A 60,948-nucleotide genomic window follows, 5' to 3' on the forward strand; every position below is an offset into this window, starting at 1 on the left:
CCTCTGGCTTTTTTTTTTTTTTTCAAACACGCCGACACCCACCCACGGCGCGCATATGTCTGACATACGTCCACCACCCGCCCAATCGGTAATTAACTTGACACTTAATGTCGAGCACCCACCCTTGTGTGGCGAGCCGAAAACACTTGATGAAATCAGATCCACACCTGTTAGATCCAAGTTTTATTCTTACGCTGTGAGCTCGTGCGAACCCGTTATCATATTTATCACGTGGGAATGACAACAAATCAGCAGTCCTGCCAGCTCCCTTTTAGCAAAAATAACATAAAAGGCAGGAATCCAAAATGTATGCGATTCACCTCCAACACAAATGGCAAAAAAGAAAATCATAGAGGAAAGCAAAGTCCTCGTTCTAATCTGCAATTAATCTTATTTGTCCTTTTTTCCAACTTAAAAAAACAAAACAAAACAAGTGATATTAGTTACAGCTTCACTTTTCCAACAGAAATGACATCATAAGGATTTCGATAATCAACAGAAACAGAGGGCTGTACCGGGGCAACTAGATACGTGCCGTCTTCAAGCGGCGCAGAAAATGAAATTCTTGCATTTCTGCCATGTGTCTTCTTTCTTGTTGAGGAGGTGTTGCTCTCCATGGTGCTGAAAACAAGCGCGCCCCAGTTGGTAAATCTATGCGCGCGCTCTTTATCAGCACTCAGCTGAGTTTATTACGTGCTCAATTTGTGTGTATTCGTTTATAGATGCTCTCCTGGATATTGCCAACATAGCACATAAGCTCCGGGATCAGTCACCTCATTTCCACTCGAAATGAGTGTATGTGCGCCCTCACACTCACACACACACACACACACACACACACACACACACACACACACACACACACACACACAGAGAGAGAGAGAGAGAGAGAGAGACTTTGCCATGTGTTGATAGAATCGCCTCAAAGAAGAGTCTGAGTGTCAGTCCTTGTTACAGCTGCGATTAATGACGAAAATGCAAAATCAGTGTTGTTTCTAATTCATCCTGACAGGCTTCATCAAAGGAGTCTGTCACCGTCTGTGGTTTAGGATGACAAGCAGGGTTAATGAGTTCAAATGGGATTCAAGGCTAATGCACAATGCGCCCTTTTGTTGTTTATATTGTGCCATTCTAGGTTTTCATTTCAACATGTGAACACCAAAGGAAAAGCTGAGCCTTTCTTCTCCCCAAATACGGCAACATCTAGTACTCTACTATGAACATACTTTAGAAAATCCTCTTAAAGCGGATGACACTGATCCAAAAAACCTACTGACCACCACTGCTTGGGAGGTGGGGGAGTGGGGGGACATCATAATATAAAAAAGACAAGCAGTATAGTTCTGTAGTAGTGAATTTATCAAGTTTTAGAAAAAAAATCAGCTTATTTATCTTCTTAAGTAGATGCCTAAGAACCATGGCACCATTAAGTCTCTTTTGTGAGGACGTGGAAATAACACGTTTTCCAAAGAAGGGCCTTTTCTTTTCTCCAAAGAAAATCTTGACTTACCATGATAAAACTAAAAGTATTTATGTAACTGTTTAAATATCCATTCTACGTAATAGATCTAACAGTGTCTGTTTTTTTCAAAGACCTACCTACCCCATAGAACAAGGTTTAATAAGAATTTTTTAAGAACCCAGATGGCACAACAGTCATGATATTTGTCTGTTTCCCATGTTTCTGTGTATTAAATTGTAGTATGTATAAGCTAAGAAATAAATTACACCAAGGTGCAAAAATATTAATATCACAAAGGTATAACATTTTTGCCCCCAAACAAACAGCATTAATGATGGTGCACATTCACATTTTGTTCATTCTTAAAACACACACTGTCATGCCCAAATTGATCAATAAAAAAGCAGAGTTACTTAACTTATTGACGCTTGGCTGGTGTGTTTGTGACCATGTGATCATGCAGGTCACAAACAGCACCACCATTTCTCCAAGTCAGTATCTCAGTTCTGGACACCCTCCTTTGTCCTTATGACTTTATATCATTCTCAGTCCAATATCAATCTTATCTCCTTTTCTTTGCAGGCCAGAATAAAATGACCCCCCTTTGACCTTTGTTGATCAAATATCTTGATCCAGTTTTGTACTACTTCCCACACAGACAGAAACCCTACTTCTTACTAATCTATCATATTCTACAGCAACACACTGCAACATCTGAAGAGCATTTTGCTTTAAAAATCATATAGTTCAATACAACAATTCCGCTGTAGAACACACAGTTATACACAGTTATGTCATTTAAATAGCTTTAACGTTACTAACATTTATTGTGAAAATGAAATAATACAGTGACTCACTTTACCATTTCATGCTGCTAGTGCTGATTGTAGACATTTAATAAATGTCAATAAAAGTCAGCAAACACAGAGTCCTGATGTAGAATTTTGAGAGTCAAAGATAACAACAAACAAACAAACAAATAAAAAACAATAAAGCTTATAGCTGATTTTCCTTGGTCACTTTACATGGAGCCCAATATTGAACCACTGATTTAATTTAGAGTGAAAACAATGTGTGTATGTGGTTCCCATTACCTAGAAGAATTATCTGACAGGGCCTCAAATAAAAAATGTTTGATAGCATATCAAACATTTTGATATGTGAAAAAACAATGCACAACAGAGAAGATATCAGTCCAACCTGATGTCAATTTAATGACAGGACCCCTAACCTGATCCAGATTTCACATTAGCGCTGATTCCAGCTTCCCAAATCTGAGGAGTTATAGCTTTTCATATCTATTTTAATGCAATGTCTTTGACTTTTAGACAGGTAGTTGGAGAAAGTTGGAAATCTGAAAACACATACTTGGAGTGTGGGAAAAATTAACAGCCTAAAGAAAATGAAAGAAAAATAATTAATAAATGTATCAAGAAAATGTTTAGTGAGTTGATAGGCAGTGGCTATAATCATCTACTTACAACAAAAATTATACTATGCTAATAAGAGGGAACATACTAAGAAGACTTTCCACCACCTGCTATACCACCACTATATATATACAATGATAAGGATGATTATTGTGGGAATGCTCATCTAGGGCTTAAAGATAGACTCATCAATAGACGTTGATTTGCTTCTCCATTTAATTTTAAAAGAACGAAAGTGGAGTGCTGTGGGGCGGAACTTCACGTGGCTTTATTTTATATAACTGAATTTCTCGAAGTCTGGTCATGTTTAAGTAATTTTAGTGTAATCTCTAGTTACACCATTTCACTCCCACTCCACTGTTAATAACATGCACATAAATTTGATTAAAAAAATTATCCTTTCCAGCAAGAATATCATGCTGCTATTAAAAGTCTCCCAGTGGTTGCAAATCAGTACGCATGGGAAGTTTTGTCTGGGTCTTTGTCTCCATGGCAACAAAACATCAAGTGTTTTGTAAAGAGACAAGGAGTTAAGTTGAAGAAGTTACATAATTTGTGCAGGAGCGGGTGGCCCAAGAGTTTTGGTTTTTTTTTCACATTCCCACTGAGGGATGAACACATTACATATCAGAACAGAAAAGAGCCGGTCTGTTTGCATGTAATGCAAGTGCATTTTTTAACCACAAGGCCACTTATTAAATGCAAATGAACCAGTTTAACATGAAAACAAAGACATAAAGTTTCAACCCTGGACAGGAGAAACACTTTAACTTTAAAAAAATGCACATTTAAACCAGCTTTTGGCTATTGACGCTGTGAGAAAAAAACAAAACATGTTATGGCGGGAGTAGCAAAGTTGGTTGTTTATATACAGGGAAAGTAATTTCCTGATTGCACTGTTTACGAAAGACAAAGAAAAATTCATAAAATAAACTTTTATAAAATAAAAAATAAAAATTCCCCTTCAGATACCATCACTAAAAGCTGTCAGACAATTTTTAAAACTGTCAACACTGCAGGAGGTTTGTTGTCTTTAACTTAAGCCAAGAATTCTCGGTAGATTTTAGATATGTTCTACACATGCTTATTTCCAATATCACATGCATTTATAAATGCTTAATAGCACTTCTATTCCACAAGGTCACTCAGTTAATTTTCAAAGCCCAATCTATTGGCTGCCAGCTGAGAATAAAACAGACCTATTATGTATCTAAACCTCTGGAGCTGAAATCCGTTAAAGATAGCCTTCTATCAGTCTGGGAAGTTAGAAAATGACTTATTAACTCTGGTGGAAGCTGGAATTTTAAGTGACAATGCAAATGATATTTTGTGTCTGGTCTGAAGGAGGATTTAATATAATAATCCCTTCCCAAAGATCATAACTGCATTTTTCATTCTTCAACATTGTCGACGGTGTCAGAGGAAAAGGAGGATGGTTTTCATCAGAAGTGACAGTGCTTGGACTGCTCTTTGAGTAATGAGGACCGAGGCGTTTTTCTGACTGTTCAGTCTGGTTCACAGGCACACACTGGTAGATCAATAGAGGCAGGGAGAGAGAGAGACCAGCATCTATCGATCAGTGGTGCATTGGCTGTGATCCCGCACAGAATCATCGAGCATTCACACTGTCCATTGCCACAGCTATCATAAGTCACAGTGAAGGTCGCGGTCATAAATAATGCAACGATGCTTTTCTTACCACAATTGTGAGCAGTCACACAAGGGGTTAAATGCGGACTGGAACTGCCTGTTCCCTATCAGTCCATATCAAAAAAGCACTGCAACTTGAAAAATTCAATCTAATCAACTTGAGGCAGTTAATATGTCATAATCATAAGCTACCAAATACTAAAATGGCAAATCTGTTTACTGATAAGCAAAAATATTGTGTCCACCGTGTCTACGTTTCTGCTTATGCTGCCTTCATAGCTACCAACATCTTTATCTAAACCACTCCTTTGACCTTGCATAGTATGAAATGGACAAAGTCCATACAACAGTACATGAATGCTGGTGAAAAGTTAACATTGTTGCTAGAAATATCTACCATCTGTTGTTCCTGAGGTGGCCCATTAGCTCTCCTACAGGGGACTCTTTGCCTTATGTGCTGGACTACTGAAGGAAAAAATACAAAACAAAAAAACCCTCACTGGCTCTCTGTCATTCAGTGTTTGTCCTCTGCCTCCGTGTGTTTTAAAGTGATTGTAAACAAGGATGAAGTATGTGACGACATCTCTTGGACAGAGCATGTCGGGTGTCTGAGATTAAGAGGTGGTGATGCTTTCCTCAGTCGTCCTCCCACTCTCTTTATATCATCTTTGAAGATTAGGTCAAGCTGGTACATTTGGTGGCTACGAGGCAGCTTACCAGATTTCTGGCTGAGTTTGTGCAACTTTTCTTTAAAGGCATCTTGCTGTGAAAGCTTGATGAGAATAAGTGTGCTCCTCTTTTCCTGCTTATTTAAAGGTTCTGTCATCCTATTACACTTCACGAGTTGTTGAATCTGATCAATGACGTTCACAGTTCGTATCGAGAACCATTCACCATCCATTCTGAAAACCTTGGGTGTGAAAAACCATTTACTTTGGAGGCTCAATTCAGTACTTGGATTGCCATATTTACAACTGTTCCTACCAACAGCTCTTTAGCTGTTTTGCTTTTTAACTGTTTCTCTCTTGCATAGGATCTCAAGTTGATTGAGCCAGTTTTAGTTAATCAGCTCTGCTGCCTTGAGGCCAATTATGACTTGATTAGCTTTGACCACGATCTGGTGCCAAGCTCAGGGGTCAAAGGTTTCTCTAATTCTATACAGTTTGGGATGAAGAGATGAAACCTTTTAGCTAAGTTAATGATGTAGCCTGGTACTATTTGTGAATCTTTCCAAAAATGCTTTCTGTGAGCTCTGAGGCTTACAGTTTCTTTAGTTTATTGCTCACAATAACAGAGCTTGGTGCAGGCACAGTGAACTCACTTACCTATGAATACACAATAAGGTTTTCTAAGTCATTCACATAACTCTCTTGCACTGGGTCCAGAGTGATGGACAATGGTTCATCCCAAACAACACCTTCTGACATATTGTTTGTAGTACTGTCTCTTCATGTCTGAGGCATCCATCTAGAAAAAAAGACTAGACTCTAATTAAGTTGGATAATAAAACACATTTTTTTAAATTAAAGCAATATTAATCATGTCAGCCTGTAGATGATTATGCCTCACATCGGTGAACATTTTTAATGATACTCTTTGTTTTTTTGCTCCATTTTGTTCTCTGTATTTTACCACCTTGTCACTGCATTTTTATCTTTACTAGCATGGAAGTTATCACAAATCCAATCTTATCTGTTTGTCAAAAGTTAGAAACCCATTGTGGACTGTTGTGTGCTGATCTCAATTCTGTGAGTGTTACTGAGAAAGCTGCAAATACAAAAATTTTGGAATCTGAAATTCAAGTGACCATCATCAATTCCTATATTTATATTAAACATGCTTTTCCTTCCTGAAACTTCGCATAAAGTGAACTAGGATCCTTTATTGTACACAGAACTGCATTTCTCACTTTCCTTTTAACTCATCTGTATTATAGAGTCCACGCTTTGCTTCGATGACCTTGAGGTTTCTTTGGTTTTCAAGCTTTTTCAGTTGCTGATGTGCGTCAGTGGCTGCCTTTCAATTTCAACTCTGTCTGGAGGTAACTGTGCAGCTGTCTGAGGACTTGAGGACACTGAGGGATGGTCTGAGCCATGGCTGAGTGCGGTGGCTCTGGGACTGTGGGTCTTTATATAGATCTAGCATATTCAGTGAAACGCCATGTGTCATTCGCTTTAGCATCAAATTCCTTTGAGTTCATAGTCAGGATTCTCACAGTCACTTTAGTAAAGCCATGTTTTTATGTCCCGGTAGTCATTACCATTAACATGTTATGGCTTTGTCCACCGATTTATTGTGATATTTTTTGTCTTTTCCAAACTTTGATCAAAATTCCGTGTCCTATGATTTGCAGTAATACTTGCTAATTTCCTGTGAAGATAACAAAGACACTTAAAGAAATATTAATCTCACAAATCACACCAAAAATTATAGAAAATAAGCATCTTAAAAAAACAAAATCAATTTTTAAAAAAGGTCAGACATGGAAAATTGATGTACACTTCTTGTATTGTCATGGCAACACATATAAGTAAGTCTTGTGAGGTTCAGCTACATCCATCCAGTTTCTGGCTGTCTAGCTTAGGTTTGAAAGGGGGTGGAGCCTATCTCAAAAACTCTGGCCTAAAGATGCCATGACATGGCAGACAGATGGATAATCAGACTTTTACAGCCCACCCACAGCTTATTTAGTATCCCCAGTTAACCTAGCGTATGTTGCAGGTTTGAACCTAGAACCTTCTTTCTGTGATGTGATAGTGCTAGCCATGGCACTACATCCTGCCATCTGCAGTATTTGTAGAATATGGTAATGCAGAATAAGAGCTTAATAATTCTTAATATTTGCAACACTGGAACACATGCTAATAGCCAACTAATCCATGTTGAACATACTGTAGTTTCAAGTAGATAAGATTGTAATAGTGGAAACAATAGTGGCAATACATGTCATCTGTACTTTGAGAACCTTGATGCTAAGAATTTTGCATTATACATGCTGTATGCTTCTGTAAGTCTGCCTCACTGGCAAGGAATTGTGAGCAGCTACCATTTCAGCAATGCATAAAACAAGTGTGACACATACGGAGGACAACAAGTGAACTCGGCTTCACATTAATTCATGTGCCTTAATGTCATGGTGTTGCACTTTGAAAACAAACACTCAACACATAAACATTACCAGTGCATACATATATAGGACTTAATTTTGCTTTGATGTGGATTACACACACGCATGCAAACAAACACAGGCAGAGACCAGCAGCCTTTCCCAAATAAAATTAAATGTTTGCATAGAAACGCAAATCCCATAACTGAACTGATGAATGACAAATACTGGTGATTAGCATCATCTGACCTTTAACACAGACAGCACCAAATATGAATTTCTATCAGGCTCCAAACGACTACTGAAGATCTCACAGTTGCAAGCAGCAGCCATGCTGTCCACAGGGATATGACTTAATGTCATCTAAATATAAAAGATTACAGCGGCAGTCATGGATGTGAAACAATACATGTGCTGTTGCTATTCCAAACTTCATCCCTGCAGTGACGTGTAAACGTCTTGGGTAAGAAAGAAGTCACATTCTGGGGAAAAATATCCAGCCCGCTTGATTAGAGGTCCCTGCTGAGAAACTCTGCCCGTGTATGACGCCCTCCACAGTAATGGATTGATAGGGCTACATAGAATGACCCCCCTGAGCACTGGCCTATTGCTTTATGCCTACCTCACACAAGTTAGTTCTCAATAACAAAGAGACCACAGGCATGGCTTGGATGCTAATAAAGTCACTTTGATTGATTGTTGACTGAGTTTGGTCAAATATTTTGCTAACAGGTTTATTAAGGTGGAGCTATGACTAACAGGATTAACAGTGGTGGGTCTGGGATTGACTGCCATACACATGTGTTGTGTTTAATAGCTGTTTTATACATGAAATATTAAACACACGCTGTGTTATGCTTTCTATGTATGCTTTGTTTGGGTTAAGACTATGATTATGTCTGACTTTAAAGATTCAATCCACTATAATGCAAAGCAGGCAATTCTAATATTTGAGAAGATGAAATTACTGATTATTGCAGCATTAAATGGAGCAATACAGGAGCACAAAAACTCTGTACCTACAATTCCAACAGGTAGGATTCAGGATTTGATCAACAAGTCATCACTATCACGGTGGCATAAATTGAAACTTTTAATTCTTTTTTATTTGTATTTGTTGCTTTCTTAATATCAGGCTGTATTATATCTGCACATTATCAAGCTTGCATCTCCCTGAAAGAAGCCGGCGTGAGAGACATCTTTGAAGTGAGAACCACAGTTTGTATGGAGCAGATGGGCTGACTAATGTAACTCCTGACTGGTGCTGTGTGTGTCTCACTGCCAAATCACACTGAGAGATGGCAGAACGGCTCATTTGGGAATGTAGCAGGCTGCAGCAGGAATCACCAGGAAAGAGAGGAGCAAGAGCTCAATTAAAATGGTTATCACAATAAACAACACCCAGCATATGCTTATTTAATCGCTGTCTTTTTGGCTGCAGACTCACTTCTCTTGTTTATGTGACAATTTGATGTTGTTTCTGAATGCCAGAAGATGTGGAAATCTCCATGTACCTCTGCACAAGAACACTGATGCAAAACATCCTTAAGAGGAAGCAATTCATTGAAAGTGTGGGTGGCTTTACACATGAACTGAAATGTAGATAGTCTAACCAGTATATTAGCTTCAGGCTTGAAGTAACCCAGGGACACTCTGACATTTCCAGGAAAGGTCAAGTAAGAAGAATTCACACTAGGTTTCTACTATCCAGACTTTCAATATAATGAAATCTGCCTTCATAATTAAATTTCAGCTTTTTAAACGTTTTCATTTTCACACTAGAGATGTATACACAGATTTAAGTACTACTAAAATAATTACTGCTGCTGCTACTGTTGCGACATAGTTAAATTCATCCACTATTCACTCTGTGATGTAGAGAGTAATTAAACAGTCAACACTGGCTTACAAAATGTTTCCCCTAGTTTTACAAGTAAAAAGATAAAAAGGTAATCACCAATGTCACTGCTTAAGGACAATTTAGAAAATACACATAAAATTATATATTCTAAAATTAATGTGCTGTAAAACAATGTTATTTGTGAGTAGGATAAATAGTTATATGAAGAGATAAAGATATGCACTGATGTCTACAGTCTATAGTCATGTTTCAGGCCACTTTTTTTTGCCAGACTAGTTGCCAGAGTTAACATTAGCATGCTTAAACTCAACAAACCACCACTGTGATAGGCTACATTGGGTGACCATAAATTGTCTGCATACAAATTTGAGCAAATTTCAGTATACATCATTAAATATCAAACAATACCATTACCAATTTACAAAATGCCCATAATAGCATAATACTACTGGCAATATCACAGGGAAAACAAAGCACTCACGGGTTTTTAATTAGTCCTGTAAAAATCTAAGCACAAATTTATTGCTTTGAGGTGATCATGTAGTGCCAGTCAAATACACTTGATTAACTGATCATTACCAAGCATAAACAGCTCTGTAAAACAACAACAAAAACAAACAAACAAACAAACAAAAAAATGAAATAAAATTTTTAAAAAATCCTAAAGGCTATATGTCAGACTCAAATCACCTCTGTTAGCATGTTAATGTTAAAGTTCATGACATCCAATTAATCTTTTCCCTGAAAGAAACAAAATAGCATGGATTGGAAAGTTGCATTTGAACCAACCACTGCTTCCTACGGAGCCCCGCAAGGGTCATTGGAGAAAAAAAAAGGTAAAATTTTGCGAGATCTCCCGCTACTTTTTGATAGTTCTGTTTCTGTCCGTACAGAAGGGTCCACGGAGTAGACATGGAGGAGGATTTAGAATGTTTCCTGTGGTCAAGAGAGGTCCCACAAGAGGACATCATGCACATGCAACAAGACAAAGCTACGTAGGCCCGCAAGGGACACTGTAGAAAAAAAAATGAAGATGAACTTTTGCGAGATCTTGCAAAAGTTCATCTTTATTTTTTTTTCTCCAACTGTCAAGCACGGTCTTGGAGGGATGATGATTTGGGCTTGTTTGGTAGTCTTTTGAGTCAAATGTGCCGACAAACCTAAATGAAAGATTAGCTGAAATTCCTACACAATGATGTGAGAGGCTGACAAAGTCTCACTTCATAGTGAGAGACAAGTAAAAAGATTACTTTAAGTAATCGCTGCCATAGGTGGTTTTGCAAGCTACTCAATTATGGGGGTTTACTTAATTTCTCTGCATAGAGTCATGTGAAAACTTTCTGTGTCGCAGGAATGTATATCAGCGACAACTTTATATTCTGATAGTATTTTTGTGGCCAGTTTTAACACAGATTACACACTTTTCTGGGTAGTTTTTGTAAAAATGTAAGACAATTAGATTGGTGCTACATCTAGGGCTGTCATCAGGAGAATTAGACTCCAGCCTCAATATGTTAGACATTTTGGACCAAACTGTTGTTTTTTCTTGTCATTTGTGATTTTTCTATTTATTTACAGGAGAAGGAAATAGGAAATGGGCCAAAAATAGAAAATACATGTGCTGAATCTGGCCAAGTCAAGCTAATATCATTGTGCAGACAGGTGGTGGCATAGCTTTGATGGTATTTAGGTTTTCCTTGTAGTAACCATGGTAACCACTGTAAAAAAAAAAGGGGGGGGGGGTGGGGGGGGATCCCAGTGCTTCGATGATGCAATGGGATTTTGCCTGCCCAGTATTCCAGGCTGTGAAATTAACACACTGAGATTAAATTTCACAGCCTGCTGCCCACTACACACTGTTCTCCAAGCAGCTGAATCCCCACATGTACACGCACACACACGCACACACACACACATGCACACACACATACACACACAGTGCTTTTGTTTACACATAGGTAGGAAGATATGTAAAGCAGGATTAGTGATATCCTACATATTTGACTGTGTGATTTACAATCCATATATATATACTGCATGAGATGCTTCCATAAATGCAAACAAAGATCACCCACATAGTGTCATGTATGAAAACAGAAACACACATACTTACTGTCACCATGCTGAAGTATCACCAAAATAACAACCCACGACTGCAGTTAATGATGTGGCTGTCTGCTATAGATGTTTTCCAATCAAATTCTCCTCTGGAGCCCTAGGTGGAGAAGATTCTTATTATGTACCTGCCACTTGTGATTCACTGTCTCAGCATTGGTACATTGACAGGAACATCATTTATACTCCAATTATTCCACGCTGACACGTGCCGCCGATTGAGAAAGGGCTGTATAGATTAGAGTTGTCTGAAGAAAAAAAAATTCATCACTTAGTGTAATTCTGTTTTACTAGATACTGGCTTCAGTAAAAAGAAGTCAAAGAACACATGTAGGCAAATAATGACAGGTTTTAAAAACAACATCAGATTAGCCGAACTAATTTAGAAGAGAAAACCAAACCAACTGTAAAATTATTACCCCAAGCTTTTAAGTGTCATCTTTCACAGTTTTATACTTCTGTACTGGTTTTGCAGTGGCATTCAAAGTGCTCTAAAAGCAGACAGAAGTCCCTAGAATGGGATTTTAAAAAAATGGGGAACAAACAAAAGATAAAACAAAAGGAAAACACAAATGAAAAGCAGAAACACTGACACAGAAGCACACCTGTAGTGCTGTTATAATGTAGTAATAAACTGGAAGTGGTCCCAAAAGTAAAAATATGCAATACAGACACCAACACATTACAAAGTTTTTCATTTAGCGAGTACAGTTTGGCTGTCATTGTAACTAATTGGGCCCAAAGGCTTAATAAAAATGAGGGAAGAGGGAAAATGCTTTCAGGCATGTGGGGTATGATGATATGCACAAGTCAGGCTAGGGACAAGCATTGCAATTTAGTTTAGGCTTTAATGCTGTGACACCGAGACTAGCTTCATTTTTGTTCACCTCCAAAGGCTTAGAAGAGTTCTTGCAGTGCACTACTGAATAGTAATCCTCATGCTCCTAAACCTCATCTTTGTGTTTTGAATCCTTGGAATAGCCCCTTAATATATCTGGTCCTATTGTGCCATTGTACACAATATGAGTAAAGATTACTGGCAATTTATGAGATTGTTGCACTTACAGGATTACAGGATTTTTGCATTATTGTGGTGAACTACTACACTGTCCTTAATCTGTACATCCCATCAATACATATTTCCAATAGTATTTCCAGAAAATCCATTATGTTATGACCTAGATTTACCTGCAGCACAATATCAGATATTACCATAAAGAATTAATAATATAAATACTGTACATCAGATTGTATACCCTATAGATTAATACTGGATATACAGTAATGTGGGCAAAGATTTACAAAAAGATCAGAGATAATGATCCAAGTTGCAAAAGTTGCACATCTACATTTGTTTTCACCTCGAAATTAGGTGACAAAAGGAAATTAATATTTAAGAATGTGAAATGAAATATATGCTGAAATACATTCCCTGGAGAACTGTCCAAAACATCTGAATGTACTTAAATAATAATTCAAATTACATTTAAGTCCAATAATCTTTATCTAGACTGACTGCTTCCCTATGTCAGTAACCACTGACTACTTCAACAGCTTCACATAGGTCCAAGGATGTGAGACTGAAGCCACACATCGGTGATGATAGCGACAGCATCCCCGCATGACTCTGGGTTGGAGGACCATTTACCCTCAGTTTGCATTGAAATATTTGCTGATAGTGCTGTAAGAGGATGGCTGAGCCAATGATCCAGGTCAGTGGAGATGATGACTCTGCCTGGGCACAGCTGTGGGAAAAGACCCAGTGAACGACCCATCCAGTGTTATTTAAAAAGAAATACACAATATATTATTGAAAAAACAGAGTGTAATGAAGTACAAATTCAATTAGCATATTTATAAGTATGTATTTCTACCAGTGATGTAAAGGTGCAAAATGTAAAAAGTTTACAACACAGTTCAGAGGACAGATCAGTGTTTGATCTTATTTTGCACACTGAGCAGAAAGGTGTGAACCATCCCTCTGAACCACACTGTAATCTTCAGGGGTTATTACTGTTAACAAACCATAACAATCAAATCCAATCATCCCACATTCAGAGTAGGCTCCCCTTCATTTCTTTTTAATGGTAATGGATGAGCAATTCATCCTTTCTAAAAATCCAAACAAAAGCAAACAAAGCAGAAAGCTTTATGAGGACAGACTTCAAAGCGTGAGTTCTCATTAGACATGTTATGCCTTTGAAGAGCCAGCAATCCTCAGTGCAAAATCACAGATGGATATCTCTAAAAGCTCTGTTTTTGCCTCCCACTGGGGTTCCTGTAATTATAAACACATGAGCTGAAAGTGTTGTTTTTGCCTTTAAAAATGTAGCATATTTAGAACAAAGTGTTGTTCTGTGTGTCGGTATACTGTCACTGACCTGTAGAATCATTTCCTGCACTGACACTTTGCTACTGAAAACCAGTGTAGTGCCAAAGTGTAGCTGTAAATCATGTTGAACTCTATTTATTTGCTCTATTAAGGGGTTCTGTACTTGTACTAAATCATGTTGCAATGATTTAATGTGAGAAAAATAGGAAAATAGGGCAGTTTGGTGAAACTACTTATAAGAATGGTTTCCAGTTGCCATCAGCATCATAATTCATGAAAAATATTACACTGTGACTCAATATCAAATTTAACCCTGTAATATCCAGTTTTTAGTTTTATTGTCACTTAGACGCCTTTCTTGGATTCTCTCTAAGTTCTGTTTTTGTCTCCACCAACTCCTGATGTATTTGAAGCATGAGTGCATTCTGTGATCTCTAGTTTGGTGTCTTACTGCCTGTATGTGTATAGTTATCAACATTAACTGAAATCAGATTAAAACACACAGAGTTTTATATTTTAATATCTTTATTTTAGATTCTATAGTATACTTTAGTTATTATTCTGTGTTCCATTTAATGTCTTATGTCCTATGTTTCAACATAGTGTCTCAATTCCATTGTATTTAAGGTGACAATAAATTCAGTTCAATTCAACTGAATTCAGTTCAATTCAGTGTATTTATTGTAGTTACTTCGTGGCTCTTCCACAGCTATATACTCCATATGTTCACTATGTAGATACTGACTTTTACTGGCTGCTGTGATCATGGCTGAACATAGATGTGGAATTCAAAAAAGCTCAGTTAAGCTGAGTGAAGCTCCAGATTTGGAGTTATTGTCCATATCTGTAGGTCCATCATTGCAAGCGATCCCTTTCACGTTATTGTTACAATATTTTTTCACTATGAAATTTTGACTTCAGCTAAATTAAGGTTGGACAAACTATCCATCACCCTCCCAGTTGTACTGCATCAACTGATTAATTGTTCATTATATACTAGTGCCCAGGCACACCAAAATACAGCATTGAAAGGAAAAAAAACATCTGAGAATAAAGAATTGTTTCACATTTCAGAGAAAATATTTTCCACACTTCCTCTTTTCTTAACTTATATGGAGACTTATTACACTTTTAAAAACACACATTTCTTAGAGAAACAGGTTGCATTTAATCTGAACTGGTCATCTAACTCAGTATCAACACTGATCACATTCTATAAGGTCTCAAATTATTACAGAATTAGCTATTCCAGATTAGAGAGACATTCCTAAGTCAATGTGTGCTGTTTTGGTACAGACTAGCCAATCTAATTCTTTACATAATGTTGTCTGTATAATTCTGTGAGTTTAATCAGGACCTCCATTAAAGCATATTGCTTATACTTAATTTGTGCAATGCCCCAGGCAGCATGAAATCAAATTAAAATATTATAGATGCTTTTTGAATTATTTTGTACACATCTGCACAAAGTTAAGCCTGTAGTGTTTTTTACTTTTAGAAATGGAATCTTTATTACAATTTTAAATATTGGATTTAACAATCAATTTAAAAAAAATACAGTACTTATTTTCTAAATTCATCATAAAAACTGATTTTTTGAATGAAAATCTTTATGGGACTCTTTACAGGACTCCCATGATTCATGATTCCATAGCTTGTAGAACCACCTTTAGCAGCAATAACTGAGATTAACTAAGGTGAACTCTCAACACTGTTTTGTGTAACTGAGTTTTGCTAGCATTTTGTTAGCATCCTACCGCAGTATTTCCATGGGTTGCAATCTGGATGTGCAACTCCAACACCTCGACTCTTCTTTTTCAGCCATTCTGTTGCAGATTTATTGGTGTGCTTGGGATATTTTTCCTGTTGCATGGCCCAGTTTGGGCTAAACTTATGTCTTCAGTCTTTTTTCTAACTGTAACTTCATGAGCTTTAACATGCTAATTAGGATCTTTAGAGTCTGATATGCATCTCTGGGTTTGGGGTTTTTTGGGGGGGGGGTTTGCAAGTTCTTGGGATAAATTTACTGGAATGTCAATTCCTGGGAAGGTAGTGTTGTGTTAGCACACACACATGCTACAGAACCTCTGCTTGTGTAGAGGTGGTCACACTTGCTGATGCCCAATTACTTGTAAATGCCTCTGAGTGCTACTTGTCCTAATTCCTATGGAAGCAGTAAGGGTGTACTTGATTTTTCGCAGTACTTCACAAAATCATGTGAAAATTTTCTATTTTACACTGTTTTAAGTATTTTCAGGATAATTCCAAGTTGCTGTGGTGTTAAAGATGAGGCGTAGTTTAGTTTTTGGTAAACAAACAGCTAAGATGTAATATTATGATTCCCATAGCCTCCACTTTGTTACAATGAAACATACAGTATTTGTCCAGATATGATCAAACATGAGAAGTGTCAGGCTCATTTACTGGAGCGAGCAGAGCTTGCAGAGTCTTCACACAGATACAGTAATTCATGCACACAATGAAGACAGCAAAAAGTGACATATTTATTCAAAAACATCCGCTCCGACTTTATATGTGTCACATTTGATACCGCTCACATTTGTTCTCTCAGCACATCTCACTAAACAAACAAGTAAGAGATATTGGACACAGTGGCTGCTCATGCCACACCAAAGGGAGGTCTCACTCCTTCCTGCCTGTGCAATTGCCTTAGCTCAATGATTTATGAAAAGGAGAACAATCTGCACACAGATGGGACGTAGATATAAATATTCTGACCAGTCAGAAGAAGGCCAGAGTACACTTGTATTAGCTCAGGTGATCTATAACTCAAAGGGAATTTGAACTATGCTCGATTCAAGTACAAAGAAGTCCACCAGTAAACGGTGCAAAACAAAACAGGTAAAATGCAAAAAACAAAAAAAGTTCTGAACCTTCAAGTTAATCAGTCGTACTTGAGATGTAATTTTTAATATATCCTCAAACAAAACTGAGAAATAATTATTAAGATTTTATTAAGATTTTTCTTATATTTTCTTCAGGCTATTTGATTGTATGTGGTGGAAGTTGGGACAGTTTGTTTGTTGTGGCAGTTGTTTACTACCAACACCTGATCCAGCCCAGATTGCTGGGCCAAAACGGCAGCAGATTATTTTCCCCCTGATGTTTCCCGGGCGAATTAGAGCCAACTTTATGTGATGAAAAACCCTCCGAAAGCAAGATGCTCATTACACTGTTTTATTGATTTTAACAGTAAAGTCAAGTCAGCTAAAACTGTAAATCAGCTAGCAAGACTTTACTGGACAATGCTTTCAGAAATCGATGGATCTATTGAATGGCTGATACAATCAGCTGAATCTGTTTGCATTTAGCATCAGTGAACTCAATCTGACACTAAGCTGTGACAGTGGTCAAAAGTATGCCTGATACAGTCTCAAGGGAGGCAAAAGGAAATGCATTGGATTCTCATTAGAACAACAACATATTTTATATATATATATATATATATATATATATATATATATATATATATATATATATATATATATATATATATATATATATATATATATATATATATATATATATATATATATACATATATATGCATTTGCCTTTGGATTCAGACTGAATTTTAATTGTGCATCACTGTCCTTTGATTAGTGGAGCGAGACTGACAGTGCACTATGCCATCCATTGATTTTTACTTCCACCACACTGTGTCCTACATACTACATCCCACATTACATTGCACTCCTCTGAGACTGGGTGCAGCACGAAAAGCATGCAGCTGTCTATATATAGTCATCATTATTATGCAGCAATACCTAAATATGAATAAAGCCTTTGTTCAAAGGTAAGTAACCTATAAAGCTGTCAATTTCTGAACACTCAACGGCATTATCTGACGCGCTCCTCTGCATGTCTAGATCTGGTCAGATCATAATAAATTCTAGCCTAGGACTGCCACAAAGATGAAGTCACTCATGTCTTCAGGGCTTCATTCTGCATGCCATACTGCTGCTGCTGATTCTGCTGTTGCTGCTGCTGACATTTTCTTTTCTACCAAAATTCCTTGTAATATGATCTTGGCAACTCCTTTACAAACAAAACTTAATTAACAAATTTTGAGTTCTCCAGTAGCGATCTGTGGATCTGCTGTTGTTGTTGTTATTGTTCTCACAATGAAGAAGAAAAAATCCCTGGGAGAATTTATTTGCTCTTTCTTCTAATGAGCAGCTGGACAGACGTACCTGCCTTGTCACTGCTCCTCTGAGGATATAGGTATCAAAACAGGAAGTGTTACGCTATATATTTACTCTCATGTATATTAACAGGCTTAGAAACAGATGACATAATCAAAAGGAATGTTATTGGTATGAACATCTAAGTGTCAAAAAGTTTTATTGGCATCTTATATAAATTACTAAAAACTATTTCAAAAAGCACTTAAAGAAATCCCTGTGATGCAGTAGAGTGTGACATACTCCACTCCAATAAAAGAAAACCTGTAACATCATAATTCAAATTAAAGTCTAAATAAAATTAGAATAACTGCAGAAAACCATATTTAATTTATACCTATACATACTAAACAATGACACCACGAATCCACAGGAGGGCAGCAGATAGGTTTTGCTAATTCAACAGTCCCTCACACTCCTGGAAGACTGGTGATGTATTCTAGCCATCTTGTTTCAATCCTGTGGCCACTCAGAAGCAGCGCTGCTGGACTGAAACAGACATGAGAAAGATTATGTGAAAATGACAACAAAAGCTTGGAAATGCTTTTAATCATAACCCTTTCCCATGTGGAAAAGTGACCCACCGACCTCAATGTGTATTAGGAATATTTCAACTGAAAGTCTGCTCACCGCAGCCTTAGAGCTCAGGATCTTTAAAAGCATGGACACAAATGTAACGTTGAGCATGGTACACAAAGGTTTGTGCTTTTGAGATTAAATCCCTGAAGGTAACAAATTAAAACCTAAACTTGGTGCAGTGAAATGTATGCAATGTGAACTGACTGAGTGATAACACCTGTTTGGATATCCTTTATGTTCCAGAGGGTTACAGTGTACATTCAGGACCACTGAGACACCAACAACTGACCAGAGATAATGAGAACTCATAAATCATCTACATTACATTTAGTTTTTAAGAACATACATTTCTCCAACTGGGTCTGCAGCCATGTTGACTATCATGTAATACAGAATGGACACATCTGGTGTCCAGATTGCCAAATATTTGGGAGCTATCTTGTGTATTTATTTTTCATGGTACACGTGAGCCTAATTAAGTTTAGTTGCATGACATCAAGTACAAAAAATAAAAATGGATTCTGTGCCATATGTTTAGGAAAGAACCCCCAATAATAAAGTTAAATAACATGCTTAACAGATTTAAGGGTTTTTTTAGCTACTTTTGAGTTTCACAGTTTGTGTCATGAGACATAAATACGAATAAATGTATGTATTTTCATAGGGAATCTTATTTGTGTGCATATAGTGATTTTCCTGTTTCTAATACAACAGTTTTCACATATACTGACAACTAATAATGTTATTTTCTTTTTACTATGAACTGAAATTGATTTAGCTTGACTAAAGCTTTACCCTTGGGTATTAAGTAAGACATTTGTTAGAAGGAGCTGTCCTACACTGAAAAAGAAGGATTGGCCAACTCTTGGATTTACGTAAGCATCTTGCGTGTATTTAACATAAGTGCCTCATGCTTTAAAGTTAAGTGTAACTGTAGAAACTACATGATATGCAGAGAGGCTAGATTAAATTGTTCATATCATGTTCGAGTGAAGTAAGTCAATAACTTTCAGTCTGGTACGCTTTGGATCGTGGTTTCAGGAAGGCATCCATCTCAGTCAAATCGAGTAGTCGCCACTACTTTTTTTGGTATACCAAAAAAAGTAAATTGGGTGGTTGTTACATTAAAAAAGTCTAACTTGTAATTTAAACACAATAATTTCATGTTTCTATGAACGTAATTAAATCATGAAGGATCTGTGCAAAATTCAACAACTTAATTTGTCCTTGTTGAGATGACATGATACAATCTAGTAAGAGTGGTTAGTTGCTGAACTCATGAAATTCACAAGATCGCACGAGATGTCAAACTGCAGGAAAATCACTGGGGTTATAAGAGGCAGACAACTACACACACACCACGTGTATGCTATTGCTATTTATTGTGGTTTAACCTGTCAAGGACAAAAACGTACAAAAAAATTCTACATCAAGCCTTGAAATCATAGCTTTCCTACCTTTGTTAAGTCTGGATTGGTGGCATGGTGGTTAGTGCTGTTGCTTCACAGTAAGAAGATCCTGGGTTCAAATCCACAATCTGGCTAGTTTGCACTGGTTTCTCTCTGGGTATTCTGGTTTCTTCCCACAGTTAAAAGTCATGCAGTTGTTAGAGTTAGGTTAATTGGTGATTCTAAATTACCTGTCAATGTAAGTGCAAATGGTTGTTTGTGATAGATTTGTGAGTTGTCCAGGGTGTACCCTGCCTTGTAACCTATCACTTCAGGGTTATTTCCCTGCAACCGGAGGATGGTAGTTGTTGTAGATCCATTCAATTTTTATGTTAACCAGACTCTAGACTTTGTTGAACATTATGTAATATGAAGACAACATATAGTATTCAAGTGACCAAGTAGTATTGGGGTAAAAGTTATTGAATAGTGTTGAAATAAAATGACAAAATTGTGAAGGATTAAAATATTCCAAGAGCTCAACTTACTTCATCTTAACATGTTTCAATCGCGTTTTATGAACACAAAATGCACATGTTTATTGAATATGAAAAAGTTGTGTTGATTGAACTCAATTGTTTAAGTTTCTGCCAAAGCAAAACATTTGTGTGCAACCAATGTCCACTATTGAATCAAGTAAATCCAATATGGCCTTTTTTTCAGTGTAGCTGAAAGTTTTCTGGTGATCAACACACATTTCAGTACTCCCTCAGGTATTTTATTGAAGTATATATTTTTATTTAGAATTATGGACCTGGCAGTGTTCAGAAGTACAACCCAGATTTCCCAAAACTTTGGATGATTTCAGAAATCTGAATAAAAACAGAATGCAAACATTTGAAAACCATTTAAGCATCTTAACTAATTAAAGATGGCAAAAACACTGCATCTAAGTTATATTTAATGGCAGCAAGTTGTTTCATATTTACAACTGAGTTGCATCACTCTTCTAAGAACACCCCAGAGACTGAGGAGAACAATTGTTGTCGTGCTAAAAGTAAAATGTTTTGCTATTGTTGCTTGATATAGGGTTTCCGCAGCTAAACAGTCCAGGGCCTTTTTCTGTTGTGTTTTATAATGCGCCAAATGCTTTCGATGAGTAAAAGATTGCAGGCAGGTCATTTTAACTTCAAGGCTCTTTAACTACGAGCCAATTGTGTTGTAATACGTGCAGCATGTGTTTTGGCTTTGAGTTAAATGAGCAGCATCTTCCTTTGCCTGAATGAGCTTGCAGTAGTGGTACCAGTTCACAGATTGCTGCAGGCTGGAGTGGCACTTCGGCTCATAGTCGATATTTCAAGGAGCAGAGGAAGGACTGCTATCACCTGCTACAACAGTTCACTGGACAGGAAACTGAACAGGACTATGAAACACCACCTCAGTGAAACTGGCCAGCCTAGTGGTACGGCAGTGACAGAAGCTGCTGCTCAAGCTATCTTTCAAAACAGCAGCAAGGGGACTGTCCATTACTAACTCCAAGCATTGTTCTCTTACAGGGATAAAAAAAAATTAAATTAAAAAATGCTTAAATGATTGTGTAAATATACTTTGGCAGCTGTTACTGGGATTGCCTGCCTAAGTAAAGTCTTTGTGTGGGAAACACTGTAAAATGAGCTTGGGCCTCAGTAAGGAAGATCTGCTGGGAAACTGCGTTCAGAAACAAAGGTTTTACTAAACCAGCGTCGTCATTTCTACCACACAAATGTATTTTTTTTAATGAGGGAATGTCTGAGATCCCAAAAGTTGAAAGTCTTCTTCAACACGGGCTTTCAGCATTTTGCCTTGGTTAAGATGTTTTTCTGGCCATCCTTTTAAAAAAACACAAAAAAACCCCAAACATATTGTTGGCATGAAACTGAAATAGGCATATATATTAACAGTTTTCTACCATTCTAGAAATCTAGAAGCCCCATTGGAAATTAAACTGCATACCCATACTGTTCATGTCCTTTGGTTCCTTTTGGATTTAGTACAAACCATGACATGACACTCAGGGAAATTGAGTGATTGCTTTAAAAAATAACCACATTTGCTCTACTGTATGGGTAGTCATTTCATGCCAAAAGCAATCCCTATTCTGAAATCACCCTTTGTAAAAATAATCCCCATTGATTTCCATCTAATGTGTTATAGACTTAGGTTACTTTGAATTACACTGGAAGGCTCTGACAGATCATGAATATATTTAATGCCTTTCCCCTGCCTCCATTACAACTGATTCTCATGTCTTCACTATCCATACCATCAGGATATGGATATGTATGTGTAAGTTTAGGGACAAAAAGTGTTATATCAAATAAACTACAGTTAACATGTGTTAGGGAATGAAAACTAACACTAGAAAAAAGTGTTATAGTGCCAATATGACAATAAATTCCTTGGATACTGAGCAGGCATGAAAAGCAGACCAAGACCAACTTCTGAAACACAATATCCACAACTGTCACTTGAGAATTGTTCACCAACATGGAACATGAAGCTTTTCCAAGTAGTCCAAAACATACTACAACATGATTATAGCTAACAGATTGAAAGATAATTACAGAGAGAATGTCCAAATAACCACAAAGGCACAGAGCTGCTATGAGGGAAAGTCTAGTTTTACATTTTAAGAAATAATTTCCAAGTTGGCCTCATACATTGTTGCTGCTGACAAAATGTTATCTTCTTTCTTTCTTTGTTTCTTTCTTTCTGTGAGGGGCTCTTTGATGGGGAAAGAGAAAAAAAGGACATTTTGTTGGCCATAAGTGTACAGCATTTAGTGTGTCTACCCCGTTCGTGTTTCTGCAACTGCAATATGATAGTAGAGAGAAATTTCCTATAAAAAGACACAGGCCTGCATTTTACTCACTTGGCAAAGGCGAAAGGCTTGATCGCATACAACATTTCAAAGGCTAGAGTGTCACCTGATCCTCTGTGTGCGATTGTGTGTGCATGTGTGTGTGTGTATGTCATGCATGCATGTTCACATGGTAGTGGGAGGTCCTTAATGCCTTGGGGCAATAGTATAATAGGCACTAACCCACCCCAGGGGCTAAAACCTTGCCAGCCCTTGCACAAGCTGACCTGCATCAGCCATATTTGATTTCAAGGCCAATCTTTGAATTGATTAGCTGAGGACAGATATGAAAATAGGCCTGGTGAGAGGGCTGGGCTCTTCTGATATGCTTTAAACTACTTGTCAGGCTTTATGATGGCTGTAAAGGTTTTCATTGATCAATATTAAAGTAATGCAGTAGGCAAACCCAAGGACTTGTTGGATCAAATATAGAGAGCTAAAATAGAGGAAAGAAAAACAGAGTTTGTGACATATTTTTTGTGATTTTTTTCCTGATTAATTTAGCCAACCAATAAAAGCAATTACATATGCTAATATATTTTTGTAAAGTTTATTAATGCAATGAAAATGCAATTCCAATATGATTAAGTGAGCAGAGCTTACGAGTCTTTGCAGAGCAGATTGAAGAAGTGCAAAAATTGGAAAAAATGGAAATTGCATCTATTGTTGTTTGTTAAGATTTAAAAATATGTTAGGTTTATAAGAAAAAAAAACATAAAAATGTTATAAAATATGAGATTGAGACTTTACAAAGAAGTCTGTATCTATGACTGAGGAAATTGTGCTGAATTAAACAGTCAATTTACAACAAGTACATTTAATGTTGGGAAACATTCCAAGTGCATGACAGCAAATATTCGCAGAAAAATCTTGGTATATGTCACAGCAGACTCCTCTGTCAAACTGTGACTGATTCAGTGTACCACCCTTCAGCACTAAACTGTTGGGCAGCGGCCACTGAATCAGTGCCGCAGGGCATCAGTGGTGGGAGTTGAGCCAGCTCAGAGATATAGCGCCTTGTAGAGAGTAGCAGACAATATCACAAACCCCTATTGTAGCTGAGTATTACTTTGACTGACGTATATCCTCTGACACTGAGATCTTTTAGAAATCAATGACTATCTTGACTAAACTCCACTGTGACAGACAATCTATATACTGTGTGCTTATACTTCATTGCATCATTTAGTTCATTTGTCTTTCTGCAGTAATTTCTTTGCTAAACAGACTCATAACTGTGAAGATTTTTTAAAAAACATTTGAGTCATGGTCGCAAATTATTAATGCATAGTAATATGTCTAAGATTGTAGGTCAAGAGATTAAAAAAGAGGATAATGAAATGATTAATGAAAGTTTGCTGACAAATATGCCATCTGAAATTGTCCAGATTTTCTTGGTTGTATTTTAAATCAGTCTCATATTTGTACCTTGATGGTGGCAAAAAAGTAAAAAATCATATATCATGTTAGTTCCATCCATCCATGTTTACTCAATTCAAGGTTGTGATATGGCTGGAGGAGCTGAAGTAGAAAAAAGCAGTTGAAACCAGTGGGAAATGAGAAGGATATCAATTTAAAAATGTATTTGTAAGAAAAATATGCAGAAGTAATATTCCCATTATTTGATGCCATTTGTAATCGCAAATAATGGGTCACATTAATGAAAAAACAGAAGTAAATGTAGTTGAAGCAAAATAAATAAAGAAACAAAACTGTATATTGTTCTAAAGAGATCACACAATAAGAGACAGGTTTTAAGCATATCTACAGTGTGACATTACATATTCATCCCACCTTAAGGGAAGCAACCAGCGAGAAAAATAATGAAACACCATCAGCACATCCGCATGACATCTGTGGCAAATGAGAACTCATCTGTCAGCAGTCAGCTCTCTCTGAGCGACACAACCTCCCACCAACAACACACACCAAACTCTTTCTAAACAAACACAAACAAGAGAGAATAGATCCCTCGATCATCATCACACAGCTGTAAACACAGATGTGCTCAGAGTCATGTCATTTAACAGAAACAGACATGGCTGAACAGGAAGTACAGTACGGCCCGAACACAACACATGCACACATGCGAGGACCTGGTGTAGCCTATAAAAAGATATAAAATCATTACATTTTAAATGAAGGGAAATTGTGGAGAGACTTTAAATTCCAGATGTTTCGCCAGCTGCAAACATGGATTTGAGAACTATCGAGTAGCCAAGACAGCAAAGGCTCCAAAAGCTTGATGTGATATTACGTAGAACAGAAGACACATTTTTTGAATTCTTCTACTCTCAGAGAAATTTAATCCAATGCAGGAATGGTTCTTTCTGTCATAGACAACACAGCCATTGTCCTCTGAGGTTAAAGAGCCTTTCCTGAAAGGCTGTCTGCCTGGTGGCCCCAGGCTAATCTGAGCTGGGCTGAGTGGAGGTCACAGGGCACATGCTTAGCCTGGTTTTGGCTGGTGGTCTGAGCGCAGAGCCTTCAGATCACTACTTAGGTCAGGTGGCTCAATTTGCTTGAGATAATCTGTGAAAAGCACTTATGTACATTTTAAAAGATTCTCATTTTTGGCACTTGTGTTTCAGATTAAGTAGGCTACTGTGGGCTGTGATGTAGCCTATCCTTAAATTAACTGTGGCTACATTAACAATATATTTTAAGTCCTGGAACAGAGTGTATGAGCTGCCAATTGTAAACTGACTGGCACTCATTTTCTTCACACACCCAGATGAAGATTGAACATGATGCTGCTGCTGGGCTGAAACGAGTGCAAGTACACCGTTGACGGAGAAGGCTAATTCTGGCTGAGAAAGATGACCTGCTCCTCATCTGACTCTGCTTTGTCTTTGTGGTAATCAAATCTGAATGTTTCATAGAATGAAGATTAAGCCCTCACTTCCTGCTCAGCTCAACAAAGTCAGCTGTCTGTTGAAATGCTGGGCCTGAGCTGATGTCGCTGATGAAGGCCAGATGTGGATTGCCTAAGTGCGCACACTTTCTTTCTTTGAAGAAATTGGGAGTTACTGTGATTCTTAACAAACCAACAGACTGACGGACTGTGGTCCACCATCAAATACCACTGTAGTCACTGGTAGTTCACACAGTGTTAGCCAAAACTAATTTAGGTTTGGAAGCGATCCACTAATTTATTGCCGCATGTGTATCAATACTTTTTTTCATTCCTGGGTGTAATTTCTTTACCAAGAACCACTCTATCCTGGAGGATTATTGTAAGTCCACAAGGATACATTCAAGTTTTTACCAGAAAAGGGGATAAAGTGGGGCCCAAGTTATTATTCTTTGTTGTTTTGTACTGTTCATGTATTTTATAATTGATTGATTTTTCATGTTAACAAACTGCATGTTGAAATAACTGTTGTTTTTTTTAAACCACACAACCCCTTCACATTCCCACTGGAGCTACTGAAACATGAGATACTAATACTCTGACTTTCATGTCCCATGCACACCATGAATAGCTTATCTCTAATAACACAGCAAATCATTCCATGACTAGCCTGCATCCACTTATATAAGAACAGATCTGTATTCTCAAATTACGTTGATCAAAGGTAACACAATAAATGTACAGTATATGTACAGTATATCCCATCCTGACCTTCAGAAAAGACCACAGTTACTGGAAGAAAGACTCTTTAACCTTAATACAATGCAAACCGATTCCACATCTGGATATCAAGGACTGGCCATGCGTTACTGCCAATTTAAAATACTAACACAATGAGATGTTACAATATGTAACAATAAATGTCATTTAAAATGCTTTTTTCTTTCACTCCCACAACCTGTCTGGTAAGTACAGCACACAAAAATGTGTCCAAACTGCAAGGTCATGTCTAAACACTGGAAAAATTGAGCTGCCTAGTAAAACAGCCATGTTTCCTCTTCGGTTACGTTTATTCCAGTCTTTTACACAAATTCCCGGCCATGTCTGAAGATGTCCAAAAACTATGATGAACAGCAGAAGAGCCTGGTTTGGGTTTGGCGACTAAATAGGTTTATGTAAATGAGTTTCACAGGATGTCAGTGGCAGGCCAGGTCCCAAATCCCCAAGGCCCAATAGCTCCAAAGCAGGAAGAAGCCACTCATCTAATGGGTCTCTTGGGGTGTCTGGTCATGCATATACCCTAAAGTGAAGACGAATTGTATCGTCAATGGATGGCAAATTGGGTCCAAGTCATTATGTAGGACAGAAAAGCTGCAGGAACTCTCTCTGCAGGAGGGGGAGATACAGGAGAGGTGGAGGAAGATCTCAGCCTGGGCGTCTATTGTCTTGTGTAGTCTGGAAGATGAGTGGATGATGGGGTGGGTGCAGTTTTCTCTGTGGTGGGGTCAGGTGGACTGTCCCGGGCTCTGTGGGGCCGGGCGGCGTTGCTGCACTGGGCCCCGGTCCGGATGGGCCTGGGCCCCCCTTTCCCTGGCGGGTTGCAGAGTATGGGGGTGCCTACTGGGGTCAGCGGGGAGCTGGCCCCAGGAGGGGTCACTGCCCTCCTTCCTTCCCCTCCCCATCTCCAGCTGCCTCCCTCTTCCCGCTCCACCACAATCACCCACACATGCAGGGCCTTGGGGTGGGGTGTGTCACCAGGGTGCAGAGGAGACATCCCCCCCTCTGTCCCCTTCTGGCTGCCTCTGCCTCAATTTTATCCCACAACTTAGACATTCACATTACTCACACTCTCATTACACATACATATAGGATCTTGGGGGTGGGCACGCTACACTGATTCCAAATTACCATCAGGGTGTACACTTCACCCCTGGCGTCGTTGCCCACCTCTCAATTTTAAATACACGTAGACATTGAGGGCTAGCAGGAGGGGCTATACGCTTACCTGCTGCTCTGGCAGGTAGCTCCATGCCCTCCTGGGTTTTAAATGCACCTTAGAACACACATACATCAACACACACATATGAGCGGGTGGAGGGAGGTTTGAGTCTTCCTACACCCCGTTCTCTGCGGCCTGCTGGAGCGGGGGCTAGGAGGAGGAGTTGGCCGTCAGACTGGGGTCTGGAATGTGGGGCCTCCTGCTGCTGCGGAGTCGGGGCAGTCTGCTTCTCCCCACCGCAGGGAAAAGGGTAACACCACCTGGGTCTGGGCGCAGTTTCCCCTCCAGGGGCAAGGGTACCTAGACCCGGGGCTTAGAGTACGCTTGGGGAGTGTGATTGTGTGTACAGTGTCTCTCTATGTCTGTCTCCACGTTGGGTGAGTGTTGAGTAATTGTATATGAGAGCATGAGGGTGGGAATAGATGTTTGTATCTGTGTGTGCCTGTTTGTCTGTGTCTATATGTCAGGTTGGGTATCAGACGCCACCTCTCTGGGGACATCTCAGGCCCTCCAAGGTTTGAGGCCCATCTCCCCACCACTTCCCCTGCCGGTGGCAGGCGCCCTCAGACATCGGTGCATTGGTGGTTCTTTGTGTCCGGGGTGGGCGCCCAGGTACCCACCGGCTCACTCCTTGGCGGCTGCTTATCGGGGCCTGGAGCCTGGGGCTCGCTCGGGCCACTTCGGGAATGGGGTGCCCTTGGCCTCCCGGCCCGGGGCTCGGTCACTCAGGCACAGCTGGCTGCCGGCGGAGCTCACGGGCACGTCACTGCAACCCCCCCCGGCTTCTGCTCGCGGCTGCTGAGTGACCCCTCATCTGGGACTCTCCTCAGCTCTTTCTGGGATAGTGGGTGGCTGCTGCCCTCTGTTGGTCTTCCTTGGTCTCTTGTGTTCTGGGGGCCTCTGGATGTCTGGAGTTTTGATCTCCTCCATACCTGCTTCATGCCCTGGAGGACGGGACAGTGGCCCCCACACCCTCTAGCAGATCATTACATGAAGGAACCTTTTTAAAAACAAGCGTTCATGCTCACAGGTGTACACACGGGTGATCACACACACAAACTACACCCTTTTTGGCTCCTACCTCAAAGCACACTGTGCGCTGTCGATCTCACGTGCTGCACAATAATGTTTAATATTTAGTATTTACTGTCATATTCCCATATATCATTGTGATGTTGTTTATTACTCTCGTTTTCTTCTGCTTGCTTTCTTTTTTCTTTCTCAACAGGTGATCCAGGTGATCGATATATGTATTTTTGTCTGCTTATTCGGTTGGTTTTTGGTTTTTGCCCTTTTTCCCCGTCCCTCTTCTCAGCTGTTTTTCTTTCCCTCTTTCTTTCTCCCCTTTCTTTCCACCAGTCAAGTCTGTCCCGTATTCAGCAAGTGAAAATAAAATAAACAATAAAAGGTGAATCAAATGGACCATTACGGCAAGGCTGGGATGGTCCATTTGGTAAAAGTAAACCGTTGGGCATCTTTCTTCGCCTTTAGACAATAATTCTGATGGCAAAAGAACCAAACGGGACAGGTTAAAAAAAAAAAAAAAAAAAAAAAAAAAAAAAAAAAAAGGACAGAAAAGCTACAAGGAGGCTCCTGTGAAAGATCACTTTTCAGATCACTGCCATGGCCACTCTTAAAAATACCAGCGATGCCATGAAAAGTTTAGAGCAATAATCAAAGCCAGAGTGTAATCCTAATGTAATATGGTAAGCAGATTTTGCTTCCATATGTTCTTATTGGATCCAGATGTGAAAGACTGGTAGTAACATAAATAGGTACACGGTAAAGTGCTTATTTAAATGAAAGAAAGGATAATTATCTAACTTAAAAGAAAAAAAATTAAGCGTAGACTATCCAGTGACTTTTTGTTGAATTTGTTGGGGTCAGATGGGAAAGAAAGGTCACACAGATCCAAACACTCACTGCCACATCTGTACTTTTTCCACACCTGGATTAGTTTACACTATCTCACCTTTAAGCACAAATTTCTTCTTGAAACATTAGCACTATTTGCTCACACTCTCTCGGTGTTTGAAACATTCTGTAACTTTATATCATTTCAATCTAAGGGCTGCTGTTAACCATTACATCAGCTTAAAGAAGAAAACATGAGCAAATTTAGCATCTGGGTCAAAATAAGCACTGGCAGTGACTTGATGAAGAAATGTAATAGACTAAATTAATACACTAAATAAAATCAAGGTGTTTTGCATCTATTTTTTAAGACAAAAAAAATATCTATTTCAGCATTAGAGTTCAAAAGTTCAACAAAACAGACAGCAATCTTAGCCAAATTAGCACATCTGCAATGGAAAACTATTAATTGCAAAGAAAATGATAACATCTGTCTCTAAGTAACATCTGCTATCTCACTTTAAAAGAAGAAGAACATCACAAAACTAAACTGGCTGAGACGATACTTGTGGGAAATTTTGAGAAGACAGATTTTTTTTTTTAATACTAGATCATAATCAGAGAATGACTCCTCTGCAGCTACATAATGAGATACAGACCAACTGTGAAGCTTCCAGAGCAGGATGTTTAATTCTTCTTAATTTGGTTCTAAAACAATTTCAGCTTGGATAGAAAAACAGAAGTGAGCTACTGTAGCTGCCAAAAGAGACTTGTAAATGGCGGTTTGTTGTAACAAATTAGCAAATGGAAAACAGTTAGTCAAAATATGGAAAAATACTAGTGGCAACATGCTCACAATAACGATTCTAAAATGCTGATGTTTAGCCCATTTTATTTATTAATTGCAAACCTAGAAAAGAGAGAGAGAGAGTGAGATTCAAGTTGAATATTGGTGATATTACAGTTGGAGTGGAAGGATCAAGAAACTTGCTTATTTCACCTCCTAAATCAGATGCATTTAGCTTGCTTTTTCCTGGTCACTTGCAGTGGCTTTATGCCTCAAGAGGGTCACGGCTGGAGAACAACTGGATTGGCTTGTTTCAGTCACAGCATTGTACAACATTAGTTGTTACAGGAGCTTTGAAAAACCCCATCAAACACATGTGACCATGCTTATGGTTGGTCCTTTTATTTTGACCCTGCCACAAAGGCAGTAGTTACTATAGACACGTCTTGATGCTCAATTTTCCAGCCAAAGAAATCCTAGAAAGCGGATTCTGTGACAACTGAATGTGAGCTACTGTACTTAAACACACAATACAGAGAATCATGAACCATTAGAGCATAGGTGTCAAACTCTGGCCCGCGGGCCAAATTTGGCCCGCAGCCTAATTACATTTGGCCCGCGAAGCCATACCAAATTACTATTAATGCTGGCCTACTGGTATTATACAGCTAATATATATATTGTTTAGTATTAAGCTTTGCTTGTTCCATATTCAGTTTTTCAGCAAAACTTGTTTGAGTCCATAAGAAAAGATTCATTCTTATATCTGGAGGAAGATTTTTTTTCAATAAATATTAATGTTGGCCCGCGACTTTGTTCCAGTTTTGAATTTTGGCCCACTGTGTATTTGAGTTTGACACCCCTGCATTAGAGGATGAGAGGGGCAGGCACTAGGACCTGAAGCACTGGCGAGCCACACAGAGCTTGCAGCCTCTGAGAGCTTCTCACTTACTTTCAGAACAATTTTCAAACAAGTGCAAGACTCGGAAAGGACTGTGTGGGATAATTCACAGAAGAATTTGCTCTTCCCCCTCTTGGCTTTCTCTGGAGTTGGACACAAACTGGAATATATTTCAGTAAGCGTGGGGAGTTGTACGTCAGTGAGAGAAACTAGAGCTTTTTTCAGGTAGAGAACTACTTTATCATCATCTACATTGCATGGAACTACTATAGCCTCAAGGTATATCACATACATACAAGTAGTCTAGTGTGTAATGTGTAATTTCTAATCAATTCACAGATAAAACAAAGGAATTTTGTAGAATTGTGAAGATCTTTCTTGTTAGTGTGGAGAACAGGTATTGCAGAAGATAAACTTTTACATGCAGCCCAAAACTATTTTAATATTTCCTGTTTCTCTATTTTTACTGTAAATACCTGCCAAGGATTCCTAGAAAAGGGGTTTAGTGTTGAAGTTTAACAGGGAGCTGATCATCTGCTTCATCTCCTCAGATACTGTTGAGGCTTAGCCTCATCAGGTTACAACAGCAGCAGTCAGACCTGCACTCGTCTCCTTGGGCTAGGTAATGTTCTCAAAGCATTCCTGCAGACTTTGTGTATTTGCATGGTATGTTGGGCTGGAAATGAGCTAGCTGCAGGGTAGTTTTCTCAAATTATGTGTACCACAGAGTTAAGACAAATTATTGCATTCTTGGCATAATAGCAGGTGATTAAACTGGAGACAACTCGCTATGCATTTAAGATAAAATTTGCTTTTAGAAATGTAACCAAAACTTTAACATGTGATTCATTTTGGACATATTAAAGAACTCATTTCCTTTCCTCTATTAAACCCATTCCTGAGAAATTCACTCAGACTTTGGTGGAGTGTTGAACATCTTCCAAGTATAGTGAGTTTACTAACAGAACTAAATGAGCTAAATAATACACAGAGGAACAGAGCAGTTGGTCTACTGTTAACAGCTGACATGAAAACCAAAATGCATAGCTGACAAAAAGACTTCTTTTCACTCAAACAGTGGGAGCAGTAGGGAGTTTACATGGTTAAACAGCTATGAAATCAGAGGCTGTTTTCTTAAGAGGACTTTGGTCTCACTGATTAACTGCTTTACATTTGATCTGAAAAGGACAGCAAATAAAAACAGATGAATTTTTCTCAAGCTCTCACTGCATTGCCAAATGCTCATTTTCTATCACTGGAAGATCATTTTCGGTTTTACACTCCATCATCTGGAGCAGATGTAGTCTTCTAGTATTTTGGAGTATCTTTGAAGAAGCAGCAGGAGTTGATTCAAATAGTGTAGTTGAGTCAATAAAGCTTTTAAAGAGAACTTGTTGCTGTGTTTTCTGACGTAGGACAATGAGCACAAAGTGTGCTTGTGGTTAAAATAGCACTGACTATACCAAAAATAAAATATAATTACCATGCAGCTCTTTGACTGAGTTTTTCTACTTTTAAAGCAAGTAAAAATAAAAAGTCCAAGCTTTCTTGAACTTCACTCATGCTAAGGAACAGCATATTGACAACACTGTTAAGTATGCTAATTATGTGCTTTTTTTTTAATTCAAAAAATTGGATGGATGGCAGGAATGTATTTCATCACATCTTTAATTTATTTACTATGGAGTCCTAATGTTTAAAATTGTGTGTGAACTTTTAACCTAATGTGCTAATCAAGGTGACAGGATCTGATAAGGCACTTTCCCAGAAAAGAAGGTTGCACAGACTCTCTAGATGTTTTCGTAACGCTTCCAGCTTTGGTCTGCACATAATGAATACTTTCAATCTCTGAATCATCAGTTGAATATTTTTTTTCCCATTAGTCGATCAGTTGTTTGTGTGATAAAATGGAAAACATGTCTATCACAGGCTGCAAGAGGGAATGTGACATCTGTGAATTGCTTTTTATCTAACGAACAGTTCAAAACCCACGGATAATTAATAACGTCATTTTGTTGCTGCTGACAATGAAGAATATTTGATTTTAAAAATGGAACTAAACAGTTAGAATCTTTGCTAAATAGTACATCCTTATCATTTTTTTTTATAACATAAACAAGCACATTTTTATGTCTGAGCGTAGTCTTTCATATGAGGCCAAAATGATTTTTGATTTTTTTTTAAAGCAACAAAGGAAAATACCCAGTGGAAGGTCTGCATGACAGACATTTCTCACCCATTGTGGTGGATGATGTTGAGTTAAGTATCTTCTTTTTTTCTATTTAGTGGTATGCAGCGCAAAAGCGTTCATCAGTGAAGCACAGCAGCTGTATATCCTCATTGCTGAGCAATCTGTTCCACAGGTGGATGGACAGAATCTGGCAGTCCAGATTTAAATTCTTCAGACAGGTTACAGATGCTTTATGGCCCATTGGAGTAGAACCAGTGTGTGAAGGTTTCTATTCATCCCCAAAAAAAACCAAAAACAAAAAAAACCAGAAAATAAATAAAAATCTCTGCCAAGACCACCTACTTATACCTTCATCTAGAAGAACAGAAAGTGAAACAAATGGCGTCTACTGTAAAGACGTGGTGGTGTAAGCATACAGCTGCATTCTCGATTACTGTCATCTTGAATTTTGTTATGATTCAGTTTTTCTTTAGATTGACAGGTACTTGTCTGGTTCTTCTCAGCTCTCTGTATGGTTGCCAATTAAATGAAGTCCAGTCCTAGCTTGTTGATGACAAAAAAGAATTCCTGGAACTTGCACGTATGTCTGAAACGCCAGTTTCATATCAAATACACAAGCGTGAGTAGTTTGTGCCAAATAATTGGAAGCATGGCGTACAACAGATGTTGCTACAAAGCAGCTCCCTGGGAAGCTGTGCACTACATCTGAATGTACACAGTTGCAATGGTAATATCCTTTGATATTTTGCTGCCATGCAAAAATAAATAACACACACAAGTCCAAAAGCACAAGATATATAAAAACAGCTTCTATTCTATCAATACCAAGTTTTACATTGACTCTGAACAATAACCGATTTGGTGCCAAGCTCAATTCAAAGTTCACATTTCAGTTTACTTTGGAAACTCTCAGTACCTTTGGGCATTGTTGCTATCTTCTTTAGTAATACTTCATACTTTATATTTAATAAATATATAAATATAAATATAAAGCATATAATCCTTTTGGAATTCTTTACTTTGTTCATGAAACACTAAGCAACTGAAGCAGGCTTTATGAAGCAGAGGGCTCAAATCAGTAAAGCTTGTCTCTGGATGATGTGCAGTTACATGTATATGGCTACAGCTTTGTCAACTTTGACTTTAATTATAGTGGAATGGAAGTAAACTTTACTGACAGTTTTATACTGAGCAGTTCTTTAAAATATAAGTAGTGATGCTACATTTATACTATTTTCACCCTTGTTCATTAACATTGTATATGACCTTGTTAAAATACACAAAACACATATTTCCAGAATCCTCCTCTTCTTCTATCATCAAAAAGAGCATGACAGTAATTGTCTACAGCAACGGAAGCCTCCATTACTCCGCCCCTCACTGGCATCAACCTGATTGGCAACCTTTCATATATAATTGCATCAGCATCCATCCTTCTATGCAGACATGTCTCATCATCTTTTATAGCCTCAGGCACTGTTCAAGGAGCACGGTACCACTTACAAAGCACAGAAAAACATAGGGTACCGTTAAAACCTTCTGCTGTACAACTGCAGACAATTATTTCTCTTAATTACTCAGCAGGAGCTCCTCAGTTTGATATCACATTGAGAACATGAAGTTCACTATAGTTAGAGGCAGTGCATTAACATGGCACATAAAAACAACAGCTGTCTGAGACTGTATGTCTTTGCCAAGTTTGAAAAATTCCAATATGAATGAATTGACTAACTGGATCCAAAAGGATAACTGGATATCCATTAGTGTGCAATGTTTTTTGTTTCGGATTCGTAAAGATGCAAATTTGTCCAGTTGTGCTCTCTCTTGCAAATGTAAATAGCTTCTCCAAAAAATTCCTAAAAGTTAAATTTCCTAAAAGTTCAGAACTTCCAAGTTGGGCAAAGCCCCACCTCTATTCATGTTTTTATGGAAATCCTTACATAACTTCCGCGTGAACCTACTATCAAACAGCAAATGGAAAACAGATAAACCAGGCAAGTCACACACTGGGTGTTAACAAAGTAAAACTATATATGTGTGGATTTGAGCAGCAGCTAAAACAGGCCTGTGCCTGTGATTAAGCTGTATTGCTTCTCTCCAGTGAAGTGCCCTTGCATGCTGGAGTGCCTCATCATCTGAGAGCACAAGTTTCAATAAGGCCACACACACACAGTGTGTGAACTGTGATTCACTCTCCTTATCCAGCACAGCAACTACAAGTCAACTCCATAATCCATCGGTAACATCAGCTCTTTCATTTAGAGCCTACTCTAAATTAACAGCGATAGAGAAATAATGCTCCTTTGTCTTTCAGTGTCAATGACTTCAGCATGTTTTCAGAATATTTAGTTATTTATTTAAAAAGTCTTTCAAATCAAAATTGATGCTGATGATTACCATTTTCCACAATCCGCCAAAGTGCCAAACTACTAACACAGATAAATAAGCTTGTCCCGTGTGTATTCACTGACTGGAACTGCTGCTTTTCCATGCTTGTATTTTGCCTGAGTCATCAGGTATGGACTAATTGTGTGAAGGAAAATTCCTTTTGATTCGAGCCAGTAAAAACACACAAAGCAAAAGCCCAGAAGACCACTAAAAGAGACCACATACAAACAGTCAAATTTGCTTGAAAAATAAACTGTTAAATACAGCAACATGTGTGCATTTTTACATATACACTGCAGCTTTTTTAATGTTACGTTATTTACTCGGCATAAAAGCAGAGGAGAATTTATTTGGAAAAACTGCAACCATAATATAGGGATTCAGAAAATTGCTGTGACGAAATCAGTGGCTACAGTAAAAAGGGGCCACAAAGGTGTAAGAGTGTATGCAAGAAGCTGTTTGATTGGCCATAAAGGTGCAGCTATATCACACGCTCACTGAAGCAAAAATTTAAACAATCACTTTGGTAAGAGCTTGCCGCAAAATGGAAACAAAAGCCAGAAAAGGAAATCGAGTCCCTTTTTCCACAAGGTGACAAAGCAACAGCGATAGTTCAGAACTTCCTGATATTTGTTACAGAGACGCTTAAAATACTGTACTCTGCAAATGCATAACTTCAAAACACACAGACGTCAAGTCACTGGAACACTATGGACCGCAACTCAAAATATCAATTCACAGTGATGGCTGGATTCTTTTAAGACCAAAAGCATATTGTGGGTAACTTTTTTTTTTAGAAAAACACGACTGCTAAACATTAAAAATGAAATCTGATACTCGAATTGGCCCTTTTTGGTAATTGTGTTGACAGACACAAACAGCAAAGGCTCAAGAAGGCCTCTTATTTGTGGAGTAAATGTTTTTTCAGTCACATAAATAAATAAATAAATAAATAAAATCTCAAAACGTGAAACAATAATCTTCCTGCCACTCTAAAATAGTGGCAGGAAGTGGCATAATTTTTATTATGACAGGGACAGATTCAACGCTGGTCGCAGCAAAAGTCTGTAAATGAACAGATAAATGAAAGCAGTAATTCAGTCCAGGCATAGAAGGCTTATCTGATCTGGCAATTGATGTTTTAATGTTCTGCAATAATTGCACTGGCTGCAATCTTTAACATAAAAACAATAAACATTATCAGCTGAAGAGATGGAAAAAGCTCTGGTACACTGAGGCTAACCTTAAAAGGACTGAAGTTAAATCACAAGTAAACTTGATAGTGATATACAGTTCATCTCAGGCCAACAAGGTCTGCCATAGTTTAAGCACAAGCTAAACTTCCACCACATTGTTGAACGTGTGCCGCTGGATGATGCTGACGCCCCCCACCTCCCAGAGGTCACTGTTGTAAGTGTATATCTTGCTAAGTTTTTTGGAGTACTTGAGCAGAGCCTGTGCCTTCCTTCAGTCTCTTGTGTTTAGTTACACTGTGTATAGATACTGGGGTCAGCTGTGTTTCCTCAGTGCACTGAGACCAAACACAACCATCAGTGAGTAATGAAACTGTCCTTGTTAAATCTGCCATTTACCACTCTCATGTGGTTGTTCCTGTTGTAGTCCCTGATTATATTTCATGTCTTGGGTTTGGGAAATATAAAGAAAGATGCAGTACGACTTTATGATGCATTCTTTCTGTAGCTGTTTTCACTTATCTTTGATGTCACGAACTTCAACAGATTATGTTGTGTGTCTGTGTGTAGATGTTAGGTCTGCTGTTTAATCCGAGAGGTCAAAAAGGAAGTATGGCCCAAGTCAAGACCTCTTTTGCTAACTGCTTAGCTTGTAAATACTAAATCACAAAGCTGCATTATAATTTGAGCAGATTGTGTATCTTATCACACGAACATAAACAATAGGCTGCTATGGTCATCCAGATGTTGCATTGCGTGTATTCTCAGCGATAACTCTAAAGTTTCAGTCTGTTCCATCACTAAAAGCTTTGGAGGAAAAGACTGAATCCACTCTTTAACTTTTGCTGATAGACCGACCCTCTCTGATCTGCTCTTTGGCACGACACATTTCAGTCTCAGTTTGGACCTGATGTGGTCTTTGAGTTCCAGCGCCAAGGAGACTTCCACACATCTGCCTTAAATCACAGCTGACTGCAAGCCCCGTTTCTCAAAACAAAGGTCATGCTGCGTTTGAAATGGTTTCGCACATAGTTGCCTGATAACAATAAAACAGAAAATCGCCTCAACTAGATGCAACAGGACAGCAGTCAAGAGAACGTGGAACTCAAAGCCTTCAATTGCATGCCATTATCTTTCTTAACATGATTCCTTTGAGCAGTTGCCAAAAAAAAAAAAATTAAGACGTTTCACTTGTGCACAAGCGGAGGCAGGTTTGCACTAATGGAAAACCATTCATTCACAACATCCTTTTGAATATTGTCATCACGTGTATATTTGAATATTGCAATAATCAAATGTGTGCATGTGGCCCGAACCTTTGCATAATCAATGGTAAATGATAGATAGATAGATAGATAGATAGATAGATAGATAGATAGATAGATAGATAGATAGACGTTTACTGTACATTACACTGCTTTTTAATTATACAGCTGGTAGTCTTAAAAGTCAACATAATGTTACTGTTTACACCCCCTAGCCCACTCTTTACTCATTTTGATTGAGGAAAATAAACAATGGAAAGTATCCAAACTCATTCTATGCTAATGTAAAGTTAGTTTGAAGCTCTGGTGTAAAGGAGATATTTCTTCATAATGTCAAGGAGGAAATTTTGTTTACTCCAGATTTCCAAAACAGATCTCAGCTGAGATTTCTTGATGTTACCCAACCAAAACTGCAGACTGCTGAAAACTTTTCACTCACCAATGTCATTTTTTCAGCAGCTACTTTTGCTATCTATATTCCCAGTTATCTTCTGCAGCTGTTGCTCCTGTGTGGGTGTGCTGCTTCTTTGACAAAAAGACTACAAATTTAAATACACAGCAGGTGACCTGATGCAAGATCTGTATTCATAGTGAACAACCATTTCTCCAAAGGGAGTATCAATGAGAATCCAAGAACTGAACTATCATTTATATTTACACTGCAGGACCAGAGTCATAGGATATTTTTATTCAATCACAGCTCTCAATGTGTGTTTTAAGCCCTTCTTTATTGTATAGTTAATGAGAATATAGCTACATCCAAACTATGCCATAAAAAGTAAAATAAAAGTATAACTTTGTAATGGCAGTGAAGATCCTGTGCCTTTTTGACCTTTAATGTAACTTCTTCCAGTCTACCTACACGCTGTGAATCGTACAAAATAGCCGTAGGAAAGAAAATACTATACAGTAACCATAGAAACAAAATATGCCCCATTTACCCCTGAGTGAAAGCACTGCACAAGTTAAGAGATGTTTAGACATGGTCATTGCTGCATCTTCCTGCCTCTCCTAGCGTATCCATGAAAACACCACAGCAGAGCAACATATGTGGTTAATGAAGGGATTCGTATCCATCAATTAAGTATGAGTGACTCACAAAAAAAAAAGAAACAGGTAATACAGGGAATTAAATGTTCTACAAAAATCTAATGTTGCGCCATAGTGGCATGGTGACAACTGAGCAAAAATATCTTAAAGGTTTCAGAATTTGTTCATAAATACTTGCTTTTTGCTTCCACAGTCCAGTTTGTACCTTTGACAACACAAAATCCATGTACAAAGCTGTAAAGTTTTAATCAGAACTGTTCAAAGAGAAAATAAAATGTGACATGTGAAAACTAGAAGAGCACAGTCCTCCACCAGGGCTAAAAATTTAATGGGTGCTTCCACGGACACTATAGGGGATGACACTGAAAAAACTAGCAGACATCTACATGGAAACTGGATGGCTGTTGTCCTGTCCGTGCTTCCAAAGTATATACGAGCTAATCATGTTGTTTCACTGACAGGTGCATAAAATGGAGGTTCACAACAGTTTAACTCCTTCCCTAGTGGACGGCTACTAGGGTTAACTCCAGTTTCTCTTTTTTGAATTAAGAAATTTCTGTCTTATTTTAGGCCTCCTTCCAGAACCAAATGACTGCGTGAGCGGCAGTTAGTGAGGGTGATCTAAAAAGCTTGCTAGCCATGGAAAAACCTGGAACATGTTGTAATGGTCACGAAACTACATCTTTATTCATATATAATGAGATGTCAAAACTCATAATTACAGCTGCATCTATTTATGGATACATCCAAACTAAAACTGACTTCTTTTTATCTGTTTTACTTAGCAGGAAAGTTGGAAATATAATAATCTGGTAATATGCACAATTTATAGTATTTTTCATTTTTAAGTTAGATAGTCAGCATTTGCCCCACATTTAGTTATCTGGGATCTGTGAGACACTGATGACATAATTTCTGTATGAAGAATAATGCAGCAGTATTTATAGCGAGACATTTGAGTATTCTAGACAAATCCCTTAAATAAAAGAATAAATTACTAACGGTGACCACCACAATCTACATTCCTTTGGCAATAACTTATTGGGAAATGACTGCTTTCCTTTAGGAGTTTTAGTTTGACTTTCAATGTTGTCCACAGTACCACGACCTATTTAACTTTTTTACACCCACATTGTAGTTGAGGAAAGGAAACTTGACAAAGAAAACAAAACAATTGTAAAATCCCTGTAATGAAATGATTAATGCACTTAGAGCTCCAAGTTTTACCATGACTGTAATTTCAGTGAATTTTGAGTCTGAGGGTTCAAATTCTGCACAAAGGCAGCTTCAACTGGTGAGCAGTTTTGCATGAATGACCACAGCAACATAATCAGTAGCATGTCATTCAAAGCCCATTGGTGGCTTTCAGATAAAGTCGCCTGCACCTCCCTTCCTCTTTGAATGAGCCCAAGAGGATCAGGTTACTAGAGAGGCTGTGTGACTTTTACCATATGAATGAAGCAACTGCCATTTTTTTCAAAGAGGTAGATTGTCCCTGGTCTGCAGCCTGGGTTGTGTGCCACCACAGGCTGCTTGTCAGTCAAACCAGAAAGGGTTCATTAAACTGACTCCATTAGAGCTAATGAGTTGTAGGTCAGTGGATATGGCCGGCCTCTCCATTCATGAGTAACAAACCATATAAATGGCCGGCTTGCTGATTTCATTCATTCACACCATCAAGAGGAAGAAATGTTGCCAGTGTTGCAGCAGAGCTTGCACAGCGTGCCATCAAGTAAAAGAGGAAGCAGAGTGCTGATTACCTCTGCACATCATTATAGGTAAGGTAGGGCTGCAAGCATCATTAACTTTCATTATAAATTAATTTGAGATGTTAATCCCAGTTAATTGTTTAGTTTCCAAGATTACATTTTTTGCCTGTTTTGTTAAAGTAACTGTCCCCAAACACAAACAATAAAAAGGACAAAGAGGAAACCATATGAATTTTCTGAATGAGTATTTTATTTATATAGTTTATGTGAAGTAGCACATAACCTGTGTCCTAGCTTAGTGCCTAGAGCACTATATTCATCTCAGAGATGTAGGTCAAAAGGCAGCAAATTCCACTGTACCATCTTGAAACCAGCGCCAGGATTGAAACTTCTTGCAAGTAAGGCCAATAGCTTGGTAAACCTAACCACAAAAATGTTGTTTTTCAGAAATAATTGGAATAAATTAATGGGGAAAAAATACAAAAGTGAGTTTTATATTAGTCCATGATATTGGCTGACAAAATGACTTGTCTGCAAATTTTTTACATTTCTCATTATATTTTGTACATGCTGCTTTTAGTCATTGCTGTAAATTCTAACATTATAGAACATGAAAAATGAACAGCAACAAGTGGTATTTCAGAAATGATGGTGTACATGCTTGAATGAAGCTTGGCTATCCCACAGTATATTCTGATAAAGACTAGAGTTCTTCCCGAATCCCTATGTAACCCCAACCAGCATACACAAAGCTCAGTATAGTAGAGAGTCAGCAGTGGCTAACCAGCTCTGAAACCTCATTAGATAAATAAGCACACAGCAGCTATTATGAAAGTCTACAATCGGGAAATAAGAATATGGAAAAACGAATGGGGTGTGAAGGTATGGTAGCAGCAACTGCATGGCCAAACCACAAATCACATCCAGCTACTCTGAGGGAATACAGTACCAGTAAATTGAGGCAATTTTGCAGCTACAGAGTTCTGAATATTACACAAGCTGGGCCAGTGGCGTATTTTAGTCATAATCATATCACAGTAAAGTCCAATTTGAATGTGAAACAATAAAATTAAGCTTTTTATTTGAACAACACTGTGTACTGTAGATGAGATAAAAGTTGATTGGCTTAAAGCTCGTATTTTTTCAAATTAGAAGATTTTTCCAATGTTTTATAATTTTTTAATGTGCTGATAAATTATCCTGTCAAGTGTCAAAAGTCTTAGCAAAAGTTCAAAAGTTAGCCTACTCAAAACTCTCTCTTAACAATAGCTGTACATATAAACATGGAAATACCAAAAACAACCAAAGAAAAAAATAATTAAACTCAGCCACACAAAGAAATTAACTCTTCTAAATACTCATACATGTAGTATATGACCAAAATACCCAAACATTAACAGCTCATAAGCTGTCAGCAGATCTTAGCAAATGGGCACACTTAGCTTGTTCAAGTTGAGTGAATCACAGCATCGTATAGCTGATGAAACTTTAGTAAGTGGCCAGCTATTTTCTAACTCCACATCCTTTTTAAGGTCAGTGGCTGAAACAGGCATCCATTAAAGAGACATGACAGATGGTAGAACTAGCTTACACCTAGCAACCACTTTTTTTATGTACACCTTGTTGGTACCTGGTAAGATTTCCTTCAGAGCTGCCTTGTTTCTTAGTGGCACAGGTTGAACAAGGTGCTGGAAACAGACAGCATTTGCTGCAGATCCATGATGCAAATCTTTGTGCCACCACATCACAACTGTGTTCTATCTGAATGAAATCTGTTGACTGCGGAGGGCATTTGTAAACTCAGTCAGTGAACTCTGTCATAGTAAAGAAATCAGCTTTGTGACATGACATGTTATACTGTTAGAAGCAACCATCACAAGATACAGTGGTACACTGTGGTCACAAAGGGTACTAATGGGGTAGAAGTATGCAGTGAATCACAACCAACACCATGAACTGCTGATAAAATGCAGGATGGATCCATGCTTTCATGTTGTTTATGGCTAATTTAACCCTAGCTTTAAAATATTGCAGTAGAAATCAGGATTCAGTTTCCTGCTCTCAGCTGCCAGGAGTTACACCCAGTGTGGTCCTCTGGTGGTGTAGCCCATCTGTTTCAAGGTTCATTGGTGCAAGAGATGTTCCTCTGAATACCTCAGTTGTAACGACTGGTTATTTGAGATACTGCTCTGTTCATATCAGCTTGAAACAGTCTGGCCATGCTCCTTTGACATCTGACATCAACAAGGCAAGAACAGCCACACTGGATACTTTCTCTTTTTAGGACCATTCTCTGTAAATCCTAGAGATGGTTATGTGGGTAAATTTCAGCAGATCAGCAGTTTCTGAGAAACTCAGACCAGCCTGTCTGGCACCAGCAACCATGCTATGTTTAAAGTCACTTAAACCATCTTTCTTCCCCATTTTGATGCTCAGTGTCATTGGCTCATTAGATGTTTGTGGTAAGAGCAGTTGAACAGATGTACCTAATAAAATAATGTATGTTACACAAACAATGCTCAGTGCAGCGGTGGGTTTAATAACTGAGAAAAATGCAAGGCTGTATATCAATAGTGTATGGTCATTATTATACAGATCATTAAAGAGAGTAAAATTCTGATTTTAAAGTTTAATTTCATACCTTGGCTGTTCTTAAATATAAAAATTGGGAGACTGTTGGATTACTGAACTATAATATGGTTTTATAGAAGCAGGGAGCATGAATCACTATGAAGGTTTTTGCTGGTCCATATTAAATGGTCCACATTAAATGAGACCATCAATAACTCATCCATTTTATCTTAATTGCTTAGGCATAATTTATAGTCCTATTAAAGTTATAGTACAATCAATGAACTTTTATTGATCCCAACCTCATTAACTGTTAGAGCAGCAAAAATACATATGAGACCAGACAGGGTAATACATATGAACACTACTTATAAGAAGCAACAAAAAAAATCAATGGATTTACAATCTAGTCTAAGTTTAAATTTCAATGTCTCACAAAATGTGGAGAAAAGCAATAATTATAATGTATATGTTTTGAATGCCTTTTCCTTCAATTTTGCCATAAACAAAACTGGAAAGGACAAATACTGTTGCTCATTTCATTTCTCAGTTTTATATCATGAATGGTTTCTGTGCTTCCTTCACTCACTTGCTACTTCCTGCTACGTCCCTGCTACTTAAAACATCGAGTGTAAGTAATTAAGACTTATTTAGAGCTTTTTCACAGTTATAAAGTCATAAAATGTTATACAATAAAACAAAGAAGACTAGAGAAGCAAAAATCATCATCTTTAATAACATCAAAAAGTTGTGAAAATGAAAGGAGCACAAACATAAAAGTGGAGTTATCCTACCATCATGATTTATATGTTTCAGCTATTTCTCTTTTATATGGCATGGATGGTAAAACTTCCAAAAAAGGGCACACCTGTTTAACTTTACTCATAGCTCCTCCTGATGCATTTCAGGAATTAAAATATCCTTCAAGATCAGCCGAGATCAATTTCTGGTTCACCGGCCGCAGGACAGAGTGAAGAGGAGATGATGAGAAATAAGAAAGGCCAGACAGATACCATTTTGGGATCGTGCTCATGCAGACTCAGCGCTAAGTGTTTTACTGATGATACAAACATCCTGATCATTCCTGTGGTATTTCATCGGATATGGTCTGGGAAGTATTCAGGCTTTTCCAGGAGGCTCCAGTCAAATTAAAACCAATGTAACAGAGCACATTATCCAATTGAAATCGTCTAGTTTATTCAACAGTAAAGTGTGCCAAGAAATACCATTTTCTTCACTGTGTTAACATCAAACAGACGGGGCAATTTTATTCCACTCAGTCATCAGGCAGTGATGAGTCAACACAAATCCACATCTTTCCCGTATAGTCATGTGCTGCTGTTACCCATCTGCTTCAAGTCTCAATAAGTAGAGCGATGTGCAATGCCCCAGCGCACACTAATGTGTACAGTTGTGTCAGATGCATATTTATAGCCCACCTAGTAACTTGAAAGGATGTCACTTTCACTTTTCACATCTGGCTGCATGTTATTTTTTAACAGGTCAGTAGCTGTAAATTTGTATGTCACTGACTCAAAATCAGATCCTCAAAATAATTCACATTTGTTTTCTGTTAACATGATCACAATCTGTTTGGATATGCACAACTACACTGTTAAACAGAACTGACATTAACACGAATCCATTATTGTTAAACACAATTACATTTTGCCATTTTCAGAAAAATCTGCTGAAACAACGACCTTTATTCACTCATTAAACGCACCATAAGCCAATCATTTATGTATTTTAATACATAAATTATAATTTTTAATTAATTAATTCATTATCAGTTAATAATTACTGTATTATTTTTTAATAACCAAAGCATTTGCGTCTAACATGCATCTGCAGTTGTGGAATGCAATTTAAAAAAAGAAAATATTTAAAAAAAAATAATATGTCTAGAATAATATTTTAACCATCATATAAAAAAGACGTTGAGCCATAAAAGAATAATATAATTATCTTGCAATTATCTTGCAACTTGAATTCAAAAGTGCCTTAACATTGTCACACCACATTAAAATTCAAATTGAATCACAAAGAGCAAACAGCATTTCAATAACCATTTTAATCTGCATATTGAGCAAATATCTCAAGCATCCCAATTATTTTCACTTTGTCTCACACATTAATTTTCCCTGATAAATGACTAAAGGGTCCATGAGACTTATTAGACAAGTAAGTTTTCACCTTTGAGAATAAAAGGTGTTTTCTTTCTTTCTTTCAACTCATTAGCACCGATGCTTCACGGCTAAAAGGCAGTGGGTTCAACTCTGCCTGGAGTTGGGCTTTCTCTATGTTTGTGTGTTTTCCCTTTACAAGGAAAAAACTCACACAGTCCAAGAACATGATGTTAGGTTATTTGATGATTCTTAACTGGCTGTAAGTGTAAATGTGAGAGTGTGCGGTTGCCTGTGTCTGTGCATTAGACCTGTGAAAGACTGATGACCCATCCAGGGTGTGCTCTCTTTGTCGCTTTAACCACCTGTAACTCTGAACTGGATCAAAGGTTAAGAAAATAAATGGGCATTTCTTTATTAGCTGGCCCCCAGCCTCCTGTCCTATGATCACAAGTTCATTAAAGATTTACACTTATTTTATTCAAGTCATGGCAGACTTGTAGTCAAGACCGCCTAAACCAAGACAAAGACAATACCAAGACCAGAGGGTATCGAGACCAAGACAAGACCAAGACCGAGACCTAGACAGGCCGAGTCAAGACCAAGATAAAGTCGAGACAAGACCAAGACCGAGACAAAAAGTCTTTAAACTCCAGCCAGATGCTGCTTCGTTTACGGGTGTCAGGCATATTTATGTGTTTTTGCGATGCACTCACACAGCCCTCCTCACCGCTGTCTACTGTCTCACTCACTTACCGAGAGGACAGACGCACGCTCCACTTGACTGTCGCGTCTCTCACCCTCTCTGTTTTTCACATAATGATATTATCCTATATCCTCGCATGTGATTGGCCACAATATGGAGGGATTGGAGCATAGCTGAGCCACTGTGTGAGAGCTGAGCAACGAAAGGAAATTAAGCGAGGAGCCGGCTCTCGCTCAATGGGAGTCGACTCTTCTAATTCACTACAAAGCACTCTCTAAGCACGGCTCTTAGAGCTGATGCTTTTGCGCATGACACATTATCGAACATTACGTTGTGTGTCATGGATACCGTTGACTCCAAATCTCCCGACCACTATGTCGATCTGAGACAGCAAGACCGAGGCAGCGAAACCAAGACAAGACCAAGACCAAAGTCCGTCGAGACCAAGACAAGACCGAGACCACGTAAAAGTGGTCTCGAGACCGGTCCTGAGACATCCAACTCTAAGTCATGGCATGATGTTGTATATGCTCAGTGTACCATTCACCATCTCAAAATCCCCTAGGCACCTTTAGAGCTCAGAGTAATTTAACACCTATTTGACACCTGTTTGCACTTGAACATAGGGCCGGCAATATGGCCAAAAATATTTATCGCGGTATATATTTAAAAATTTGCAATAACGATATAACTTGATGATTTTCTACTATGCCTTCCTGGAAAGCATTATGAGCTTCTCCATCACCTGCTGGTGCAGCCTTCAGAACAGGAACAGACGCAGCACACTACATCAGTGTGCTCTAAAATCATTGGACTGCCTGTCAGAACTCTGGCACAGGTTTTCAGCCAACAGGCCCTTACACAGGCAGCCAAAATCATCAACGGCCCCTCTCACATTCTTCACCCCGCATTTCAATGGCTCCCCTCTGGGCGACGCCTCCGCTGCATTTCCTGCAGGACTGAGAGGAGGAGAGCCACCTTTGTCCCCATAACCACCCTGCTTTTTAACTCCAGCCAATAAGAACATTTCACACACCCATAAACATAAACTACACTCTTCTTACACTACTGACACTTTATTCACTTTTAGTCACTTGCAGTTATTTATTCACCTTCAGTCACTTTAATTTTAAAACTGTGTAATTTTAAAACTGTATATACTGTATATTCTGTGGATTTATTATTTCACTCGTATTGCCAGTTCTTATTGACCTTATCTTCAACGTATGCTGCTCGGTTGTTTGTTAATTGCCCCTTGGGGATAAATAAAATCTTCAGATTCTGATTAACTGACGATATAATTGACGCGAGACAAAATACTTATCAACTCCTCAACTTTATTAGTGCAAAAAATAAATAAATCCATCAATGTATTTTCACTTAAACAAGCAGCTGTTTTTTTATGCAAATTCCTTGCTGACAGTTTAACCAAAAGGCATTTCCAGTGGAAATTGGCCGACATATCCTGAGTATAACCACGTATAATATCCACAAAACTTAAAAAGACGTTATACACAAACAATACGGTAATATTATGTTGAAGCACAGTACATATTACTCCGCGAGGCTCCTGCCTACGATAGCCGTAATGCTCCGACAATCCATCAAGCGGTGCGGCTTCGTAGCTTAGTGAAGTCGTACTAAAACATTTTTTGACAGATTTTTGAGCGCCGTGCACCACATAAAAGCGGTTCAAGGTCAGTAAGCACAACCAGAATTCATACATAAGGTGCACCCGATTTTTTGTCGATTTTTCAGAAAATCAAAGGATTTTCAGAGCGACTTATTTTCCGAAAAACACGGTAATAACCACGGCCCGCTTGCATGCTCTTACAAAAATTGTGCTTTGGTGTGTATCTGATGGACGAAAGCCAAACCAGTTCCACATCACTGAAGTTGCACCATTTTTACAAACCAATTCTGATTCATCTGTTTCATTCAACAATCCGCTTTCGCCCTTCTCATTCTCCGTCACCGCCATGCTTTTTCTGCCATGTGCATATGAAAACAAAGGCTCTGCGCATGCCCGTTTTACCCATATTCTATCGCGATATTTCATTTTCTTATCATTACCTAACATTATACCGGTATTACCGTGAACGGAACAAAGGACTGGTTGATTTCTAATTTTCGCTTTTACATGGATATACATTTATATACTACTCTTATATAGTATTGTTAAGTAGTTTGAAACTTAAAGTTTATCCAATTCAACACAAGAGTAGCCACTATTATTAAAATTCATAGCAGCAGTCTACTGCACATATAGACCTTTTAGAAACTGACCAATGTATCCTTTGGAAGCCAAAGTCCAAAATTATGTTTTCAGGGAATTACTGACGATGGAAGAAAAATTGTGAATTAAACAGACCTTTTGGATCTATCTGGATTTTTGTTAGATTGTTCAAAACCTAATTTTAGTTAACTTAATTTGCTGTTTTTAAAACGTCTTTTCTGAAGGAGAAAACCTCAAACTGCAGGAGATTTCATATATCAAAAGTTAATTTCCATGAATAGAAATGTTATTTACTGTTATCTATTGTTGGTATGACAATGAAGTCAATTGTTGTCTTCATTGGGAGGGTATTTATGTTTTCATGTTGTTTATGTCAAATTCTGACATTACCAAAACATAATTTTATAACTTTATTGTCTAGTTTTAGTGAGCCCAGCTTTTTTCTCCTCAGCTTTCTTCCAGTACTCGCACCTGGTGCGTGGCACCAAGTCTTCAATGTAGTCTGCAGAGTGCATGTAGCAGCATTTGAGACCATGACATAAAAATCACAAAAGCAGGCATCCTGTTTCTAAAAGAGCTCATGCTGCTGTTACAGGGTCACAAGTTGAACTGACAGGTGGAGACCCGCTCTTTTGAGATGCTGAACACTTCCTGTGCTGCTGCAGATTCTGCACAGGAGCACGCCACAGTAATTTTGATTAACAGCCCATTTACTTCTGTTTATATAAGCTGCTTACATTTCTGTCATTTTGCACACGTGCCATATCTTACTGTTTTTAACTTGCTCAGCCATGATTTAAAGGCGTAGCTTAAAATGAAAACACATTTATAATTAAGTTTCGGGACACATTGTTTTCTGGAATGAGCTCTTAAATATTTTCTCCTTGGCAGGTTTAACATTAGAACCCACGAGTACAGTAATATGGCAATAGGAACAAACGTTTCTGCGTCTGGTTAGTGTGATGGATGATCAAGCTCAAATGCCTTTCATCACTGCACAAAAATGAATTGTGACTGTCTGTAGCAAATCAAATCAATAATAAAATGCAGTGATAAAATAGAGCGAGACGAGACAGTAAAACTGATGTTCTGATTTAGCACAATGGCATAGAGTGTTGACACCTTTCTAAATATTCTGTTATGCACTCATATACTGTACAAAATACCACATTCCATAGTGATCTGGTTTTGACTTGCTCGTAAATATTCTTTCAAGTTTAAATGTTTAAGTATATCTGTCTGAAGGTACAAGACTGTTTAAGTCTAGAAAATCTGTCAAGGCTCATGTGTCCAAGAATTCAGACAAATGTTATTGTGTTAACGTTAAACTAACACGCCATTTCCACCCCCTAGAATAATGTACATGATGGAGGTCTGCTTCTTGATTTCAATATGTCCAGTATGTAACGATGTGGTGAGAGGGGAAAAACACATTAATGTTCTCTTCCCTTATTTGTCTTGCAAAGAATGTGTTTACAGTGGGTTTACGAGCTGGCTGAGACAATTTCTCCACTTGTCTCTCAACAGGATTGAAGAGGCAGAGAAGGGCAGAGGTGTGCTGGATGGCAGCCACAGCCAGGCCTCATGGCAGGAGGTGCCCGTAACACACAGAACTCTAATCACATCCTCTAGGAGCCACAGAGGTGATACAGTTCATGTGGATACACTGAAAAGGTATGAATATTAATATGTAAATGCATACAAGTCTCGAAACAGGTCAGTTTTTTTCATGTGTTTGTGTTGTTTTTGTAGATAATACATATGTAAAGCTAGCAACACTGTGCTTATTCAGCATGGCTGTGTTCACACTGCAGTCCTCAGTGTTGGTTTGGTTTTTTTTTGGTTTTTTCACGTTATCCATTCAGTGCTGCTAATATCAGATTCCAGTGTAAACAGGTCACTGTCCTGAACTGACCTGCATGTGCCGAAAAACAATAACAAAGGCGTCACTCACATTCGCTCTTGCACAGAAGTAAATATGGAGACCAGTAAAGCCAGTGTTTACATTTTCATTTAAACGTTGATGTGCAGTAAAAGCTGGAAAATATGTAACCAGATGTCAAAGAGAGATTATGGTTTTTAGATTATTTTAATTATGGTTTGTGTGGTAGCAACAGCTGCTACTTCTAGACCTGTAGGTTTATAGTGCTGTCAAAAGTTTTTGTCCCATTTCTGGGTTTTTTTGTTTCTTTTTTTGTGTGCATATGTGCCACACGTACATATTATAATATTAAACACATTTTAATATTCGACAAATAACCAGAGTAAGTATAAAAAATAGAAAAACATAAATAGAACATATGAATGGGGTTAAATACTAAATCATCTGGAGGTATTAGATTAGGCATTTTACAATATTGGTGCACCGGTGGTGGTTTCTTTGTTTGTTTCACTCAGCTCTGAAATTTCTTTTTTAAGCTTATCAGCACTTATTTTCCTCCGTTATTCCCCCACTTCCAAAAATCTGAAACATTACAAAAATTTCTGCTTTTCAAGCTTATCAGCACATTATTTTCAAATGTCAAATTAGCCCTGACATGTCTGTATAATTTTGTGTTTAAAAGAGAACATAGACACCGCATTGTTGCTGGTCTTTCACTTTTCTTTTTACTAAAAAATCTGAAGAACATTATCAAGTTTTTTGTTAATTTAGTACAATGGCTTGTTATTGATAAAGTGATCTTCCTCTGTCCCCTAAAGTAATCCAAATTGGCACTTAAAGGCAGAAAAAAAACCCAGAAAAAAACAGGTGTGGCATATCTTCGCTGCCTTTGTCTGTTTATTTCCAACAGTGATGCAGTAATGATTTTGTCATGTCAAAATGTTGCACCAGGTATCAATAACTTGAACTAGACAGACCTTAAAAGCCTATAATATTTTAGTTCCTCACATGTCTGTTTCACATAATTTTGTGTTTAAAGAAGTGCTCATAGACAAACACAGCGCATTAAGCCTGCCCAACAGGTCTTTCATAGCCATCACAGGTGTTGACTTGCCTGTGATTCCTGCTGTATTAAATGCAGTACACAGCCTGTCTACCTAAACAACCCATTAAGCACAGATGTTCTGTTCTGTGTTTTGTGGTGAGTCATGACACGATGAAAAGAAAATGATATCAAACACATGTCACAATAATGTCAATTATATTCCCCTACATAATGTCATGCCTATTCTGATGGGTAATTGTGTTTTTTGGGATATGTTATTCTTTAATTTTCCACCATTTAATTCAGCTCTGCTTCTGTCTAGTTTGCCTTTCTTTTTAAACTTACCTTTTAATAAACAGTACTGTGCACATTTTTTGGACAATTTAGATCAGCGGTGTCCAACTCCAGGCCTCAAGGGCCAGTGTCCTGCAGGTTTTAAATGTGTCCTTGATGCAACACAGCTGATTTAAATGACTAAATTACCACTTCAACATGTCTTAAAGTTCTCCAGAGGCCTGGTAATGAACTAATCATTTAATTCAGGTGTGTTGACCCAGGGTGATATGCAAAACCTGCAGGGACGGCGCTTGAGGCCTGGAGTTGGACACCACTGATTTAGATGTTTATATTTTTGGTATTTGGTGTCAGTCACATTACAGTATATGGTCTTTAAATGGGAGGAGACACAAATCCAGCCTCTGGGAGTCACAAGCTACTGCCAGTCCCAAGTCCACACAAATAGAAGTGTCAGGAAGAGCATCCGGCACAAAGTCTGTCCCCAATAAACATGTCTATCTGTCCACTGAGGTGATCTCTTGGGAATTAAAGAAGCAGACAGTACAAAATATATGACTTCTAATCTGTCCAACTAGTCTTTCAAGCCTAGTCAAATAACCCATATCGAATTAGTCTTACTGAAAGGGGCAAAAAAAGCAAGTATTTTTCACATCAGTTAAGTTTCATTTCAGCTCACAAACCTTGTAAGAGGAGTATAAGGTGTACAAAAATAAAAACAGGTTGTTGAGTGGTCATAATTTAGGACAGTGTTTCCCAACCTTTTGGAGCCATGGCACTTATTTCACATTAGAAAAATCACATGGTACACCACCAAACAAAAATGTCACAAAAAGCATATTGATAATTTTTCCCCATGGTGAGGTAGAGAGTAGTGGGTAATAGTCCAAAGGTGAGGTAGAGAGTAGTGGGTAACAGGCTGAAGGGGACTGCAGAAACTTTAACTGTCAGGTTAAGTATTATTTCCCATATGACGTCGCCTTGCACGAAGCTAAGAAGACCACGGAGTTCAACTTCGGCTTCTTCCTGTGTAGCAGAAGTGGCTCGGTTTGTCCCAGTATAGCTTTTTTTCTTTATTCTGACCACCACTCACGCTACGGCCTTCATCTGGGTTGGAATTTTCTCCAGGACCCAGGTCAGATTGACTACTTTTTTTTTTTCAAATATTTACCTTTTACTATTACATGCTGCATTATCTCACTTGCAGGGTGACTAAGTAATTTCTTCGTCTTCTTCGGTTATAATGGCAGTTGGTAACCCATTAAATTGGAGCAAGAAGTTATACTGTCCTCTGGTGGAAGAGAGTATAATTGTTCTGCCCATTTCTCACACCGGTCGCTTAGTGTACCAAACCAAATAATCTTCCACGGCACACCTGATCATTTCTCATGGCACACCTATGTCCTGCGGCACAATGGTTGGAAAACACTGCTTTAGGAGACACTGAATGAGGGTTTGACCGAGGAAATGAACTGCAGTAAACAAACAACAGCCTTCTATATTAGAATCTGGCATTTTATTGACCCATTCACCCATTCCTGCAACTCAACCTTAACCGTCATTCATTCAGCTCTGTGCACCACATCATCTGACTTTCTCACTTCATAACTGCCGCAGCCACTAAAGTGCACTGCTATCACTGGGAAAAAACAAAAAACAAGCAAACAAACAAACAAGGCTTATGGGTTGTAATTATAAACATTATAAAAAATGGATGTAGTCACCATGACATAGCCCAATGTTTTTAGACTCTACATTCTGAAGTTTCAATGTTATGCCGAGGTTTAAGCCACATTGTTTATATCACCTTATTTGAAAGAACATGTGCAGTGCTAAATTATCAACTATCACAATCAAAGTAGGTTACCAACTAGCATCAATAAGATGAATAGACACATATCTCCTAGATAGTGTTATGTAACAGAAACCATAAAATATTTTAACTGAAGCACAAACTTCTTAAGATATACTGTCTGTCGCACAGCAAGCCATAAAACTAGTCGGATACCTACATCTACAGTATATGGCACCAACAGTACAAACACTTCAGACAGGAGCAGCTCAGAGACTCAAATTATGATGAGTGGCTATGACTTCTAAATCAAAGAGGCCACACCCCTACTTCCAATATTCAGATTGATAAATTGTGAAAATCATCCACCATACAGTTTATAAAGGAGGAAATTCTCCATCCTAACTTTACAAGAAAATGCAAGTGTTGTAGTGATCTTAAATAGTTTAGAATTAAGAATAAAAAATTCTAAGACCTTTATGGATACTTGTGATTAAGACTAAGAAAAAAAGGAAATTCCTGTGCCATCCCTTACACACCATTGCTTAATGTCCACAATTCACATGCTATCAATTAAAAAAATCTATCATATCCTGTGTGAAATAAAAGAGAGGGAATACAACAGTGTGCGTGACTCATGGCTTTAGCCTGCTGCAGTGATCACTGGGATAATAAATGGTGTACACATGAAGTGGGTGCTCATCATTACTGCATAACCCCAGAGAATGTCTTCAGGCAGCCACAGACTGTTAAGAGAGTTCACTGTCATCTTTGTGGATGTAATTGTGTCAGTAATTTTTTATATTATTGCTAAATTAGATATCAAACATTGTACTGCTTTCTGTTTACATGTATAAATCAGCTCAGGGACTCTGCAGCCTCAGCAGCAGCTGCCTAATCAGGATTTGCAGACTCCACCCTTAGCAATGCCAAACACAGACTTTTAATAAATAGTGCTTGTAAAAACTGTTAACGGTAAGTCATCAAACTTAATGTCAGGAAAAATGTTTGGGGCTTTTTCTGCTTTAAACAACAGCTCCAGCATGCACGTACATAAAGGGAATCTCACAGTTCAACATGCTGAAGACTGAATAAGTGCATGTGGAGATTAATACTGCATTGTAAAAAATTTAAAATTCACTATTATTATCTAGGTAAGCAAAAGAACATTCACATAATTTTAAAACTGCAAAATTATACATGTTAATTACATAAAATACAAAATAATTAGTGATCAATTACATTCTACACCTCCCCACAGCTCTAAAGAACATTATAGCATTTTTCATTGTTTTCGTTTTCAAACCTCCACCTGTCATGGCTTCAGGAAGCCTATAAACAGTGATATAATTGTGAGCACAACAATAACCCTTTAACTGCTAAAGAACCACTTATTTCCCTCAGGAGTTACTAGATACCAGAAAGAAAACAAAAGAAAGGGAATATCACTTGGAAGCATCCTATACATACTAAAGTTGATGTTACTTCATGTCTGCTGAAGAAGCTGTATGTAAAAAATGTTTCATATCTGCTGTAACATGTTTTCCGTTCTTATTGACACCCTCAGGTCGTGTGCCCATGAGGTCGTCCATGCTGGTCCTGTTCCTCTTCTTAAGTGCCCAGGCTGTGGCCGCAACCAGAGGGGACTTGTACACCACCACCACAGCGGCACAGGAAAACACTCCAAGTGACAACCCCGACTCTGTCCCGGTTGTCGATCCCAAACTGTTCACCAAGCGCCACTACCTCTCACCCAGAGTGCTTTTCAGCTCTCAGCCCCCTGATGCAGAGCCATCGGGGTCACAGGGTGCTAGCAGAAGGACCCGAAGGCAGGCAGGGCAGCCTCAACACCGCGGGATGTACTCAGTATGTGAGAGTATTAGTGTCTGGGTGGTCAACAAGACCAAAGCCACGGACACCTTAGGCAGAGAGGTGACAGTCCTCCCAGACGTGAAAATCAACAATGTCAAGATGAAGCAGTACTTCTTCGAGACAACATGTCATAGCCCTCGATCAGGCAGCTCAGGCTGTTTAGGAATTGATGCGAGACACTGGAACTCCTACTGTACTAATTCACACACTTTTGTGCGAGCGCTGACTTCATTCCAGAACCTGGTGGCGTGGAGGCACATACGCATTAACGTGGCCTGTGTGTGCGTGCTCAGCCGCAAGTCCTGGCGGCAATGAAGACTTACGACACGTGCACACAGGTTCACAAACCCAAATGCAGTACATACATAGACAAGCTAACAGGCAGGCAGAAGTGACTTTTTTCACATAATTTATCACCAAAAACTTCTCAACCTCTGCACAAAGTAAATTATTAGTATATGTCAAAGTATCAAGACTGCATGTATACACACCAGACCTGGGTCAAAGAGTATCTGCAGCTGGTTTTGTGTTTTGTTTTTTGGTTGTTTGTTTTGTTTTTTTGTTTTTTTACCTGTTTGAAGTACCACGCTACAGGGGCTGTAGCTGTGCCGGTATCTATTTTAGCTGTGGTTTATATCAGACTCAGCTTATGGAAATTCAATACGCAGCTATGTGCTCAGTTTGACAAGTGTTTGTGCTCTGGATTTATCATAACTTTTAAGCATTACACTGAAAAATGTTCTAAAATACAGACAGGAAATATTTTTTATACATATACACATATCGCATACATTCATGGGTCATGTTTGCTATACTAAATGCACAAAATGCTATTGATGATCTGAAGCTAAACCTACCCAAGTAGTTTTGTTGGCAAACCATAGCAAAACCTAGCACAACTGTTTCCTCTGTGGCTCATTGCAACCATTTCCTCTCTGTTTTCAGCATTGCTGTATGTGATGTTTCAAGCACAAACATGTGCATCTTTTAAATGCCAAAGGCTTGGAATTAATTTGGTGGTGTAAAAATTCTCCAAATTATAAAATTATATTCTATTATACACTTATTGTATTTGGTGTATCCAACCAGTAATATAAAAGTGGCAACGCCATGCTCCAAATGAGTGAATTTAATGAATTTTTGTAGCATCATTTTCCAGCGTTGCATAGTCCCGAAAAAGTCACCTCATAAGTGCATAAATTTTCCAAAGGAGAAAATAGCGAGAGAGACAGGTCTGATGTGCATACTACCTGACTATACACCTAAATAGTCCACAAAAATAAACTAAACATGGAAACAAACTAATTAAAACATTAGGAAAAAGTAGTAGCTTAGTGTAATAAAACATGGCCTCAATAGCATTTCCCCCCCTCTTACTCTATGGAAACTTTTTAGCTCCATACATTTACAAAGGTAAATAGGAGGCGTAATAAATATTTATCATCCAGGAGCAACAATCAAATGCCAGGATGCCATAATGACAGGGAATGGAAACAAAGACCAAACCAAACTGCAGACGGAAGGTAAATTTGCTGATGCAGTGCAATTTAAATGGAGAACATTCTATAGTGTATAAAAAAGCATGTAAGATTAATTCTGTTCCATCGCATTAAGGCAGAGCATACAGGTACAAGTGGATGATCTTTTGCTTTTATACTTTACTTTCAAATTATCACTTATACCACATCTACAAATACAGACCCAAAATGCAGCAGAACCACAGCTAAATGGCACCTTTACATGATGAATGATGATTATGAGATCTGCTCCAAACATCCATATGTCATTCAGACTCTGAAAATGGTAATTAAGGAAACCAGTTTCAGCTGTCTGACTTTTCTTGATTACTAACTGCTCAACAAAGAATTTAGAAATACCTCTGAAACAATATGCAGTGTGTGTCTGATCATTTGTAGTCTAGTATCGCTTTTGATAAATACAAATATTGCTTATATAATTCTTTTATTTTGATGCAGATATAATTGCTATCTTAGTGCTTAAGGCCTGAACTGAACTTGTGTTGCTGCAGTAGTTTATATATAGCTGTTATGAATGGATCTCCCAACCCAAACTCCTCTAATGTAACTGCGCTATGACATTAGTTTGACACTTGAAGATATTAAAGACAGAAATATGTCCTTTACTTATATGCTGATTTTTTATTATGTTGGACAGCTATTCGGTACTTGCAGAAGGTTTCATTCACTGTTGTTTAGTTAATGCCTGCTGGACATGGTAAGGGGGTTTAGACTAAATCACAGGAACATTTTAAAGCTGCAGCTTTTACAGACACAGACCTTGGGTTTAATGTGATGTGACTTGGTTCCAGAAAGCACAGGCTTAAACCTGTCTTAACCTTAAACTGTAGCTCAGCTTATGACAGAGCAGCAGCCTCCAGGACTTTTGGCACAACAACACAGTCAAGCTTCTTTTCTGCCAGTCATTATACTGTCATGCAGCCCACTTACTGAAGAAGACTAAATCAATCCACAACTTTGCAAATACAATTTGACCCAGGCCTGATAAAACCAAAAGTGTTTTTTATAAATGTTGTTGTTGATATTGTTATTTATTAAACATTTACAAACATGCACGGTGTGCTTTCTGCAGTGTTTTAGTAAGTTTGCTGCTTCCTTCAGTGAAAAGGAAAGCCTTGACATAAGTGGGGGAAAAAAGAGAATTCCCATATGGCTTCGTTTTACCGCCATGCATTTTTTTTTCTTTTTGGCTTTGCTTTGTGTTTTTCTCCTCCTATCATTCTACAGTGCATATGAAACAAAATTAAAAAGCCAAACACAGGCCAAAAATGATTGATAATACAATACCTTTCCAGTGATATTTCAGTGTCCTCAGCCAACACAAAATTATTCTCCAGGCAGTATCGATTGGGATTTTTGTAGGCTCGCAGCCTAATTTTGTATCCCAATTGGTATCTAAGGTGTCTGATATGATTGAGCGAACATGGAACTAATGTAGAAATGCAAACAAAAATCTGATGAGGCTGTAATCCTGGAAACCTTGAGTTTTAAGATAAAACAACAGAGCCCAGCTGCTAAAAAGAATACAGCACTTCCCCCTAGAGGTCAAGACTGAAACATGGAATATTTCCTTAAAATAAAATAATACTTTCACAAATAAAAACTTGACTCCTAACATGGTGGATTTGACAGATATTAGACTCCACTCAGGCAAACTTTAGCTAGTTCCCCACACGTCATACACTACCTCCACAAACTAAAAGCAGCACTGATGCTCACTTAAATGAACAAAATAGGACAAATATTAATTTGCTTTTGTTATACATCGTGTTTCCATGGTTTCTAAGAAAAGGGGGTTTTGTTGTTGTTGTTTTTAAATCGTATTATAAAAAGCCATACGTTACCACATGCCAGACGTCAGTGTGTATGTCATGCGCATGCCTCGTGATTAGTTCAATGCCCACGCGAAGCCCTCGGAAAAAGTAGCGCTTCTTTGTTATGAATATGTTTACTTCATTATATTGAGCAACACGATATGGACGGAAGTCCCCAGTCTGCTGCCCTGTAGCAAGTGGAGAAGAGTCAATATGGCTGATATCAAATGGAAAAATACTGTGTATGTATAACTAAAATGTATGAATTTAAAAAACAAATGGCACCCACGTCCTTCAGAAAGTGTAATTTAATTAGATGATTTGATCTGTTGTTACTTAATACATTCATAACGTTATTTGTCTGAAAATTAGTCCCGAACACAAGAAAATAATGTTGTTATTATTAAGCATTTTATTTTTGTTGTTGTTTATTTCCGGATCTCCTTTTTAGGATGGATTATGTTATGAATGTACTAACTAACAAGTTACCTGAGCATACAGAAGTTCATAGATATCATTGTGTAGTATGACGCAGTAATCCTACCTTGCTAAGATTCTGAAATTTGTTTAAAAGTTCCAGCAAAAGTAAATTCTAAATAAAATTAAAATGTATAAATTGTTCATAAATCAACTAATAGATTTATAATTTAAGATCCATTCAAAGTGAACATTGTAGTAATGATAAAGATAAATGCATATAGACTGAAACAAAGTGGCCTCTGTCATAACTAGTGTCTGCAAACCACAGCTGAGAGACTGACTTGATACTAGCTCTGTCCACTGGATGGAGACAACGAAACGCATAGATGTTTTTCAGTCGCCTAAGAGTGCAGAGGTGTTTTCTTTTACTCTGGTGGTGCACATTAGAGATATGGAAATGTGCTTAACTATTTGGGTTACACTGTTTATACGCATTGCAAAGGAACTAAAGATAACTGTAATATATAATAGATTCAAAAGCTTGCATTTTGCTATCTTCGTCAGTTATTTGTTTTAACCAAAGTTGTCTTTTGAAACTTACAGTAACTGGCCATTTTTCTGATTAGAAGTTTAGCACGGCCTGTTCAAAGAAAAATATAAAGTGAGGTTTGACTGCACTTCACCTCTGGTGTCTGATGACTCATACTTGCATGGAGATCAGGTTACATTTTTGCACCTCATTTACATATCAAGCACAGTAGAAGAGGGTGAGGAGAATAAGGACAGTGTGTCGGTGGAGGGATGATGGGATTATGGCTCCATTATACCCTGAGGATATTGTTTCAGTTTGGATGCACTTCCACAGTGATAATTACAGTCCTGAATTCATGACAGGATTGGGTAACCGAACTGATATTGGGTTAACACCCATCCAGTCTGATGATCTTATTCTGGGTCACATGGAAACAATTAATCATTTGTAATTCAAGTGTGTACAATGCCATCTGTTTATCTCTCTATAAAAAAGGAGAACCACTGTCATTGTCATAATTTTTTTTCCTGTGTTTATTGAGTTGTGTTGGATTTCTTTTTCTTTCTTTTTTTGAGAGAGCGAGAGCTAGAGAAAGAAAATAGAGGTGGTAGGCAGTGATGTGATGTGTCTCATGATCCACCCATGCTGATTCTCACTGATACTCTGGCAGATATACAGGGAGGGTCGCTGTTTCCCTCCCACATCACTGCAGCAAACAAAGACACCACAAACAAGAGAAGCTTGCATGTCACAAAGCGTGTGACCCCGAGCTGACCTCCCTCCATCCTGCAAAGAAGAAACAGAAGAGCATTGGCGAATCGCCATACACGCTCTTCATTCACAGGAATCAGCCTGCATTATTATTAATTATATATTATATTATATTAATAAGTCTTCATGTT

General features: G+C 38.2%; 1 protein-coding gene across 2 annotated transcripts; it reads left to right on the forward strand.

The window, feature by feature from the left end:
* The first annotated feature begins 31,509 nt into the window (after positions 1–31,509).
* Positions 31,510–58,265, forward strand: ngfb (nerve growth factor b (beta polypeptide)). Of its 2 annotated transcripts, XM_039612008.1 has the most exons (4): positions 31,510–31,647; positions 31,974–32,044; positions 50,385–50,531; positions 55,438–58,265. In XM_039612008.1, exon 4 carries the CDS (start codon positions 55,449–55,451, stop codon positions 56,055–56,057), a length of 609 nt encoding a protein of 202 aa, XP_039467942.1. In that variant the 5' UTR covers positions 31,510–31,647; positions 31,974–32,044; positions 50,385–50,531; positions 55,438–55,448; the 3' UTR covers positions 56,058–58,265. The 2 variants fall into 2 exon arrangements, with proteins under 2 accessions (XP_039467942.1, XP_031592494.1); XM_031736634.2 differs by lacking the exon at positions 31,974–32,044 and having other exon boundaries at positions 31,516–31,647.
* Positions 58,266–60,948: the final 2,683 nt, after the last annotated feature.

This window comes from Oreochromis aureus, linkage group 5 (assembly GCF_013358895.1).
Source record: "Oreochromis aureus strain Israel breed Guangdong linkage group 5, ZZ_aureus, whole genome shotgun sequence".
In the NCBI taxonomy this organism is placed as follows: Eukaryota; Metazoa; Chordata; class Actinopteri; order Cichliformes; family Cichlidae; genus Oreochromis; species Oreochromis aureus.

What these genes read in the sequence shown, in the direction of transcription:
- ngfb (XM_039612008.1), top strand. Translation starts at nt 55,449, where the DNA reads ATGAGGTCGTCCATGCTGGTCCTGTTCCTCTTCTTAAGTGCCCAGGCT.